This window comes from Mytilus edulis, chromosome 11 (genome assembly GCF_963676685.1).
Source record: "Mytilus edulis chromosome 11, xbMytEdul2.2, whole genome shotgun sequence".
NCBI classification, from domain to species: domain Eukaryota; kingdom Metazoa; phylum Mollusca; class Bivalvia; order Mytilida; family Mytilidae; genus Mytilus; species Mytilus edulis.
The window spans coordinates 30,374,483-30,446,571 of NC_092354.1; the positions used below are offsets into that span (position 1 = coordinate 30,374,483).

At 32.3% G+C, this 72,089-nt stretch overlaps 4 protein-coding genes and 1 long non-coding RNA gene across 5 annotated transcripts; 2 read left to right on the top strand and 3 right to left on the bottom strand.

The window, feature by feature from the left end:
- Positions 1–10,690: 10,690 nt before the first annotated feature.
- Positions 10,691–14,239, bottom strand: LOC139494169 (uncharacterized). The gene is made up of 2 exons (XM_071282342.1): positions 14,044–14,239; positions 10,691–11,895 (listed from the first exon to the last, which is right to left on the bottom strand). Exons 1-2 carry the CDS (start codon positions 14,126–14,128, stop codon positions 10,691–10,693), a joined length of 1,290 nt encoding a protein of 429 aa, XP_071138443.1. The 5' UTR covers positions 14,129–14,239.
- A 6-nt stretch (positions 14,240–14,245) lies between these two features.
- Positions 14,246–20,920, bottom strand: LOC139494170 (uro-adherence factor A-like). The gene is made up of 5 exons (XM_071282344.1): positions 19,928–20,920; positions 17,209–17,340; positions 16,136–16,219; positions 15,208–15,303; positions 14,246–14,613 (listed from the first exon to the last, which is right to left on the bottom strand). Exons 1-5 carry the CDS (start codon positions 20,070–20,072, stop codon positions 14,246–14,248), a joined length of 825 nt encoding a protein of 274 aa, XP_071138445.1. The 5' UTR covers positions 20,073–20,920.
- A 5,330-nt stretch (positions 20,921–26,250) lies between these two features.
- LOC139494803 (uncharacterized) lies at positions 26,251–28,604 on the top strand. Its single transcript, XR_011657159.1, has 3 exons — positions 26,251–26,475; positions 27,404–27,466; positions 28,214–28,604. It is a non-coding gene; the product is annotated as an uncharacterized lncRNA (long non-coding RNA).
- A 935-nt stretch (positions 28,605–29,539) lies between these two features.
- Positions 29,540–34,286, top strand: LOC139495466 (uncharacterized). Its single transcript, XM_071283745.1, has 4 exons — positions 29,540–29,889; positions 30,972–31,161; positions 31,721–31,901; positions 32,548–34,286. The coding sequence occupies exons 1-4, from the start codon at positions 29,554–29,556 to the stop codon at positions 33,377–33,379; spliced, it is 1,539 nt and encodes a 512-aa protein (XP_071139846.1). The 5' UTR covers positions 29,540–29,553; the 3' UTR covers positions 33,380–34,286.
- An 85-nt stretch (positions 34,287–34,371) lies between these two features.
- LOC139495467 (uncharacterized) lies at positions 34,372–36,101 on the bottom strand. Its single transcript, XM_071283746.1, has 3 exons — positions 35,977–36,101; positions 35,440–35,632; positions 34,372–34,914 (listed from the first exon to the last, which is right to left on the bottom strand). The coding sequence occupies exons 1-3, from the start codon at positions 36,017–36,019 to the stop codon at positions 34,386–34,388; spliced, it is 765 nt and encodes a 254-aa protein (XP_071139847.1). The 5' UTR covers positions 36,020–36,101; the 3' UTR covers positions 34,372–34,385.
- Positions 36,102–72,089: the final 35,988 nt, after the last annotated feature.

Genomic DNA, 72,089 nt, shown 5'->3' on the forward strand with positions numbered 1-72,089 from the left:
TTGTTCTAACGGTTTTGTTAATTTCTATTATTTGTTTTTGGCAATCTTGATCGTAAAATATTTCTTGGGTTTTATGGTTACTTTTATGTGATTTATTTCAGGCTTGTATAGAGAAAAAGGTTATTTCCAATATTATAACTTGCCTTTCTAGAATTCAGTATATTACTTCTTGTATACGTAGAGTTTTTTGTTGTTTTAATCTTCCTATAGTACTATCTTCTTATATTGCTGGAGTAGAAAGTTTCGGGGTAGTCGGTAGTCTGTACAAAAAAAATGAAGGATTATAGATCAGTAGTTTACGAACACTTACATTATAAAGCCACTAAATCATTATCTGTAACCGATTTTTTTCGAAGCTGTAGTTCAAATATTATTTTGCACAGAAGGCGTTTAAAACAAGAGATATGTCGTGTATAAGAATACTATTGTAAAAGTGAGAGAATATTAAGTTGAATACTCAAAAAAATCTCATTTCTCTGGATTGAATCCCCAAGGGTGACTGGGGTATAGAAATATGGTCACTTGGTCTTCTCCCGACCGGCAGTAAAACGCTTGCTGAAGTGGGGCGTCCGTTTGGCTGTGCGGGATGTATCAAGTTCGCAGTCACGTCCGGTCAGAAGGGGGACGTTAAATCCGATGCCTCGTGTAAAGAGAGTGCCACGCTCTTTGCACGTTAAGAACCCTTGCAACAACTCTTTGAGGGGTCCGTAGGTGGCCTGTTGCAAGGCAAAATTTCTGTCCCTATCCAATATACCCTCCTTTTCCGGTGGCAGTCCAAATTTCTCCGACCATTATCCCAGATGGCCTCTTTTGTATCAACCTACATATTGTATTCATTGTGAACTTGCTCTCGTCCTGAATATGCATGAAATATTTGCCACTGGACGTTTTTTGGTCTATGCCGTTGACCTGGCTTACGAGCTAGACGATTCACATTGGGAATGACGAGTTTCCCATTTGACGAGGAAATCATTTTGTCTGTTAAGGTCGTGCGCGCTTTTACAACCTTCATGTTTTTGTACACATTGACTGGCATATTATAGACGGCGGGGGGTCAGACCCATAATCCGACAGAACGATAGTCCGACAGTCCTATAATCTGCGGAGCAGATGAACAATCTGGCTGCCAAGGGCAATTTCGAGCCTTTGCAAAAGGACTTTTTGCATTAACATAACATTAACATAACATGTCGTCTCTTCCATTAAAGCCGTACAGAGGTTCTCGTTTCAATGTACTGTTTGAGAATGCGGGCACGGTGTATTTTATTAATGAACAAATGACCTTGTTTTTAGAATCATATGGAGCTTCTAATAAACTTTTACAGTCTATATTGCATGATTTCAAAATTCCAGAATATGTAGCCGGTGTAAAAGCACTAGGACTAATAAGCAAACTTATCACTTGTCATTTATGGCATTTACTTGAAGATAAATCAATAAACATACTAGATATGAATGAAAGGTATCAACAACTTGTAACACTTTTAAATACTGATGCATTAGCAAATATTAATAGTTTCATGTGTGGAGATTTAAAAGTATTTGGTGATGTTTATGCATATTCAGGACGAGAACAAGTTCACAATAAATACAAAAGGTTGGTCTTGTCACAAGAGAGGCCATCTAAGATAATGGTCAGTGAAATTTGGAATGCCACTTGAAAATAGGGGTATATTGGTTAGGGACAGAAATTTTGCCTTGCAACAGGCCACCACCTTCGGACCCTCAAAGAGTTGTTGCAAGGGTTCTTAACGTGCAAAGAGCGTGGCACTCTCCTTACACGAGGCATCGGATTTAACGTCCCCATTCTGACCGGACGTGACTGCGAACTTAATACATCCCGCACAGCCAAACGGACACCCCACTTCGGCAAGCGTTTTACTGCCGGTCGGGAGAAGACCAAGTGACCATATTTCTATTCCCCGGTCACCCTTTGGGATATTTGGTGATGTGACATATATTGACAAAGATAAAGTTAATTCGCCAATCACCATTTGATGATATCGTCCAGACATACTTGGAAGTGTTACTACCTTCTTTAGGGAAGTAAGTGCGAGACTTTTTAAGCAGCATTTACCTGGAGGAGAATTACACGGTTTAGATTCTAATGTAAAGGACAAATTCAAAGGGACACCGAAGACGAGTTGTTTTGCGGAGAGCATATTTGGTCAACTTGACTATTTTCTGAAATGTAAACCATCTTTTACCACGCTTGCAGCTGAGGCTTATATTATGTTTGTAAACAATAAAACAATGGGCTGGTTAAAAGGCAAAAGTGATGGGGAAAGAAGTAAAATTATAAAAGAGGCAAGCAAAGATGTCAAAACCGTACGGACAAAATTTAAAAGTAGACAAGCTGAAATTATGACTTATAGAATGGAAGCTGTTAGGCTTGAAATATAAAAAAAAGAAACACTTAGGAGAGAGAAACTTATAAAACAACAGGCCTACACAAAAGATATCCTCACAAACGGGCTTTGGCAAAATGAAGTTGAAGTAGATAACATGTTATTATCATCTACTAAAAATAAAGATAAAATTGTAGCTTTGAAAGCACAGATAAATTTTCGCAAAAATGTGTTATTGCAACAGGCTGAATGTAAAGAATCATTCAACTTTTCCAAAAAGAAGCACCATTCAAATTCACGACGAAATTTATCCACAGATGAATTGACAATAATTTTTTTTTTAATAAAACAAGGAATTGTTAAGAACACAGAATCTGGAGAGACAGAGCATATGCTAGTTGGAAAACGTGTACTTCATAGATAAATAAAGGCAACAGTAGTATACCACTGTTCAAAACTCATAAATCCATGGACAAACAATAAATGTAAAAGTAAACTTTACTTATATTTTGTTTGTTTTTACGTCTAATTGATGACTCCACACTGCTCTGTATTTTGTCTTTTGATGTTTCTGTCATCTCTGTAAAACTATTCTTGAAAATCGAATGCAGTTTGTCTGTGGTACGAAAAAATCATGATGAGCATTCATTAGATCATTACTCCCATTGTTCCTTCCATTGGATTGTCAAAACTTTGATAGACTGAAGGTTCGCCTGGTTCTGTGAGTATTTTGAAGATGACTGAGATGTTGTACCCTTCGATTTTGATTTTTTAAAGCCCTTAGTTTTACTCACTTCTACACATTTACTTAACTTCTCACACGGTGAATTGAATATTCTTTTTGTCCTACATATATTTTTCTTTTGACTGTAGAAGACCGCATTCTCCTTCATCATGATTTTAAATATGTTCCATTTTTCGACGAAGTTCAGACAATTCCGACAAATTGGTGCCTGGCAATTCACCAGCATTTTGATATAACATAAGTATGCCATTTTGTGCTGTTGGGGAACTTATTTCCACACAAGAAGAATTTAGCCGGTCTAAAGTTGATTATCAAATTTTGGAAACTCTGACAAACTCTGTGAAGAATCATTTACAAAAGTTTAACATTACTGGTGTAATAGAAAATGAGGGGAGATTGATAGCCATACGAGCGGGAATTTTTAACAAACCATGGAAACATTAACTGTCTGTTCTCATCATACAACCGTACTTGGTGTTGCATGGACGCCAACAGAAAGATCCAAATGTGACTATCCTGGACATCAGGGTAGAGGCAAACCAGAGAGGATATTGACTTTGAAGCAGGCAGAAGAAATTCAAGAATGGTTCGGGAGAGTGATACCAGTGGGAACAGGTAACAGAACTTTAGTCTTATTATGAAGCTTTAAATGGAGCTGTACTTTTACATACTGAGAATGAAAAAATAAAGAAGTTTGAAATTATTTACTGAATAAATTTGTCCAATTATCAAGCGAACAAAGCTTATAGCGTCTCATGAAGCAAGATGTAAAGGACTTTCCACGCTAAACTTGATAAAATTCTTCCCTTTATAGACAATGCCCATACTCGCCCATAGGCAAATATTTTTGTAGGTGTAGAATGGAATAGAATAGAATAGAATATTTTTCATTTACTATATTAATAGGGCCCCAGATTGTTGTAAAGGCCGATACCACCCGGCTTAAGTCTAATCCACCTTTTTTAGATAATTGCGTATTTCTTTTTCTTAAAAAAAAATACTGGATTCCTAAATTACATAATATTTTATTTTAACTTTATTCAAATTGTGCCTCAATTCTGACTTACTTTATGAATAAATAATTAAAAGCACATTATTTTTTTTGGCAAAAAGTAACATTTTAAATTTCAAAAAGGTTTAAAACAGAAAATAAATCTTTGTCAAAACTATTCGAACAATCTCTATTTTTACTATTTATTCGTAATTATACTGAATATATCCCCATACATTCATAGCTAATTAACCCGTTTAAACTCACCTGAGTATTTGTTAAAACATTACTCTATTACGCCATTCCGATGAAATTGATTTCAGATTCATTCCTATTTTTCCCTTTCAGTGTGTTTAAGGATTTCTCTAAATAGTTTAATCGTATCTTCAAATGTAGTTTTCTTAGAAAACTTGTGCAACTCATAATGATGCAACCCAAATTTCAGAGTCTGCATATCTATCTAACCAGCAAAAATATCTACTGTCAAACACGCATCAGTTTTGCCAATGTTGCCTCTCGTTTGTGGTGTCTACCTAAAACTTTTTGTTTGTCTGGAATTTTTGAGATTATGAATCTCCGCTCCTTTAGAGACACATACTTACAAGATTGTGTATATACCGAAATCCTTCTTAAACTATTTTTTTTTCAAGGGATTTTACATGTTCATGGTCCAGCTCTCTAGTTTTTGTTTTAAATTGCTGTCCACATAGTATGCTTTTAGTCTTTAAGTTGTTTATCATATGCAAGCGAAGTTATTATATCAATAATTGTTTTGCTAAACAGTCGTCAATAAAAAGATGGTTTAGCTTCAAATGAATCTGATGAGCTAGCACAATGCAGGTCAAAATGACAAACTATAATTTGGATTTTCACAAATTTGACAATGCCTACTTATCATGCAATCATCTAAAAGTTCTTGTGTTAATATGGATTTAAAAATTATCATTATGCTTTAATCTAGAATTTTAGTTTATTGAATGAACCTTTGTCTGATCTTAAGAATATAATTTAAATTGTTAAAAAATAATTTGAATTTGCTGCCGCCGCGATATAGCCGTGTAGTGGTAATGCGGCGTAAAGCAACCAACAATCAATTAATCAATGATACCCGAAGTCGCAAGTATTGATTGATTGATTGATTGTTGGTTGCTTAACGTCCAGTGGCAATTATTTCATGCATATTCAAGACGAGAACAAGTTCACAATAAATACAATAGGTAGGTTGATACAAAAGAGGCCATCTGGGATGATGGTCGGAGAAATTTGAACTGCCACCGAAAAAGGAGGGTATATTGGATAGGGACATATATTTTGCCTTGCAACAGGCCACCTACGGACCCTCAAAGAGTTGTTGCAAGGGTTCTTAACGTGCAAAGAGCGTGACACTCTTTAAACGAGGCATCGGATTTAACGTCCCCTTCTGACCGGACGTGACTGCGAACTTGATACATCCCACACAGCCAAACGGACGCCCCACTTCGGCAAGCGTTTTACTGCCGGTCGGGAGAAGACCAAGTGACCATATTTCTATACCCCAGTCACCCTTGGGGATCGCAAGTATCAAAATGGCTGCGTTTCAAAGTAAGTGTATTGAGTCTCACACACGAATACAATGTCCGGTGGACGATTGCTGAGCTAAGTCTTTTGAAAACAGAACAAAATACCCGAGACACTGGGAGGAGAAACACACTATGAAGTGTGAGGAATATAAATGCTCAGTATACGTAGTCGGTTGGTTGTCTTGCTTCTTGTCGTAAAACACATGACATTAAAATCCATGTAGTTCGCAAACATTATATGACAGATATGAGATTGATACAGTCTGCCGTAGAGAAATGCCAAAAGACACAAAGGAACAAAAAAGGGTTCATTGACCCTGTTTTTTATATACAAAAAAACAGAGTGTTGGTACCTAATTCTGCCGGATCACCAGAGAGATGTGATTCATCCAAACAGTTAGTACCTTCACCTTCAGTCAGGTCTACCAAGCAGTTATCGTCCGTTGGGATTTCCAACAAGCAGTCAGCTTCTTCGGATGTCAATCCCGCTTAGCACCTAGCTCTAATTCCGTAGTTTCAGTCCGTTTGGTATCATTATTCACTCCGTCTATATCACTTATTTCATCTGTTCTAGTAGCTAAATGTAATCCTACTAATGAGGAAGATGGACCAGAGTGTACAGTGTCAGTTCCGAGGAAGTTTCCACTTCTAGAATTTCTCTGTCCGAATATCAGAAAAGATCACATTTACTATTTTTACAGATACTTCTTCTACAGATACTACTTCCACAGCTACTACTTCTACAGATACTACTACTACAGCTACTACTTCCACAGCTACTACTTCTACAGCTACGGTTAGGAATTATAATACCTCCTTTGGGTATTCTGCTATCGCTTTAACCGAAAATAACAGCCAGACGTCTTGCCTAAATTACCCTCCGACTCAAGTGCCGGCCATCCCAGAGAGTGAGACTGAGTTATCTTTATACCTAGCGGGATTCAAATCCTCCCCCTAACCTGGGATAGTGGTATAACAGTACAACATAAGAACGAACCATAAAAATCATTTGAAAAAGGCTTAATTCATAACACAAATTGATTTCAGAATTTAATTAGAAATCAAGGCAAATAGTTTTGGAAATGAATTTTTTATTGATTTTCGTTGATATTAATTAAGTGCTCAAGTTAAAACATAATTAAGGACTTGGTAAATTTCTTGCATGCTTTCATGTTGTAATGTACTTTGATCTATTGGATATTTTATCGTTGGACTAATGTCGTCCCGACATAAGGTCTTAAGAGAGGGGGAGTGTAATGGTGGTTGGTTTTACCTTATAATTTATTCATATTAAACCCGCTTTGTAAAAATATAATAGCTTCTAAATTGCCGTACTGGCCGTGCCGGTCGGATGTCTCATGATGGCAAACTAGGGTTTTGCGTTAGTTTTGCACTTAAAAACTGACTGAGAAAGGAAAAACACTGAACATTCTTCAGGTGGATATTTTTATTAATAATACGTTTATAATAGAATTAAAAACATCAAAAAGAAAAGCTCTGGATACTTTTTTGACTGTTTGTGGTCTAGATCCAATCAGCCAGCTACAGTGTAATTGTCTGTGCGCACTAGAATAAATCACACAAATACAGCAACTTCAATCTCTCAAGAGGTTTTGAATGTTATTGCTCCTGGACAAATGTCTTCTTTTTCAAATGATGTGCTACAAAAATTGTTTCAACACAATCAGCTGACAATAATATGCTCGAAGTTACATATAACCAAGCCACAGATTGCGGAACACAAAAACAGATTTTTTGTTTGTTGGAAATTACTTTTTAAAGCAATTTAGGAATTTATTTCTGACTTGTCAAAATACAGGTACACCACAGCTAGAAAAAAATCTTCAATGATTGGTACTGGACAATCTGTTAAAAAAAACATCATATAGTCGAGAGGGTTTGACAGATGAGCAGATAAGCCATTTCATGGACTTCATTATGAGTCCATTCATAATGACAGATGCACTATATGGAGAGACACATCTTAAGATTCCACAGGGAAAGTGTGTCATGTGCCAAAAAATATATTGAACAGTGTAAGAACCCGTGTTCTTGAACAATATAAATACTATTGTGAAAACCCACATTTTGATGCCACAGCAAGTTCACGATCAAGTGAGCAAGGACTCTGCATTAAAGCCTGCACTGAAAGCTAAAATTCTTACTTTAACTACATAATAAACATGTTAAAATCAATCGGGTCCAGGACCAATCCAGGATATCTTATCAAAATCATTCGTTTTTAATATAATTTTCCATGTGCATACATATAGAAGAACTAATGGGTGATAAACTCAGTATATGATAAATACATATTTCCGGTTATGGTATATATTCTTCAGCATTTATTTCCGTATTTTTCTAGAAATTCACAATTGCATGTTTGTAGTATAATAATTATTGTGTCTGTATTTTAAAAATAAATTGAAAATAGATTGAAAAACGTGTCAACAAGTGTCGTATCCCCATAAGAGAAATCAAAAGGGACATAAGAATAATATAAAAGAGAATTGTAACTAATTCAAAGGAAAAAATATATAAATTCATGAAAAAATACATTAACTTCAACTTTTATTAACACTAGACAGTTTACACTGTAACGAGAGACAGACAAATGATACAAGTAATACTTTTAATGGTGAACAAGACAGAAAGAAAAAGATGTAACGCCTAAATTCGGGGGACCTTCCCGCTGGTGTTGTCGACGGATAGTTCGTGACACGAGAAGATCCTTTTGCGTATATAAAATGAGGGATTCTTGTGTTGTTTGGACCTTTTCTCTGACTTACTAAAATAAGTGTTAAGTTCAACAGTGTATTCATGTATCTTAAAACTCGTAAAAGCAAAAGTCTTATTTTAGTCTCAGAATTTGGGTAAATCACATTTACTGAATTACAATTAGTGGCGTTGTCCGTACCATTTACTAGCCTCTAGATATATTTAGAGAATCCTTAGTTTTAGAGGTATAAATATAGATTAACTGTCATGTTTTTTAAGTCTTCCTTGTAGTATTGTATAATGTTGGACCATAAAATACATGTCACATGTACATGTATTGCCAAAATTATTAAGTTGTGTAACCATATCAATGTAAAATTTTAGGTATTTGAATTAGACATTTGTTCACGCATACATGAGTACTTGAGCAAATACAATCAGTTAACTGTCACTACGAGCACCCATGAGATCTTAAATTGAGCAAATATGATCACTTACATTTATGAGTAAAATTTGAGCTAGATCTACTCAATTGAGTTAGATATATCAATTTTGAGACTAATCGAAATGGTTATTTGAGCACACATGTGGCTATTTACACTAATGAGAGCGATATTGGGATTCTGTATGAGCAAACTTAGCAAATCTTTATAGAGACAGACCTATGAGCGCTATATCCCCGGCGAGAAGAAATTCATGACTTCATGAACTATCATGAATGGTTCGTGAATGTTCATGAATGGTACATGAAAATTCATAAATAATTCATAAATGAAGGTTCATGAATTTAATTCATGAACTGTTCATTAAAAGTATTTTATGAATGTTCATGAAGTTTTGATGAATCAGTAGCTGCTCATAAAAATTCCTGAAATGTTCATTAAAAGTATTTTATGAATGTTCATGAAGTTTTGATGAATCACGAGCTGATCATTGAAATTCTTGAAATGTTCATCTGTCATATGCATGTTATGAATAATAGATGATTTTCTGGATAATGAATAACATTTTATCAAATTTTATGAACTAACTATTACTCAACTGTCATTTGTATATAAATTGAGGCTGCAGGAAAAAAAAGTTCGACCAAAAATTTAGCGGTTTAATATTTAGGCCAATTGCAAAATCCATAAAACAAAATTGTATATGATTCAAGTTTGTTCAGCAATGTAATGTTAACTGTAATTTTCCATAAAACATCATTCACAGTTCTGTAATTCTCGTCATAAAATTTCTACAGGACCAATCACATTGTTGTGTAGTAACTACTTTTGTCCGTGAGACAGCATTCACAGTTCTGTTAAGCCAGGTTGTAAAATTTCCTCAGACATTGTTGAGTAGTAATTTTTTAAGGCATATACTTCTATGGATTGCAACTCTATGATGACAGTTCTGTTATGGCAAGTTTTAAAATTTCTACAGATCAAATCACATTGTTGAGAAGTAATTTATTTAGGCGCTAATTATAAAAAAAAAAACAGCATTCACAGTTCGGTTAAGCCAAGTTGTAAAATTTCGGCAGATATGTATTTAGTCACTACTTTTGCCATCCTCAAGCCAAAGTTCTCCAGTGGTAAATAATCTATTTTGTCACTTCTTTTTTGGATTATGATTTTGAAGATTGTTATGATTACTGTTCGGTAATTTTGTTGTTACCCTTATTTAAAGTATTTATCGAGATACAGCTACATACTGTAAACAAATACATGTACAAGTCTACTTGAAAACAGAATGTCCATATGAATTTGGCATCTTAGCAATGAAAATTTTCCCGTTGACTTTTGGATCTATATACCACAAGTTTTCTTCAAGTTCATTTACCAACAAAAGTTTGCATTTATCACAAGCGGTAGAAGTAAATAGATATTTTCCAGTCGTCAACTCCCCAATACGGTACTCTGTTAAATATAATGGAATTACAAGTGCAAATATAAGTTGAGTTTGTTCATGAAAAATAAAATATTTTACTGAACAAGCAATTCCACGTTTAGTTAAAAAGGTGTTGCAAATTCGTCTTTTCATGCGGGTATAAGAGCCAGAATACATTTTTTTACCATTTAACATTACCCTATCCACCTTTTTAATACAAGATGTATCACTTAATCCAGATTCTTCCAGAATAAAGTTTGTATTTTCATCCTTAGGCACTTCTGTTATTGCACCGGCTATTTCACAGTTTGCAACGGGTTTAAGATTCTTCCAGTTTTTTCCTTTAAAGATAAATGGAAGATTGTTTCGCAGCAGTGCCTGAGCCTCCTTAATTTTCATCACTTGTTTGGTGACATCTCCAGTTCCATGTACAGTTTTGGTAATCATGGAGTTGCAATCCTCAAACGGAAAACAGCTCCAACTCGAGAGTGGACCCAACACTAACATATTCAACCATATGCATTCCAATATTGTGGACATTTAGTCCACAAGATCCAGCGGGATATAAATTGCTAAAGTTCCTGAAGAATGCATCTAGCAGAATGTGTGCTCTCTGCAGGTCATTTTTTGATATTTTGTCACCCAGCAGAAAATAAACACCTTCAGCGAGACAAGCAAAATGTTCAAGGTATTTATTAGGCAAAATTCCCTCTACACATGGAATTCCATAATAAATTAACCACGCTTGCAATTCAGTTGCTTTAAAATGTGTATAGTTTTTCTCCAGGTCCCTAGGAAGTCTCTCCATACTTTCAGGGGGTTTTATCGAGTTCAAACGTTTTGAAATCAACTTCACCTTGTCACCAATAAAATACTCTTGTTTACTTTCAGTAGAAGAAAACCATTTGTATAGAAGGGTTTTGGTAACTCCTAACAAAACTCCATGCATATAATCTGGCGGGGTGCCACTGACAATATCAAAGTTTTTCAAATCCAACAATGGAGATGTACCCTTAAATCCCTTAATTCTATTTCTTTCTGTACCCCTTTCCATGGCAAGCTTTACTCCAGCTTGATTCCGATTTGGATACTTCTCTGCTGTTTCCCTGTAAGGAAAGCACCTACTTGTACCTTTTCCCTGTTTCACTGTCTTCCCAGGTTCTTCACAGGTAATACAAGAATCACTACCATTATATTGAGTCATATTCAAAATGGCTGCCTTAGCAGGCAAATCATAAATTCCACATATCACTTTCAATTTTACAGTGGTCTCTTCACCGTTTAATTTTTCAGTAATACCAGTATCATACAAGTCATTCATCAATTTACAAAAGGATCCAATGAATGTATTAAATGGAGGTTTTCCCTTCCCTTGCCAAATCCCCGCAAGGATCACATTTTCCCTGGCAAATCTAGCACATGGATTTAACTCGTTTACAGCCATAAATATTGGCCAAAGCTGAACTTTAGAAGATGAGTATAGGCTTACACCATCTGTATTAATAACTGCTGTTAGATTTGTGTTGTCAGTTCCATTTAAGAAATCATTCTCTGACAACAATTTTCTATAAAGCGATCCATCAGTTATGTCGGTGATTGTTTCATTGTCTTGTAAATAACGATTCCTAATATAGTTCTTATTCTTTAGTACATCCTCCCAAATACCTGAAATTAAAAATATCATTTCATAAACTACGAAAGGATAAACATGTATATTAAAGTGTATGTTCCAGCAGACCTGTTGATAAAGAATGTGTAATAACTATACTAAAGTCTGTTTCACATTTTGCCATTTCTAAGAACATCAAATACTGTAAATTGAATATATCACATTGAAAATTTAATTTAGCTATAATTCCGGCAACTAAATTTAGTGACAACATGCTTCCTCCCTCTTTAGCTTTCTCGGTACTCATGTGGAAATTGATGATTTTTGGACAAAGTTAAAGTTCTTGATAAAAGCAAAATTACCTATTTCCAGTAATCTCACTTAAATAATTTTTCTATACAATATTAATATGCATAAAACTAAATGAAAGAAATTAACACAACTTAAAGTATTTAACTTAGGAGGGTGTTCCGTGGAACACGTGTTTCGCCTGCCAATGGCATTTAAGTAACCTTTCATATTTATTAAATCAAAATTTATATTTAATGAACGGCTGAGCAAAAGGATTGATTAAATGAGCTGTTCTGGCTAAGTGAGCCTCTAAAATCAGAAAAATCAAAATTTAAAGCATTAGGTGCGCAACTTAATCCGTCAAGGAAGATATCCTGAAAGTTTGGTTGAAATATGACCTACAGCTGTGAAGAATTGTTCAGTGAGCTATTTTGGCTCCGTGAGCCTCTGAAATTGGAAACATAAAAACTTAAAAACATTAAAACATTAGGTGCACAACTTAATCCCTCAAGGAAGATATCCTGAAAGTTTGGTTGAAATATGACCTACAGCTTTGAAGAATTGTCAAAATGAGCTATTTTGGCTCCGTGAGCCGCTAAAATCAGTGAAATCAAAATTTAAAGTATAAGGTGCCAGGGTAGGAAATTCGCCTATAAAACATGTTATTACCAGCCCTGATTTCCCTATATAATCCAGTGGCGGATCCAGAACTTTTTATTAGAGGGGGCCCACTGACTGACCTAAGAGGGGGCCCACTCCAGTCATGCTTCAGTGATTCCCTATATAATCAACCAAATTTTTCCACGTAAGGGGGGCCCCCCCCCCCTGGATCCGCCACTGTAATCAGTCAAAATCTGCTAAATATTAGCCAGCCCTGCCAAGAAATTATTAGTCACGGACTGGCGGTCAGGCTAGTATTTCCAACTCTGAAGGTGCACAACTAGACCCCATAAGCAAGATATCCTGAAAATTTGGTTGGAATCTGACAAACAGTTTCGGAGGAGATGCAGATACAAAAGGTGACGACACCAACTGACGGAGACGACGACAACGACAACGACGAAGTACGACGGATAGTGATCCCTATGTATCGACTCTGCTTTCAGCAGGCGACACAAAACTGTGACTCTATGTCCAAAAATACTGAAAATCCCCATTTTCCCACATGAGGGGAGCGAATCCAAAATATACAAAAATTGCCAGAACATCATCTTAATGTAATTTCATATAAATTTCAATATTTGCATCTCACTTATTTTTTGAAAATTAAGAAATGTGAGAGACTCAGCTCTGTGAAATGTACTTTAACAGACCTATACCATGACAGTAAAACATTACCCTTCCGGAGCACCTGTGTTCACTCCCAGTTTTTGGTGGAGTCTGTGATGTTCAATTTGTTTTTGGTTTGCGTGTTTGCATGTTTGTTTTGTCTTTTGTCTCAGTCTTTTGTAGACCAGGTGCTGTCCCTTGTCTCAATGTTTTCGTTTTTCGGTTGCTCTTTAGTAGGGCTGCAATGATACACCTACTCCACGATACAAGAGTGACGATAGGATACGTATCGCCATACTATTTCATAGGAATATTTCATGAATTTATGCACATGAAAAACAGAAGACTTCTTCAGTTGTTACCTGAATTTCACAAGGGTTTCGTTCAGCATGCCTTGCTTTTTTTTAAGTAAAAATACTATAAAAAGCAATACTAAATATGTCTTTTTTTTAAAAATGTTTTTGCATATATTGTAGTTTTAAAATTTTATTTTGAGCTTTATTGTGAATGTATCATCAACCTCAGTTCTTATGATTAAATCGTGATACTTTTTTTTAAGATATGATATGTATAGTAACAAACTGTGCCTATTCACTAAAGTTAAGTTTATAATACATACACATTGAATAGGGCATATTAGTTACCTGGCGACTGAAGTAAGTTCTTTAATTGTCTGTTGATGTTGGCCATGACAAAACTTGCTCTTGGCTGCTTTACTTTATTCAACATCTTGAAGCGGGGATTATTACACTTTCCACACCTTACAGTGTCTGTGTCAGCTGGAAACAATTCAAAACAACTTTCACAGTAATGGAATTCATTTGCAAAGTCATCGTCCAGATATTTTCATAAATGCTCATACTGTATATTTTGTAAACCTTTACAGTCAGGGAATACAGTTTTGAAGGTTTTTAAAATGTCTTTACAACCACTTCCTGGAATGCTGTTTCTTAAAAAACAAGCCAAAATTTCCATTTCAGTGTTTTTCACATCAAATTCTGATTCAGCTGATGTCTCTAATTCCTGATCAGTTGAATTCTCAGAAAAGTTGGTATCATCGTCATCAGATAATATGCTTCCAGATGAAATGTCATCATCATCAGATAAATTACTCAAAAGGTCATAATCTGAACAATTTTCACTACTGTAACTGCTGTGGTCATCATTATCCTCATTTATGTTATTTTCAAAACCTTCTACAGCTATCAGGGTTTCTAAAAACAAAAGAAGATAAAACATAATTCAAAGATCACACTGTATGCTAGTCTGAATTTCCTCTGACTCACAAGATACCGTCTGGTATCGCACTTCAAACACTTCGTATACATTTATTTGACATGCAATAAGGACCTACCCTGTTGATATTGAAAGTTCAATGATTTATCTGTTTGCTGATACCATTTTTAATTGCCTTTCTCTTATTTCAACGACGCTTTGGCTCATCTTTTCCTCGGCATCGTGTATTTTGACATTACTTTCACTTTGTAGCTGTATTTAGAATATTTGAATCATGTGACTCATGACGTTGCTTATAGACTTTTTCGTGGTTTATTTTGTTTGATTTCTAACATTGGCGGCATCTAAAAATAAACCACGAAAAAGACTGTAGCTCGCATCATGAGAAAATATCCTGTCATGTGATTCAAATATTCTACTGACGCAAGCTATAATCCTTTTCATGGTTTATTTTTAAATTCTGCCAACTTTCGTCGAGGGCGAGACAATTAATATTTTAAGAATACATGTTAAAAGAATCTTTTCACTCAGGAATCTATTTGTGAAGTGAAGAATATTAAAATCAAACCTACCTGACTGGCTTTCCATTTCTGTATCACTAAAATCACGAGAACTGTCTATACAGATTTGTTCACTGTGCTGCTCATTAAAATCAAATGAACTGAAATCTGAAAAAGTAAAACCAAGAACAAAATCAAATAATTTTAGGCACCCTCTTTAACATGAATTTGTGATGAATTCCTTACACTTTAACCATGCCTCTGCAATAACAAATGATGCAAGATACATGCATTTATCAAAGTGTCTCAACTGTCAACGAACGAAACTGTAGATTTCAACATCTTCAAATATACTGAATCCTTCTGCAAGTTTCAAAGAAATTTAGCATATATTTTATATGACAGAGAAATTCATCTCTGCATAATTCAAATCTGTTGAAATCCAATTAATCAAAACTCATAATGCAAGAAATTTACCAAAGTTGGAATTGAAATATATACAGATCCAATGATCCATTATGCAAACATTTAATTCATGTTGTTCTTCTTCTACCATGTCTACAGGTCAATCCCAGACATGTATGACTGTATTTTATAAAAAATAATGAATTTTAATCTTCCTTCAGGAAATATACCAAATTAAGAACGAAAATCTTCTGTATTCCTTAATAACTGTTGTTCTTCTAATGCCATATAATTTGTATATTTGGTTATTAGGATACTTTAAAAAAAATATTAAGTCTGGGAATCTTCCAGGAAAATAACCAAATTTTTTTTAAATATTTTGAAATATGTTGTTAATTTGTTATTGATCATCCAAGATCCCTGTGGTCATGTCTAACAAATTTACTAAAATATCATGTAGCCCATGAATATCGTTTATTGTGTGAAAAATGAAAGGATCTGGGGTAAATGTACATTGAAACATTGAACACATACAATGTACAAATGGAATTTATAGTATGTTTATTTTGAATAAATCAATTCCACCAATACCAACCTGTCACACTTGTAGGATCAATGTTGATGTCAATTTCTGCCATCTCTCTGTGTTCTGTTGCACTTTCCACTGCATTTTCAATACCTATAATAAATAAATCTTATCTGCATATCACCTGTAATAAAGAGCTTTGCAGAGTGCAACAAATACTTCCCAAGCATTAGTCAACAAGAGAAACTGTCTGAATTCAGCTATCTAAATAATCGGCTTGTCATTATTAAGTACCAGACAAAAGTTTGTCAAAATCAAGCTTAGAATAAAAAAAACTTACAATTTTTGATATTGCAGCCTTTTGACCCCTTTAATATACATTGTATCTTAATCCTTATAACAATATATAAATTGGGAACATAATCAAGGAAAAAGATCAAGAAGACATGACAAATCCGAGACAAAAAAAGAAGACCATCTGCAAATGCGGAATAACCATTAAAATTCTGACTTGGTACAGGCATTTTCTAATGAAAATGTTGGGTTAAACATGTTTTACGGGCCCAAACCTCCCACTTGAATAATGGTTGCTCAAATGCAGGACAAACAAGTCTGACCTGATAGTCATAGTCACATTAGTGTAAAACAGTGATCATAAGAGTACAAGTAATTCACGGACAAAAGTAAAGAACATACACATTTAAGACAAGGTCCCAGAACACAACGAAAATTTTACGACCACGTGCCTAGAACAAAGAGTGATCCTGAACTTTATCAAAACAGTAAAAGCGACATAAAAACTTTCAGCATACTTTATGAAAGATATTTTCATAAGGAATCTTTTTGAACTCATTTTCATGTATACATGTATGGACGGACAAGATCAAAACCTTGAAAAGGCATATCTGCAATAAAATAAATTAGATAAGCGAACTAGATGTGAACAGCAAGATCTTCAACCAAAACCTATAAGACTTACTAGTAGTTATAATGCAATTGATCTTTAATTTATACAATCAAAACTGTAAGATTCAAACATCGACTGACCCTCATAGGTGACAATAAATGTAGCTTAGTCTTTGGGTCAGAAGAGCTAAAAAGACTACATGTAGATGTACTGAGCTGTCATTTACTGAACTTACTACTTCTTTCACTTGTACTTGTCTCTGCTAGTTCCAGAGGACCCTGTTTTTGCCTTCTTGATATTAAAGTAGTTCTTGGAATCTCTATACTAGTATCTTCTAAGTATTTCTTTTTAGCTCGTTTTACAGGACCTAAAATTTAAAGGTTAAACAAAGGTTCAAAGTTTGCTTGGAGAAACAGCTATTGTCCTGTAAGGTCTGGTGATACATAATGAGACGGAACCCAAGTTTTTTTACTGCTTTTTGACTTCCGAATGGCCGAGATACTCACTTTGCCACTCATCATGGTCTGTGAAGCTTGACAGTTATTAGTGTATGAATTAATTGTACGTAATAACTGATGAGACAATTGCGACGAAAAATTTGTATAGTACAGTGTAACAAGCCACAGACATGTAAAATTTGCGGTCGTATAAAAATATTCATTTTACCCAAATGGATGATATGTCTATCACAGTGACTGTCTACACTAATTGTATCAGCTGTTGCACGGAAAATGTCATGTAAAATTTCTGCTGATTTTTTGTTTGGATGTTATGCAGAAACGGAATAAATTAAACAGCAAAATATTGTTTGTGATAATATTCAATTTAGAAAAATCGCCTGCGCAAACGCATAATACGCCCGTCGTTAACACTGTCAAATGTAAAGGCACTGGCTTAAATTAAGTAAAGCACAATTGAGAATTCCGCAAAATAAACAGATTATTTGACTTTGATGTCCAATAACTAGATCATGCACAAAGTTTAAAAGTGATCTTAGTGAGAGAGTAACCTAGAAAAAAAACTAACATTTGGCAAATAACTAACCTTAACCCTTGAAAGAAAACTGAAATCATGCCAAAAATTATCCACGTTACAGCACACTCATCATACACAAAGTTTGAAGCAAATTGGTCAAGTGGTTCTTGAGTACGACGGCGACAAAGGAAAAATTACCTTAAATTTGACAAATAAAGTCCCATAACTCTTGACTGTAAAATCAAAATGTCGTCAAAATATATACAGATCAGGACCTCATCATATCCAATAACTACATTATGCAAAAATTGAAGTAAATTGGACAAGGGGTTCTTAAGTTAGATAGCGTCATAGGAAAAATTGCAATAATTTTGACGAATAAAGTCCCATAACTCTTCACTAGATTACGATAATGTCGTCAAAACATATACAGACTGTAACATCATCATATAAAATATGTATGCAAAGTTTGAAGAAAATCAGGCAAGGGCCCCCTTTAGTAAAAGTGCAACAAAACAAAAATTGCCTTAAATTTGATCAATAAAGTCCCATAACTCTTGAACGAAAAATATAAATTTTGTCAAAAGTATACAGACTGTGACATTGTCATATCCAAAAAGTATGCAAAGTTTGAAAGAAATCAGTCATGGGTTTCTTAAGTTCAAGTGCGATATAGGAAAAATTGTCATAAATTTGACAATAATGTCCCATAAGTCTTGAACCACAATCTAAATTTCGTCAAAAAGTATACAGACCATGACATCGTCATATCCAAAAAGTATGCAAAGTTTGAAGGAAATCAGTCATGGGTTTCTTAAGTTCAGAGTGCGATATAGGAAAATTGCCATAAATTTAATCAATAAAGTCCCATAACTCTTGAACCGAAAGTTTGGTGGTCATTGGAGTGTGTGATTTTCATTTGTTTTTTGTTTTGCGTGTATACATGTTTGTTTTGTCTTTTGTCTCCGTCTTTCGCAGCCAATGTCTCGGGATTTATGTTTTTAAGATTGCTCTTCGGTTTCTCTGGACTTAATCTAATATAATTCTTCACTGTTCTTATCATCTGCAAGCAGTATCACAACTTTTGAGGACCACTAAAAACTCCCAAATAACATTATATATCTTGTTTGGTATGAGATGACATTGGTATGAGTTTACTGTTGTACGAGTTTTCGGTGGTACGAGTTTACTGTGGTATGACTTGAACTTGGTACGAGTTTGCAATGGTACCACTTAACTATAATTCATTACTCGGGGAGGGTAAGTAACACTTTCCTTGGCAGAAGAGAACTAGAGATTGTGTGAGGATTTAATTATGCAGATTAAATAGGAGCAGAGAATAAAAGAATGTCTCTGAAAGGACCCATCATCCGGATAGTTTTTTTTAACTTCAACCCAAAAGACTTATCTCTAAAGTCTCGTATTGAGTGATAAAATCGAACTGGTACAGTCTGTGCCAAACTTTTTCATCTACTAGCCCGAAAACACATTTTAGGGAACAACCATTTAACTTCAAGGGGGGGGGGGGGGGGGGGGGGGCTATGGTTTTTTCTTAAAAAAAATAATCGGATTCCCAATTTGCTGAAAAAAAATATTCTGTTCAAGCAGATGACAAAAAAAAATATTTTGATTCCAGATTTTCCCCATACCTATAGTGTATTATTTTGAAAAAAATAATTCGATTGAAAGCGTTGAAAAAAAACCATAGGGGGGGGGGGGGGGGGGTTCACATTTTATTTCTGGAATAGCCCATTATGGATTTTATTTGTAAATACAAGGGGCAGCAGCTGTGTGTGACTGGCATGGGCATGACAAATGCAGAACAAATTACAATCGTTAACGACTCCAGTTCTCTACCTGGAAGAAGTCACTAGCCAGAACCAAAGATTCACCAGGCCGGAAAATTTTTACTAGTCAGGGCACAGACTGCTGCCAGTGCTGGCAATCGGACTCGAACCCAAGATTTATTATGCACTTACTCATGTTATGTGCCGAATGCAAATGGTATAATACACTGTGCTTGGACGACAATTGTCTGTAACACCTTTTACATTGGAACCTATTTTTTCCAGTTGCATCCTGAACAACACAATATTCCGATTCTTTACTTTGATCACTGTCCATTGTTGATGATGACGACCATGTTGATTGATTCTCCGAGATGATGCTGTTAATTGTGCTCTGATTGGGCGATACTCCGAGATGGTGCTGTAAAGTGAGCTCTGATTAGCCAGTTACACCAGAAATTCCAAAAACGCTATCCGATTGGCCGACGCAATTCACGCGGGTTTTAAGATTTAGGCGCACTAGAATATTGCAGACCCGAATCGCAAAATTCAAACGGCACCAGAAAAATGTATGTTTTATTACTTTGGACCAAAGAGAACAATTACAGCATCCATTCCTTTAACGCCATAGTCTCCCCGAGAAGGGATTATGAAGATTATGAAGAAAAACAGGATGTATCCGCCAAGTACCAAGGAAAAATATATCCTGCAAGGATAATCAAGAAACACGGTATGATTTTTCTGATATAAACAGATTTCTCAAAAATATATATAAATGGAATGCACTCCCTAAGGTAGTCCAAATAAGTATGCCGTCTCGTATTTGGCCATGTAGAATAGCCTTTACCATTTCACGTCATTCCAACGTTTTAAGATGCTCATCTAAAATGTCCACCAGAGATGTAAATTACTCGATTTTGATTCATTTAAGGACCCTTTTGTGACACAATTGATGGCGGAGTAAACAAAATACAGGTAGGAATATTTTGACATAAAAATCGTTTCATCAGATATTGTTTTCAGCGAAAAAAAACGTCTGAAAAGTTGAGAACAAATTTCATTCTCAACGTCCAGCCGCAAAATGGCGGTTAGCTTTATGACGTCTGAGGGGAACAAAAAAAAATCAAATTGAAAAAAAAACCTGATAGACCGCATAATTATTTGGACTATCCCTAAGGCAGCAACCATTTGATTTTCTGGGGGGGGGGGGGGGGGGGGGGGCTTTGGATTTTTTTTGGAAAAAAAAGTTTGTTTCCCACTTTTTGTGAAAAAAATAATTTGTTTCAGACCATGAGAAAAAAAATTGTTTGTTTCACCCTCAGCTGCCACTCTACGTAATGCTAAAATTGATATGAAAAAAATTGTTTTCGCCGACGTGTTGCGTCGCGAAAAAAATCCATACCCCCCCCAGAAAATCAAATGGTCGCTGCCTAAACACCCCCACATCTGATTTGCTATTTTCAAATAATAGTGCCGTATTTCAAACGGTAGAATTTCCACAAATTTTCCATAGGTTTAACATTGGAATGAAAAAGGGGTACTTAATCCTAATAATCATGGTTTGCAATGATTTTTAAATATACTGTTGCGTGCCAAATTGTTCAGTCTATCTTTTTTACTGATCTAATTACATCCACAAAATTAGATTTCTTTCAAATTTCATTTGACATTGCCCCATGAAAAATACAGGTGAACACATTTCAATTATCAATGGCAATAGAAGAAATCAAAACAAACACCTGTTTCATGCCTGTTCCATATATGGACATACATATGTTTACTTGTTGGGATCATCTCAATCATTCCAAGGTCTTTGCTTATTTAAAAGCTTGGACCGTGTGAACATTTTTCGTATTAAGCGCAGCGCTTTTGCGCATCATACACAATGACAAAAACGTGCTATGGACATGTAGTTTTTAATATCTGCATATTATTTCATAAATTTGTTCTATAGGTTTTTCATAAAACATTATAGCGACTACATGTTCAGAGACCATGAACTCTTAGTTTTTATGTGCATCTGGTGAAATTTAGAAGTTTTAAACAATAATATGCAATCTTCCATTTGACATCATTGTGTATAAAAATTGCTCAGGGATATTTTGTTTAAATGGGTCACTTATTTCAATACAATGATAGAGGAATCAGTCTCAGAGGGGGAATTTAATTCTTTATTTTTAAGAGGGAAACCATGGATATAACTAAAAAAAATGCACAAAGTTTCCTGCTTACATGATGATTTAATCACTGAAGTTTAAGCAAAAATCAATTATTTTGATAAATCACTATTACACAGCACTCTGCATGATTCTTAGGTGGACAGGTACTTAATCATTCTCATTACAATCATTTGCTGCCTCTTCTATAGCTTTCCCTAGATCTGTTACATTTGCTTCATATTTCTTAGCCTTCTTTTCTAATAGTCTTGAAACAGTCAAGTACATTTTTTTCATATGTTTCATGTCCACATTGCAAATCTAAAAGTTCATTTCTCCATGGATAAAATAACATTAAGCGTTCTCTGTAGAAGTTTTCAGAGTCAGTCTTGTAATTGTATTTAACATATCTGATCACCTTGGGTGTTTTTCTTTGGTATATTCTAATACCATTCTTCAGGGTAATGTTGATTTTATTATTGTTTTCTTGTAAAATATCTACATTTTCCTCTTCATTTTCCTGCTGTTCTGTTTCATGATCTGATGACTCTGTTTTATGATACTGTAATTCAAGCTGAGATACATAGTCCGCTAGACACCAGTTATCTAGTTGTTTTGGTCTTCGCGAGTATCTTTTAATATCATTGTCTGATTCTATTTCAGTAGAGTCTGGGCCTAGTTTTTCTAAGGCTGATGATTGTTTTAGGAGGAAAGTTCTTTTCTCTCGTGGAGATGTATTAATGAATACAACTTGTCTTGTAGCTTTTGTTAAAGGCATCTGTAGTGTTAAGTATGTTGCTTCTTGTGCACTTGTTTCAACAGAATTTGAAAAGTAATTACCAATGTGCCTTACTTGATGCTTCAAGTCTAAATTTCCCTGTCGTGCTTCTTTTGCTGCTTGGTCTAATAATGCACTCGTACCTTTTTGTGACTTGCTTATGTTTGAAACAATATACACTGCACATGCAAATGCATCTATAACAAACTGTCAATCATGATTTGCTTGCCACGCTACCAACACAGTTTTTATGTAACCATTAACACGGACTTCAGATGGTTTACGTTTGAGAAAAAGATATGGCAAAATTTTGCAGTCGTATAAAAACAAAATGCTTAACAGAGTCTATATCACTCACTTGTGAAAATAAAACAGTTTTGTTCAAATAGGTATGTCAGTAGTATTCAATGCAAAAACTAGCGTTTAGCATGATTCATATTAGAAATCTTTTTGATAATTAGATAATTTTCTCTCAAGTGGATGCATCCATGATTCTTTTAGGTTTTTTTTTCTCCACTTCGTCTATAAAGGCAGATCTTGGTGTTGTGCCTGACTGCTAAATTTCATTAAAATATCATTTTAGTTCTTTTACTCCAGCATCTGTCCATCTTTTCCTGGTGACCTTTTTTCCAATTTGCACTTCTCCCTCATGAAGTCTTCTTTCATCTCTTCCTCCTTTTCTGCCTCTTCCGCATATAGATTCTACTCAATGTCAACAATTTCTTCTTGAATTGAGCTAAAATGTTAAATGAAGAAACACTTAATTTAGGGACTATTTATAACCTAAGAATTCCTGAACATAACAAGTGAAAGATGATCTTCCATTCTAGAAATTCAATTAATTTCAGTTTCTTTCAAATTCATTGTTACTTGATCATTTTCTCAGACGAAAAATAGTGGCAAACAAGCAAATCTTTTGAGTGTTGCTTAAAAGAAAATCCTCTTTTCAACTGGTGATTTTTTTTTTTTTTTTAGTTAAAATCAATTAAAGTAATTAAAATGGAGCTGTATTTCAAATAGGTAAATGAAATCCAAAGAGCTAGAATCAAATTAGCCTTGCCTTAACATTTGATATCCATTATCTCAGGCGAGACAAAACGGTCATGTAACAGAATGCATAGCACAGACTTTGGGTTGAAGGCTGAGAAAGATAAAAGGTACTGTAACGAATTTTTAACTGTCAAGCGGCAAAAAGTATTTCTGAAAAAAAATATTCCATCATTGCAAGACAAAGAGTGGACTGTATACATGTGTGTTTCACTATAAAACCCCTTATGTATTTACCATAAACCAACACAATTTTCAAACTTTTGATGACTGAATTATTAGAAATATTATTTGAAGTGTTTCACCAACCTGAATGAAAATAACATATGCTAATGCAATATCATATCAAGCATTATTGACCTATGATAAGTAGTCCCCAGAGTTTTTGACACTAAACTTGTTCCTTTTTGACAAAAATGTTATTATTAAACTGAGAGGAATAAGTTGGATAAAATATTTTAAAGATTTGAAATTGAAGTTATTTAGTCTGAGGATGTTTGCGTTTCATAGCTTCCCGCTGATTGATTTTGATGAGTTGTTGAATGTGTTCCTTAAAGGTCAGACTGGCTTACGTTGAATGTGTTCCTTTAAAGTCAGACTGGCTTACGTGAAGTGTCAATCAGTACGAGAGAGAGGATAAGAGATAAAACGTTATTAGATATATTCCATCACTGTCCATATCTGTCTTAAAACAACATTGATTTACATGGGGTGTACGATGCCTTGTTGACATCTATAGGTACAAAAGGTATACCGCTTCCTTTAGACAAATTCGTCAAAACAGAGAGTAGTGAACTCACAGACGACAGAATATTTGTTCTTATCGAAAAATGTCCCAAACTTACTAGTCCCCTTATATATCGTGTTATTGGCCCTTCTAATACTTCGTAGATAGTCTCGCGAGCTTATCCTTTTTTCTTTAATGTGAGTCTGTGTGTTGATGCCCGGCTTTTCGTATTCTAAAATTACTTGACCAGCATTAGCAGGAAACTTACCGTTGATTTGCAAATTGTATGTTTTGACCATTAGAGTCCAGTTAATACCAGATCCTGATGGTATGGATGTCATTTCTTTAAGAAAATCAGTTCTGTCGAAGGAGTAGTTTTCAAAATTTCCATGGTGCTGTTTCGATTTCTTCTTACCTGCTGACTCTTGACGAATTAACTTATGTCCTCTCTTCTGCTCTTACTTTTGATTCAAAACATCTAGTCATTCTGTCCCGATGGTATTGGTTGAATGATTTTCCAGATGAAAGAAAGTTGGTGACATCATTTCGCTCATCCTTCATTACTTCCTCAAATTTCTTTTCACTAACGGTAACGGCTTTCTTAATTTCCTGGCGATGTTCTGCTGCGGTAATTGCTGTATGAGATAGTGAGTCAGCTAATTAACAGTTGAATTTGATATTGCCTTTCTCTTCTATTATTGGTTGGACGATGTTTATGAAAGACTTCACAATTTTGACTCCTTTCTCTTGGGTATTTGATGTTGGAGACACAGTACGAATAAAATGATCTGTAGCTCTCTGGCATGTTTCCAAAATTTGACGGGAGTCTTTGTCTAGAGATTTATGTAAAGAAGACATATCAATGTGGATTGTTCTACATGGATTGCATTTTTCAAGCGTATGTTTTTTGTTTTTCCCTTTTTTTTTAAGATTGTACCAATTTTGTAGTCCAAAATAATCCAGAAATAAATTGCTTTCTTCCGATTTTCCAATATTTCTTTTCAGTCAGGTAAGATTGCAGTCGACTTATCCTTTTTTTGAAGTAAGTGTATTCCACATGCATTTTTGGATATCCGTCCATAGACATCATATAGTTCTGGTGCCTTTCCATTAAACTGAAGTTAGATGTATAAGATTTCTTAATGGAATTAAAGTTGTCATCAGAGTTGTCATTAGTGTTGTAATTCAGAGAATTGTCAGTAAGAATAGGGCGATTGTTCTCAGAATGTTATTTCTTCCACCATTGCAATGAAGATATGTCCGTTGTGGCCCTTGTCAAAATAACGTTTGCATAATTGCAGATATCCATACACCTGAACATGACTTTAAAAAAAAAATTCTAAAACAACCCAAGAAAGTTTAAGTAGGCACACGATTTTAGGGTGAGTCAAGTGCAGGAAACCAACATATTTTTATGTCTGGCCTTAATTACCATATCACCAATATAGTAAGTGTTCCCTTTATAGACTGGATTACACCACAGAGTTAATATTGTCTTAACAACTCCAAGCAAGACTGCATGCAACCAGTCAATAACAAATGTTCTAGGTAAATCCATATATTGCAGTACAATCAGAGCAGTGGCACCCTTAATTCAATGTATCTGGTTTTAGAAAATAAAAAAAATATTCACTGCATTTTCATTTTCATGGTGACAGCCAAGATATGCCAATTAAACAGTGTCAAAACAAACATATAAGCGTTCTGTTTCAAAAAAATTGTTATTGTTTATATCTTTTCCAACTATATGTACACATCAGAAAATCATCTTGATCAAATGACCGATTGAAGGTAACATCAATTCGCAGTAATGTTAAGGCAGTTCTCCATAAGTTTTCAACGATTCTATCGCAATCTAATTGTGACGTCATGTAGTCGTTTCTATTGGTTGTCAGCACATTTATTCTTACACTCAACGTCATTTCAAAGCTTGAAAAGGCATCAAAACAAGCAAGTGCGTGTCAGTTGTGTATGAGTTTTTCATACGATTTGATGATGTTCCTGACGGAAAACATGACTCGAGTATCCAACTGTAAGTACAATATGACTTATGTTATGTTTGTTTTCATACGATGTGTTAACTTCGCGAAACGTTAGGTGTTGTTATCTTTTTCTATACAAAAAAGGGGGAGGTGTTATCGAATTCCAACTTGACCATGTTTATTTTGTAATCTGACCGCGTGATCACTATGAAGTGTTCGTTTTTTAAGTCGAAAACAAATCTGGATTCGGGCATATAACATTATTTGTTATTTGTAGTGTTCTTTATTTACTTACAATAAATTGCCATTTGATTTCAGAAAAAAATCAATTAAATATTTACATAAATTTACTGATTGATTGTGTAATCAAGACTGACAAGTATCATTAGACAAACCTGAATTTGTATTTATTTCATTGGTACTTTATTTCATGGAAAATAGTATAGAAATAAAAATGTGGGAGTATTTTTCAAATTAAAAGTCAATAATCAATTTTAAATATTGATGTATAAAAAAACCAACATAACTCTGAATATATTGAGAGTTCAAATATATTGTATGACAAACTTAATTGTTTATAAATCTTTGTCAAAATAACTATAACTTTCATTCAGGAGAAAGTGGAGGATACATAATTGCACTTTTCATAAATGTGTCATTTATTTCTCTATAATTATCCAGTATCAGGCTATATAGTTGTAAGTGTGTGCACATTATATAAATGTAGCTTGCTAGCAAGTACAAAGTATTCATAGTTTTAGGAAAAATGCCTTTTTTATATCCTCTATCATATCATAGCATGAATAAGAAAATATATATATTAAAAAGGTGTCAAAAAAGATAGCCTTGTAATATAAAAGGTATAGATCTTTAATCATTTATTTGATTGATCAAGATTGTTTGGATAATTTATCTGATTTAATTTTGGCATATCAAGTTTTTCAATTATTCATGTGTTCTCTGTTTTCTTTAATACAGGATGTGACCAGACTGTGCTGTACTTTGAAATTAATTTGTCATCAATTGGAATTGAATAAACAGGTAAATTTCAGTATTAAAAATGAAGATGAGGAGTGATTGCCAATCATGATTAAATAATGATAAGTTTCATTTATACTACAAAATGTATTCTGTTTTATAAATTTATCAGTAGTTTAACCTAAACTCTAGTTTTCTTGTCATTTCAAACTAAATTTGAAATCCATGATTTCATTTAATGAACTGTTTGCATTAATGATTATAATTTAAATATGGTACTAGATTTGAATTTATAGAAATTCCAATTGAACAAAATGCACCTCTTTAATTATATAACTTCAAGCTAATGCTCATTGCTGTCATTATATCTACATGTCAGATTACAATAACACTTTTTAAAATATGATCAGCTAATTTTTTAAGAAACTTCAAAACAATCAAGACTTTTAATAATTTAGAGCTGCACATTATTAGATTTTACAAGCAGTTTCATTACATATGTATACATGGTATAATAACATGTATTTTCTTGGGTCCTGATTTCACAAGTCTTATTGACAGGGTGAATTCCTGATAGTGTGTTTTGAACAAGCATTTATGATGAAGGTGGTCACAATCTTTTGAGAAGTTATAATGATCATAGTATATTTATATATCAGTTAAAATATTCCATTGTATTTGAAACATCTACAATGTACATGACTTGTGTGAAATTTTGTGTTTAATTATTAAAGATGGTTGACTTGTTTACAATGAGTTAAATGCATAATCATCAATGATTTGTTAATTTTCATTATTATTATATTTCAGATCAAATGAATATATCCAAACTGTGATAAAGTGACCTATATATTTACACTAGAAATAAAACATAGCTTTTATGATGTCAACTGGATAAACCCTAAAAAGGAAGGATTGATTCCAAAATATTCATCACAAATCATGTGTTATTTTTACTTCAAAATTGCTATGAGAATAAACAGTGATAAATCAATGTGAATAGAAAAGGAAAATTCAATGTGATTCATGTACTACAAGGATTCAGTGATTAAAATAAATGTGTAGGAAATCATTCATTATTAAGGAGGTAGGAAGTACACATTATTCCTTCTAGGATATTACACTGTTGTATTGGAAATGTTTATCAACAGTTTGACAGGTGACATTCTTTGTCTATGACATTAGTAAAACTACAAATGTATTTTATTCAAAATTTGAATGTAATTTTCTTTACTTTTAGCAATAAAAATGAAAGTGTTCTTATGTTAGACAATATTTCCAATTCTTTATACAAATAGACAAATTCTGAGTAGAACAACTATTACTCCTGTAATGCTGATTTTGAACTTATACCTATATATCAAAATGGTTCTCATTTGAGCATGATATTAAATTACATATATGACTATGCAAAAACCTCTCCAGCTGAATATTATAACAGGGGTATAAAGCAAGGGGAAAAACTAATATTATCAATATAGGGCCCAACTTGTGAAAAATATAAAAGATAAGTATAAGCATTATGGATATTTGCAATTAAAAATATTTAGTGGCCAAGTCAGAAGCCTTATAAACAAGCCTTGGCTACTAGTGCCATGCTTGTTAATGTATTTGCTCATTAATGTACCTAAAGCAGACCATTTAAATATATAGCTAATTAAAAATCAATGAGTCATTCTTTTATGGTCTAGGGACAACATGACATTATTAGAATAACAATGCAACAAGTACACCAGAATAAATTCAACATTTCTCTGAGCAAGAATTTATGATTCATGTATCAGAGTCTGAAAGGGATAATTATGACCAATTATATACTCACTGCCAAAAAATAAAAAGGGAATATAGTGCTGATTAGTGTCTGTCTGTTGTAGTGATTATCAGGCAAAACAGTAAATAACAGAAAAGGTTAACTAGACATTAAAAAATACATTGTGTATGAAATGAAGGCCCCAACAAGCATTCCTAGACTCTAATTTATCTTTATAGAATGCACTGCATTAATGAGTGTTGTACAATGACCTATCATTATAATTGCTTATATCCACACTATTTGAATATCTTATTTGGATAAAGTATTTCACGTTAACTGCGGTCCTACTATACGTACATGCGTAGAAACGCTTCCGGACGGCAACCATTTTTCATTTATGTTTACATTGGTTACGTTCGTTATGGTTTTCAATTGTGTCGTGTTTCAGTGTTCAAACCGGCAAAGTACGTCAGATAAAGAGAATCGTTGTAGTTTTTTCCGTTTCCCAAAGGACTTAAGGAAGAGGAAAGCATGGGTAATAGCTGTAAACAGGGCAGACTGGGCTCCAAATGAGTACAGTAGAATTTGTTCTGCACATTTTGTGGACGGATGGCACAGTGACGACCCAAGTGATATAAATTACAGACCAACACTATTTTCATACAAAGAAAAAGACCTCTCTGTGTCTGAGCTAGATCGAAATGTCAGACTTGCCAGTAGAAATTTGTTGCAGGTGATTAAATGTTGTTTTTAAATACCTCCTTATTGTCAGTGTTAAAGTCATAATTTTCCAAAACATGTTTACTGTACTTTCTTATTGCTAGAGATCTACTTCCAAAGTACTTAATAATTATTCCTATAACCTGTTCATTCTTATTTTTATTCATCCCTCAATCATTTGTCAATGTTGTTTGTCATGTTTGTACATTTTTTTATCACTGTTTACTTTCTTTCTTTCTTGTGTATGAGCTTCCTATCTAAGGAACACCCCTTATTGGGTAATCAGGAGTGGGTAAATCAAAGATTAATTTTACATTTTTATAAGTTAATTAAAATATGGGTTACTTGTGGACATAAAATAATTTATTAATATTATTACAGTTGAATAATATTAACTGAAGGTAATTTCACTAAGTACATGTATTGTAAAGCTGATTACTATATATATATACATGTAATACATTTGTACCTCAATTTTTATGAATAATAACTTAAAAGAAAAACTGTCGTGGTAGCCATAAGCCACCTGAAGAGTTCCTCTGGCAAGGACGAAACAGTTTCATTAACATTGATTAAAGGATATTTATAAATTTAAATTTATCCTAAAAAATCTTGCACTGTAATAGTATCCTACTCCATATACATATGTAGAAACAATTTAGTGATTTTTTTTAATTAAACACACACACACACCCACATCATTTTAAACAAAAAGACAAATATCATGAATATAGAAAATTAGTCAAAAAGTTTTCTTTTCTGATTTTGAGTATTTTCACACGAAAGTTTCTAAAAACTTATTATAAAATAATTGACCCAGTTTTCAGTTAGTTTAGCTTTTTCACTTTGCCAAAAATCAATGCTTGGAACAGTCTATTTCAAATAACTGCTTCCCATAATACATTATCTTTTATATTCTATATCCTTTGAGCATATTTTAACAAGGCCAATTGTGTGTAGAAATGTTATAAGACCTAATTGGCTATTCTTCAAGACCATATTTCATAAATCTTTTGGTAAATTTTGTTTTTGAGACAAATGACCAATACTAGAAAGATGACATGTACACATACTTTTTTCTCATGATAAATCTAGACTGTTAAAGAACAGAAGTTAAAGGTCCAGGAAACAGAGACAGCATGCCTTACCAGCTCAGTAATGATGCATTCATCTTATGCTACAGCTGGACCAGATGTGGAAATGGAGGAGTTACAGGAACCTCCAGTGTATAATCAGCTTGATAAGAGTTTGTCAGATACAAGCATGTTACTTACATCTAATGTTGGTAAGCAATTGCACAAGCCTCATTGAAATTAAACAAAGTGCCATTTTTAAAAGATCAAAAAAGACAGATCTCTATGCTGCTACCCACTTTAAAGTCCAATTGAATTCTCCCTCTCCATGCTCACCCAAATTTAAAACATTTCTTTACTAAGATCCTTGGTATAATAATTAAAACACAACTCTAGATATAGGTTTGGTTGCTCTCAGTAACTTTTCTCTTTTCTACTTAGCAATGTTTAATACCATTATAAACCAACATATTATAACATAAATATTTATAAAGTACAAACACTATTGTCCAATTTTTAAGGAACCAGTTTTATTTGTTTAAAAAATTAACTATGCGTCAAATTCAAGTTTATTCAAATACACCCCAAAAAATACCAAGCCCTTTTTGTTCTATATTTCCTCTTAAAAAAAATCTCTATAAAACCTTATAATGAGTGGTGACTTAAATTGAAAAAAAAATTACCTTTCCATCTTTCAGTATATATTCTTATAAATTGAAAACTATCTTTATTATTTTTTAAAGTTGCTGAAATGCCAATTTTGAAATTCAGGGTCTCAGTGTGATACAGATCCATTATTAAAGGAAAACATGTTGCTGAGGAAAGAAAATGAAGAATTGACAGCTGCACTGCAACACCATAAATGGACTATTAAAAAAATAGCAGACAATGACCAGAAGACCAGGTTTTACACAGGACTACCTAAATTTGTAGTGTTTATGTGGCTCTTCAAGTAAGATCTTAATTATTTTTTTTTTCACAATAATCTAAACCCAAAATTGCACTCACTCAAATGTGTCCTTGTTTTACTTATAACTAAAAATTTGTTGAAACTATGTATTATTAACTTTTAATTAATACAAGTATCGCATGAAGTTTACATTGAGTAAATGTTTTCTTACCATGAAAAATTGCAATTGGGTTAACGAAAAAAAGACGAAACACACTGAAATAAGAGAACTAATACATGTACTAAAATACAGTAACATCACTTTAATCCTATTCTCCCACACTACATGCACTAAGTATCAATCAGTTCACATAAATCCAATAAATTGTATATAGTTAATGAACAGTTGGAGTTAAATCATACATGTTACGATGTACCAGTATAAAGTTACCACAAGATGAATGAACACAAACTGAGGTGCTATTTTTTTTATATAAACATAAATCAACATATATGGCAAAATATATAATTAAGTTCAGTTTTAATCTTTCCAAAAAAAAAATCAATGTTTATAAGTCAACGTTGTCACTCATGTTAAATCTTTTTACTGAATTTGTAGTATTACTCATACATGGAAAAATTGTAAGATACTATCTTTCGAACTCAATTTTCCTTAAATGCAGTAAGATATTGTCAATTACTATTTCAGTTATCTGAAACCGAAGGCAGAGATAATGCAGTACTGGACTGGTTCAGAGACCTACCAGAAGCAAGACAGGCAAAGAGCATCAACCAACTGCATTGATTTAATTGATCAGTTTTTTGCAGTCTTAATGAGACTTAGATTAGGCCTTTTTGTTAGAGATATAGCCGAAAGGTTTAAAATTTCAGAATCCACATTTTCAAAATATTTTTCCTCATGGCTTTTATTATTGTATGAAGAGCTAAAAGTCATTAATCCATTTCCAAGCAGAGAAATAGTTGACCGTACCATGCCAGATGCTTTTAAGACCAGATATCCCAAAACAAGGGTCATTATAGACTGTACAGAAATTTTTTTACAACGTTCTGCTAGTCTTGTTAACCAAAGCCTTACATATTCTAATTACAAAAATCATAATACTGTTAAATTTTTAATTGGAATCACTCCATCTGGTGTTATATCTTTTGTTTCAGAAGGTTGGGGTGGTAGAGTTTCTGACAGGCAGATAACTCTTGAATCTGGTATACTGGATTTGTTGGATGAGAATGACTCTGTAATGGCCGATAAAGGCTTTACTATTAAAGATTTATTAGAAAAAAAGAATTGTACACTAAATATGCCACCCTTTAAAGGTATATCTGCTCAGTTTACAACTGAACAGGTTTTTGAAACACAAGAAATTGCAAAGTTAAGAATTCATGTGGAAAGAAGTATTGGAAGAGTGAAAAATTTTCATATTTTTGATGGTGTTATGCCTTTATCTATTGCACCACAATCTACACAAATTTTTAAAGTGTGTTGTTGGTTAACAAATTTTGATGAACCCCTAGTCAAGTAATAGGCTGTAAGTCTTATAGTCTTTGAAAAATAAAATGGTACACAAAGTTTACTGAATATAAGAATTTAAAGGTCTACATTTGCATTTTCAAAAAGTCTTCAGCAAATAAAAAGAATCAATGATGATGGTCAGTTATTTCCTGATTGCATTACTGATTCTGTTTTTCAATAATTATTACACTTGTTTACTCTTCTCAGTCTGTTTGCCAATTCTGTAATAAGATATTCATTTCCTTGAGTTACTTCCCTTTGGACATAATATTTTATTGACCACGAGATAGCAGAAATATTTATCTTCATGTTATGATTGAGATCTTATAAAGTTTTAAAAATATTGTCATTCCATTTAATCTTTTATTAACCTAAAAAGTGTGATGTTAATACTTGTTTCTTTTTTTCAAACTGATGACAAATTGGCAAATGGACTATTGAAGATATGTTTAAAATAGCATTGTGTCTGTCAAAGTTGTAGATGGGCTTCTGAATTAACTCATAATATTTTCATGCTATGCTCAATAATATTGTAAAATATATAAAATGATTCTTGTTCAATGGTCTTTTTATTAATTTACAGTGCAATTTCCAGACATTCTTTTGTCACTTTAAAATAATTTTAAGGAGTACAAACTTGAGGGTAAACGCAAACATCAAATCATTGGTTTCATGATGGATAAGTTTTTGAATGAAAGAAATTATACATATTCATTAATTTTGTTATTACTAGAACGAAAACTTAAAATTAAAAAAAAAATAATGGTCATATAGCTCATTAAAATTTGCTAATTTAGGCTGTATATACAAATCATATATTATCTCCCTTTGATATAATCTCAAATATACTAAATTGCCACATACAAGTTTTATTTTAAAGGATTTCTGCATTTTAAAAATTAGAAAAAATAGTTACACAAACACAACAATCATTTATATGGTGATGTTATGCAGTTAAATAATACCCTCAAATTGCCTCAACTATTATACTTATTCTTAAAATTGTAATAATGTGTTTACTGATAAAAGCATGGAAAAATGTTATCCATATAGAATTTTACAAGTTTCTGTAGCATGTTTTGTACAAATTCAGCATTAAAGTACACCCTGTCAATGCAAATGTTGTTTTCTTTTGCTGCTGTCCACAGAACAAAGTCACACCAAGGAAGTTCTTTAATTGCCATTTCACCTTGGACTTGTGCATAGTATTTGTGAAATGGGTTCAATGTTGGGCCATCAGGTGTAGAAATCAAACAAAAACTAGGGTCATTCATCCCAAGAATAGTGTTAATTTCCAATGTGTTGACCCTCACTCCCTTCAGAGAAAATGGACATTTAATCTCTAGGAGACCAACACTATCTCCTTCAATCACTATGCCATCACTAGTTGCTCCTAGAAACGAGTAGATGTTGTTTAAAGTTAAGCCTGCTGTTTCGACTTTGAAATCATCATATTCCATGCATTGCTTTAGTTCTATATACTTGGCCCTTGCCCTGTCCTCATTGTCTACTCCCCACTGAATAGCCTGAGGAAGTGATGAATACCTGCAAAACAGAAATGTACATGAAGATTTTTATCACTACAACTTTGCAAAGATAATCATGGACTTTCATATATGCATTGACCAATTAAAACGATAATAATTTCTGTATTGACTGGTCAACAAGCCTTTGTCCAAATTAGTAATCCAAATGAATTGACTGATAGTATTGATTTTCTGTCAATTATGTGGTTATTGGGATATTTATACATGAATAACTATTACAGAAATAAGAATGTTTGAATGTCACACTAAATTAAAATCAAAATCCTGTATTTTTTTGCATCCGATTTATCAACTAGTCTAAATGGTCATATAGTTTACCAAGACATCCTGTTGAAAATTCAAATGTTCTGTACTTATAAGTAGTTTGTACTATTCAAATTACATTTATCACTTTAAGTACTAGTACTTTTGTTAAGATCAAATTAAAAAGAAATCTGTTGTTAATTATTTTCTGATAGAGAGTTGTCTCCTTGGTAATCGTACATCTTTTATGTAGAAATTTATGCCATTTAAATTTGAATACCTATCAAGGGAGGATCCCTCAGTTATTTGTCTTATAAGAGAATTTGGACTTCTTCCTGCTGCCATTACATCACCGAATATGGAACTCGTTATTCTTCCTTTATGGAGATCTCTCCACACTGTACTCCCTCTCTGCAACCTTGTATTGCTCTCTATATAGTCAACCAGCTCTCTTTCTATTGATGGTGGTGGTACTGTTTTAAAGTATTATATAAGGTATAAGCTAGGGTGTTTGCTCAAACATTTAAATTAATCATCAAATAAAAGATTTTTTTCACATCAACTTCTTTCAATGTGTCTCAAATCTATTGCATTGTTTGGACACCCCCTCCCTTTCTGGGTCCACCAATGATTAATATTTACATGTATTTGTGAGTATATAATATTGTATTTATAAAACAAATTGGCATGAATTCCTTTCAATCAAATAATTTTCCTCACTAATTTGAGTTTATCTTGGATAAATCTATTTAGAATCATGCTAAAAGCCATTTAAATATGTTTCACAAAATAAATTAAAATGTGTTAATATAATTACAGTTGTTTTCTGTATATAGCATTTCTTTCATCTTTCTTTCCATTGGGTCAACCCAAGTATCAACCTCCACTTCTTGGTGTACATCAGGAGTAGATTCAGAAATATTCCATTAATGAGACATGCCTTTTTAAATAAAATTTCAAAAATTAATTATTTGTTTAATAAAGACAAAACAAACTTTGCAAAACTTTGAACACCTAATATTTGTGTTGTAATAATAAGTTACATCCCTTATGAAATTATACACTTCAATGTAGTTCAATGTTTTTTTCATACTTTACCTATAAGATAAATAGATGATTATTTAAAAAAAAATAATATCTTGGTGTCATTGAAAATTATTTGATTGCAAAGAAAATTTAAATGTTGTGGTTTCCACATGAGATGTATATTTCCATTAATATAAATAATCTCCCCTTTTCTTCGATACATAAACCCATAATCTACAAAGTAAACTGATTCATAACACTTGATTTTTATTTAAGAGAAAATGTGCTAAATTTAAAAAAGAAAGAAAACTTACTTATGGGAAAATTGAGCAATTCAGTGAGAATTTGGGGTTCATTTTCTTGTACATGAATAAAATAAACTCATCATAGATACCAGGACTAAATATGTATATAGTGTTTTAAAAATATAACAGAAGAAGCAATATTGTGGTATGATTTGTGACCTCTATAAAAATGAGTTAAAGCATTGACAATAATTGTATTTCAATATTTTTACATCCAATCACTTTTTTATGATGTTGTTTGTTTCAAAACTGTTTTTATAATATAATGATTGTTACTATACCTGTATTAGGAAACACATTCTTGAGTTCCATTAAATGTTGTAATGTTAAGTCCAGATTTACTTTACGGTCAGCTGTATGGCGTGGGTCAAAAGACTGGAATGTGGTATAACCAGTCTCAGATGTACCTGCATTTCTTTCCTCAGATGAAGAAGCCAACTTTGAAGCCATGTAACATAAGGGTCTTGGTTGAACATCTTTCCTCGGAACATTCCATGTACAGGATTTAGAGGTACAGCTCTTTGCTTCTGTTATTACGACTTTATCTCGGCTCAATGCAAACAAGACACTGCCAATATGGCTACATGACTGTGCTTACCTAAATATAAAAAAAATAATATAAAAAGACTGTATTGTTGAAATAAACATTTTTGTTACAAATTACATAACAAATAAATAGAGCATTGGTTTTTACTATACTATTATTCATAAGTTTATAATTTTTTTTTTATATATTTAGGGGGTTAAATCATGATGTCTTAATTATTTTGTTCACGAATCAAAAAATCAGAAGTCCCTTTCTGTCCTTACTGTGTACGTTTGGTGTCAGAATAGCTGTCTATACCGAATACGTCATTGGGACGCTGGTCACATTATTTTTTTTGGTAAATTACTCCACTGAACGAATTGTTGTTTATTTCGTGAAATAGCCATATTGATTTGATAAATAAGTGGTTAATATTCCGGTGTATGAATCTTTTACTGTTGGTGTAACTCAGGAAAAAATCAAATCGGAAAGTCCCTAATCACATGGCAAAATCAAATGACAAAACACATCAAAAACGAATGGACAATGAAGTGAGAAGAAATTGGGTTTTGGAATCGAATGGGAACCATTATGTCTGTCCTGGTGTCGCGGCTTCGTTCCTCGTAATACTCTTGTTCATCCTCGTCATCTACAGCTTCATTTTCTTCTTCAAAATCTTCATCGTAATGATCTTGGTCTACGGTCACACCATCTACGAAACTGTCAGTGGGCTGAGCCTGAGTAGCGCTATCCGTGCAAAAATCATTCTTGTTATTTTTACAGTTTACTTGGGTGGAAAAATTCTGTACACGCAGATGCCGATCAGATTCATAATGCCGGTGATTAATTGCACTTTGCCTGGTTTTGTACCCACAACACTCACATTTAAAACTATCAGATACCTCAAATTTTGACGTCCGATTGCTAGACATGTCAGTGGCTTCATTGACAACCATCAACGTTGATGAAACGCTTTACTGTAATCAACGAAATCGCATCTCTTTGAAACGTATATGTAACCCTGTTTAAACATGACGTCATAATACAGACGACATTTCTGACAAATTATCTCCCCTTTTCTTCAATACATAAACCCATAATGTACAAAGTAAACTGATTCATAACACTTGATTTTTATTTAAGGTTTATGTACCCTTCTGTAGCCATTTTTGTACGAATTTTTCAAACCTCAATTGTATCAAAACTAAAGATCCAATAAATAATAGAGATAGGCCATTTAATTTAGTACATGTTCCAAGGGAATTGATGCAAAGCATTATTTTTTTACTGTGTCATTGCATTTGATAGAAAAAGAGGACTTTCTGGCATATAAATCACGATTTTTATAGAAAATCCACAGCCTTTAATACAGAGATTTTTGTTATAAAATTTGAAACATAAATTACTCACTTGATTTTCTATGATGTGCTAGTGTTTATTTTTTACAAAAAGTTCTAAGTAACCTGTAAATTCCAAAACACCTCGTGCTGAGTCACTAAAGTCGAGCGCACCCTAAAAGGTGTACTTGATTTTTGCCATAGTTATACTTGTCTTAACCAATAACTACATTTATCAATGCTAGCACTGCATGCAATAATCCTATATCTACCAGTCATCAAATTGCCAAATATGAGAGTACAAGGATAAAGGCTGTGGATTTTCTAAAAAAATCTTGATTTATTTGCCACAAAGTCCTCTTTTTCTATTAAATGCAATGGAACAGTAAAAAATAAAGCTTTGCATCAAGTTTCCCCTTGGAATATGTACAAAATGGCCTATCTCGATTATTCATTGTATCTGTAGTTTTGATACAATTGAAGTTTGAAAAGTTCGTACAAAAAATGGCTACAGAAGGGTACATAAACCTTAAGAGAAAATGTGCTAAATTTTAAAAAAAGAAAGATCGTCCCGGCATAGTCCTTGTCCACGACCTTTGTCTTAACGGCATCATCTAGGGCCTTAGTTTTGTAAGGAACCATTACTTCTTCACCCACTTAAACTGTTGTATCTTCTAAGTTTTTAATTCTCTTGATTATATCGAAATCGTCATCAGGTTTGGCAAAATAGACATATACAAACATTTTGTGGCCGCGATTGGTGTCTGGGAATGAAAGATATCTGACGAAAGTTAATAATCTCTGAGAAGAATCTGCATACCCCTTATACTCTACCATCTATACTACATTTTAAAAGTCACCTGGGGCCAACACGAATTGATTTTTGTACCATATGATAAAGTAACAACCACTTGAGGTAGTAGATAAAATTTGTAATGAAAAATAAATGGTTTTTTTTTCTGATAATCTTATACCCGCCAGCCTCCTTTATACTTGAAGTTCTGGCGACACGTAATAATTGTCCATGTACACATGGTAACCACTGTTGTAGTTGTATTGCATTTATTCTCACCAAGAACAAGGTCAGCTAGTTCATCAATTTGAGAACAACCGGTAAACACACCAAACCTCATACAATAACCACTACTAGCCTTGCACATTTGATACCAAATTTGGTCGGCTTTTCTAGATTGTAAACTCTCAAGTTGCCTTTACAGCCGCCACACGTAGCCTCATTAAAACTACTTTTCGGGGCAATAAACTTTAGAAAACTTTCCATTAATAATGTTACAAGGGGACGAATTTTTAACAAAGGGTCAAACCCTACGCGTCCCCTTTGCACCTGTCCCTCGTTATAGGTGCAAGTTACTGTGGATAGCAAGGAATCAATCTCTACTCAAATACATGACTTCTGAGGGTTTTTTTCTAGAACTCCCATGGCAATAATTAATGATAAAAACACCTTGCTTTCATCCTGAGTGACAACTTGCCATTTTTTCGTGGAAAACCAACAATCAATCAATTAAAATTAAATGTTTGCACATCAACCATGGTTTAAGTTTAAATGTACAGAAAGATCATTGCTTTTTTTTTCTTCAAATAACAACACTTTTAGAAAAAAAATCTTAAAATTCCTGTCATATATATGTGATATGTTGTTGAATGCATTTGAATTGTTCACTTTCACTGTCTTTCATTTCTTAGACCTCCCAAGGGTGACTGGGGGTATAGAAATATGGTCACTTGGTCTTCTCCCGACCGACAGTTAAACGCTTGCCGAAGTGGGGTGTCCGTTTGGCTGTGCGGGATGTATCAAGTTCGCAGTCACGTCCGGTCAGAAGGGGGACGTTAAATCCGATGCCTCGTGTAAAGAGAGTGTCACGCTCTTTGCACGTTAAGAACCCTTGCAACAACTCTTTGAGGGGTCTGTAGGTGGCCTGTTGCAATAAACCCTTTTTTCCGGTGGCAGTCCAAATTTCCCTGACCATCATCACAGATGGCCTCTATTGTAACAACCTACCTATTGTATTTATTGTGAACTTGTTCTCGTCCTGAATATGCATGAAATACTTGTCACTGGACGTAAAGCAAACAACAATCAATCATTTCTTGGACCCCTTTTTCGTCATTCATGGAAACTGTTATCTTTTTCCACGCCTCTCCATTTTCCGCATTCGATTTGTTGATGTTAAATGCATCGAACACAGCACCTGAAAAAAAGTGATTGTGTTTACTTTTATTCTTACACTTTTGACTGATATTTTTGAATGCTTTAATATAGCTGTACTTATAATGATAACCTATAATGGTTTCTTTTTTCAAAATGAAACCTGGACAAATAGTTGTCACGTTGGTACTCCTACCACATCTTATTACATATATATATTACCTAGTGGGAAAAGACAAAATAATGGATTCACTGGCATTTATTTCATAATAAAATAGGCATTGATTTAAGCAATCAAATTCAAGCACTTAATTATAAAAATACACTTTTTTTATGATAATTAAATATCGAATTGAAATTGGAGCCTACGGATGGCATCTTTGTTAGCCAATGGTTACGATCCACTTCCTTACCTGTAATTTCCAAATTGAAGAGTTCAAGTGCTACCGTTGGTCAAGAATAATATATTCTGAACGGGCGCGACTTTATTCTAACATTAGATGGCACAACATTGTTACCACAAATGTTGGCTTAATCTGCCAAGGGTGGAAGTGGATCGTAACCCTTGGCTAGCGAAGATGTATGGATGGTAGCATGTTATAATTATGAAATATAATAAAGTAGAAAGAATCACTTCTGATTGCTCTTCTCGTGTTTGAATATATGGCCTCCTTCTTAAACTGTTTATTGCCATAAACAGTGCAGTTTTGGATTTCCAAATCTGTCAACAAGGGCTGAATAAGTCCTATAGCTAGTTTTTGGGGTACGATTGATTTCAACTAATCCGTAGACTTTTACCGTTGACTCATGCTACATTCCCTCACGTCATTCGTTTTATTCTAAACATTCAGCAACATCTCAGATTCTTATGATTGTCTTGATTTAAAAGGTAAAAACAAGCAAAAGGATTGAACATAAACAACTTTCCTGTAATGTTCTTCTCATAATCTTCATGTGTGATATTTCCATCACTTGTATGCGTGTTTTTAACAACACGGAAAATCAGAATTAAACAGTATTTATATTTAGTGGTTTTATAAATTTAGAATCACGTCAGAGGGAATTCCCCAGTTTTGATAAATGCGAGAGTTTTTCTGAATTCCGATAATTCTATTTCTGTCATAAGAACTGAAGTGGAGTATTTCTATATTTTACCGTTATGAAACTGATATTTGATACTGTACAAACATAAAGAAATGAAGAACCATTCATCATATCATTTAATAAAAAGTAAAATCACAAAAATACTGAACTCAGAGGAAAATCAATTCGGAAAGTCCATAATCACATGGCAAAACGTTCTTGTTCCAAATCGCAAGTCGCGGTTTTTTAATGTATTAATGCGCATGCGTATAGTTTTCCTGATTTCAAGGGGTAACAAATTGAGTGGTTGCTTTGATTCCCCGCTTCATTGATTAATTTGAAACTCATGGGATTCTTTCTATGTCTGTCTGCTGTTGAGGGTTATTGTTGTTGCATAATTTTAAATCATATGCATAATTTATATTAAAATAAATGAATTCCACATCGTAAAAGTTACCTATAACACCCTTTCAGCCGAAATGGAGTCTTCCATATTATCGTTTCGAGTTGTCTCCTTTCCGGAAGTATTTTCCGTCAAAAACGAAATACAATACGACTCGTCAAGAAAAATTAACTCGTTAGATGCCGATAAACGTCGTATTATATTAAGAACGATCTCAGTTTAAACAGAGGAGTGTGTACGGAAAGGAGTCATGCCCTCTGACCCAAAGGAACTTCAATATTTAAAGAGTTAGAAATGGGGTTCCACCTAGAATTATGGTGATAAGATACGGAAGCAAGTTAACTCGTACCACGGTAACTCGTACCAAAAAAGTTAACTTGTACCACTGGGAAGTCATACCATTCAAAACTCGAACAACTGTAAACTCGAACCATTAAAAATATTTTAAAAAATATGATGTTTTATGGGTTTTTGTTTGTAAACTTTATAAAAATTAAGTTGAATTACTTGAATTTTATACTGGATTTTAATGAAAACTTAGACAAAAATAAAAGAAAGTTTTTAAGCAGTATTGTTTAAACTGATCTTTCAAACTAGAACTCAATCCAGAAGAAACATAAAACATTGCGTTAACTGTACATTAAATTGAATATATATATATCCAATTTAAGTTAATTAAAGCTGTAATCCATGATCACAAATTGTATGCTATGTTAACAATTGATGTGCTTTTTTGGCGGGAAAATTCCGGACCCCATAACAGGAATCTGTTACATTTCATTGTTATTTATTGAAATTTATTTATTTTGGAAATCATTTTCACTAACTGCTAAGATTTATTCATGAAAAATTAATATTTTCTTCGGGTGAAACTGTTAATGCTTTAATAATCTATATCTGCCACAGTATTTTCTATCCAATAGACCAGGAACATTAGCTACAAATTGGTCATTGTACTTTCAAATTATATACATTTTACAGACTTAAGAGGTATTAAGTGAAAGTAACGTATATCATGTATATTCACCATTTAACACTATTCTAATGCATTTAAATAAGTTGATACGAGTAAGCAGTGGTACGAGTTTGCATTGGTACAAGTTTTTTTTAGTTGTACGAGTTTACAATGGTACGAGATAACTATAATTCGATAAAACACAATAAGTACATGGCTCCTACACTTGTAACCGGGATTGTTTTTTTTTAAAGTTGAGTTGGTTGTAAGGTACATAAAAAAGGGGGGACAAAATTAGACCAATCATGGACATCGAATGCTAGTAATGCTAGACAAATTGTACAGTCTACTCACACTTTTTGTAAAGTTAACTGGTCATCAATAAATAATTAACTCATAGTCAAAGTATAAAATTTAAAGTTTTGACTGTAAATTACAATGTTTTAAATGAAAAAGACTGTCTGAGTGGACGGAAGAGAAATCTTAATTCTTATAAGAAATGACAACAATAGTTAATAATAATAAGAATAGGAATTTTATTCACCTCCTTAGGGGGGTCAGTAGTTAACCCTATAATGAATTCATTGCACACTGTTCCTTCCCTGCTGTGTTTTGTGGAAAAATAAACAATGAAAGAAAACAACATTAATAGATGACTCTACCATTAACAGTTATGATTTTACTTTGTTTGGCATTAAAACCAATATTAGAGTACATTATATAAATGAAAGTCCTGTGCACATTATCAAAAGTAAACTGACATCATATTATTACAAATTCACAGCATTTGATTATCTTACTTAGATCCAACAAGTAAAATGTTTCGCTCGGTAGATTATGAGAAGCATGTGCACAAAATTTGACGAGACTGTTTAGAGGTTTAGCACTATCAAACAAGGTAGTTAATCCACCTTTTCTGGTGACCGTTTATTCAGCTTTATATTTGACAAGTTTTAGTTTGAAACTGATGTTTCAATTATATATAGATTGACAGTTGTGTTTCATATAAAATATAGCATCGGCGTTGGTGTGCGACTATCCACTTTACAAGTCTTTGGTATTTATTATAGCCTTATCAGAACGTTAATAGATCTACTTAAATATTTGGTACAAGTATTGGTTTTCGTCTACAAAGATAGGTGGTTTATATCTGGAGAATTGTATATGGTTCGTGGCATAGTTGATTAGCTTGTTTTGTTATATTTAATTTTACGGAAGATTTATCAACTTGGTACTGTTTATAAAGTACACAATTTTTTTAACTAATGCAAAATTTAACCCAAGACGAAAACCGGTTTATTGATTTGTAATCTTGAAATTTATACCATTTAGAGTGAAACTTAAAATCGCAACTGACATCAGAGTACAATTCAAAAGGTATCGATTCAAAAGTCAAGACACATCAAACGAATACACAAAAGTTGTAATATTTCTGACCTAGTACGGTTTTAGTTAAAAAATGTTGGATTGAAACTTGATTAACAGCCTTTATCTCTCACTTGTATGTATAGATTTTAACAAACTACTTTATAATTCCAAAACGTTGCCCGAAGCCTATAAATCGATCAATCATTAGTAAAAAGGATATGTCTAACGAAAAGAAACGTACAGCAAACACCATTATTACGTCTGACTGCATTCACGGAATAAAGGAGTATTTTCAAATACAACTAAAGATTTATCTTCTTGATTTTTTCTTTTACAATCGTCAGGACATCTTTTTCAACTATTGGGGAAAATTCAGGATGAATCCAGCCATAATCAAAGGGATACAATGTTTACATCTGGTTTTGGGGACAATGACTACACTTCTCGGGAAACATTTTTTTAATTTTTTTTAGACCAAAAAATTGACACTTCACACCTTGCGTAAATGAGCAACGGCTTAAAATTATTAACATGTAATTTCCGTTTTTTAATTGTTCATATCTAAATTCGGACACTGATGACATGTATTTTATTTTATATTTACCTCGGTAAATATGTAAAGGGAGTGAGGATTCATATTTAATGGTGAAAATATTATCGCTAAATAAAAGTTTTAACATAATAAAATAGATGCGGTATTATTTATTAAAATTGAACGTCAACTTCGGAAGAACAAACATGTGATTATACGGTCTGTGGAATAGCCGTCGAAAACAATCTGATAATAATATACATAACCAGAAGTCCAGACTTCTGACACAACATAATAATAATATCGACAAATATTTTGGCACAATAAAAACTATTAAATGCCAAAAGTACGTTTTTTTATGTACATTGGTTATTTGTTACCCAAAAATGGCATGATAAAGAGTATGCTTGTGACAGGATATACATTATGTGTTAGTTGTTTATACTAGTCTGTATTTTCGTTCCTATTTGAAGGAATCGATCCTCAATTTAGTGTCCTTTTAACTGATTTGGTTTTCATTTAAAAAACGTGGACGTCGCCATCTTAACCGGAAGTATGTTAAATATAGGTTTTGCTCATTGTTGTAGACTTTTCAGTGACCTATGTAGAAAAGTGCATGTCGTATCATTTCAACTAAAATCATTTATTTTATTGATTTTTGAGTGAGCAGTTAATCTCAAAGAGGTTGAGGTATTGTTGGAGTTGTAGGTGTGGTGAGTAGTGTGACTGGTAACAGCGTAGAATGTGCTGTTTTCTGTTATTGCTCTACGCTGTCATGATGCGTTTTCAAGCTAAACAAAGCTTTCACTTGTATGACATTCACATAGATATTCCATTATATTAACAACGATGTGTACAGTCATAACAGGTGTAAATGTCAACACCTAATTTGTTCTGCTGTGCCAGTAGCGCATAAAATATACATTTACCTTTCAGAAAATCAGGTTTTTTGTACTTCCCTTTCGAAAGAATAATCTTCAAACCAAGGAATTTCATTACAGATGAAATGAAAGTGCGAGTCTGAAAAAATTTGTTGTTTTTGTCTAGAGAGAAAAAAGTGCATCCTACTTATTTCTAATTGACAGGTTATCTTTTTAATTATGTGTTTTGTTTCAACAATATCTATAACATATGGCAGGGACGTCTGATCTTTTCCCGGTGTTGTGGATTGACAAGAATATAAATGATTTCGAACTTTTTATTTCCCTGAAATATACTTTCACATTTACAACAACATTCATTCCACTGCCGAAAAAAAAGTTTTGAATCTTTCTAATGTTTATATTTCTGTCTGCTGAAAATTTTATAACGTCTTCAATCCTGTAAATTATGGAACTTATGGTATGTGACTAGTACATGGCATGGCGGTAACTGTTTATGAACAAACGTTATACATTTCTCTATTTAATGAACTGATTGACACAAATGTCTTCAATGTAAGCGTTTTCTTGGATGATAAATTTCTGTTTATATTGTATTTTAACATCATTATGACAAAAAACATCCTTTTTTCTCAACCTCTGAGTTTCTATACTAACGTTAGTCCCTGTCCCACTGAAAAAAAATCGTGAATAGTCATGCATTGCTAGTTTAATTACCTTTGATTTTTCTGCAAGATTTTGATTCTTATCAAGTGTGCACTGTTACCTCGTTTCTTTTGGCTGTTCTTTACATGTGAAATCCAAAGATCGGATCACATTCAATGTGGATGTTCTGTTAACCAAAACATCATTTTGTGAATTGTCTCTTTTTCAAGGTACTTGTGAAATGTGCTGCAATTTCACTGGAGACTTTTGAGTGCTGGCTGATCGGAAATGAGAATTTTTTCCAACGTCGAAGCAGAAAATGTTGATTTTTTTTCTATTTGAGTTAATAGTACCATCAAAGTATTTGTTGCTTTGTTGAGAAGTCTAAATGGGTGACACTTCTACAAGACAACCGCTGATTTAATGTTTTCTTTGGTCAGTAAATGGCGGGAAATTAGAAGTGAAAGCTCAATGTATCGGAACCCATCGCAGTTTTTCTAAGGTTTGCAACCAATAATCCGAATATATATTTATAATAATCTGAGGGAGCAAACATTTAATATTTTGTTTTATAAATATTGTAAAAAGGGTTAAATGTTTGTAGAATTTTGTAACTTTTTTTTTTAAAGAATGACCAAGAATCAGCCTGCTTTAAATGATTGCTTTTCTTGTTCGCGGGCGGGGCATCGAACACAATTTAAAAACTAGGTACCCTTGTGATGATTGTGGACAATTTTGGTTAAAATTTTAATTAGTTATTTCAGAGGAAAAGATTTTTGTAAAATTACAAAAATTTACAAACATTTACAAAAATTACTATAAAGGGCAATAACTACTTTTAAAAGGTATCAACTGAACATTTTTGTCATGCTGACTTATTTGTAGATCTTACTTTGCTGCTAAGACAATAACCAAGAACAACAAAATTTCCTTAAAATTACCTATTCGAGGGCAGCAACCAAACAACGGGTTGTCTGATTCATCTGGAAATTTTCAGGGCAGATAATTTGCTAAAAAGATACACAAATTGTTACGGTATTTGAAATGGCTTTCATTAATTGAACACATCAGAAAGTAAACACTGGTATGTTGATGGCTTTGAAAATTCTGAAACTGAAAAAGAAAAAAGTGGTCTAGAAGTTTGTCTGTTTGTGTCAACATCAACATTATATTTATGATAAATTAATTGTTTTGAATTCCAGGTACAACTGATAAAATTGTACAAGATGAAAAAGTTTGTACAATTATAATTTCAATGCTTAAATAGCCCTAAACAGTTATGGGACAAAAATGTACACAATATTCACGCTTGATACAGGTTTGAAAGATTACGGTGAACCATTGTCAGGTGTCTCATTTGATTGTTGGTTGCTTAACGTCCAGTGGCAAATATTTCATGCATATTCAGGACGAGAACAAGTTAACAATAAATACAATAGGTAGGTTTTTATAAAAGAGGATGATGGTCGGGGAAAATTGGATTGCAACTGGAAAATGTGGGTATATTGGATAAACACCGCAATTTTGCCTTGCAACAGGCCACCTACGGACCCCTCAAAGAGTTAATGATGACATTGTTGAGGATGAAATTCATTTCCTTCTTCAATGTCCATCACTTAAAACTGAAAGGTCCATTTAAGATTTATCCTCTCAATTTATTAATTTTAAAACTTTTAACGACGAATCTAAATTTAGCTATCTAAATATTAGTGTTGAAATATCGGAACACACTTTCTACGGAAAGTCGAGTGCACCGCGACACGTGGATGAATATGGCTAACCTATTTATAAATTAACATTGCAAAATTACTAAATAAATCTAGATTCAGAAGAACACATTGCGGTGAACGATTGAAAAGTTTTACCAAATAAAATTCTACTTTTTTATCTTAAATTTAGCCAGTCTACTTAGAAGGGGAACAATATTTAATCAAACTTTAATCACTGACAAAATCTCGGCTATGTATATAGGGAGAGGAGAGAGAAGTAGACCTTACTCAAGTCACTGGCCAAGAGACAAACTTAACTTCGAAACGGCCGCTGTTATACCACCGTTGACCAATCAAATTCATTATACAAATTTATTTTCCATAACCCATAATTAGCCAATGAAAATCGCGGTATCAGACATCATTCGGAATCAGTGCCAAAATGGATGACATAATAACATTTGAAGATTTCCAAAATGAAATATCGGAACTATCTACTTAAAAACACAATTTACACCCAAAAATATGTAAGACAAAGTTAAACTAGATGGTAAGTGACAACGTCTCTCCCTCTTATGTGAACACGAACTATAAAATTTAAACTATATACCGAAAACCGGCAAAAGTTATTTCTACAGGCAATTTTATCAAAACAATTAATTTGCATAATCCAATTCCGCTACACTCATCCCCACTTAGATCAAATTATCTGTTATAAAATTAAAGATAATTTTATCAACTTAAAAGAAATTTCCCAATACCGGTACATCGAAAATGTACGCCACTTTGTCTCGGGGGACAGTAATGGCACCTACCAAATTTGAAAATTCAACTTTCTGTTCAGCAGCATATCTTTCACGTTGGCGACGTGCCGCTTCTCGTGCCTCCACATTAACACAGGATTTTGCCTGTCGTGGCAAAACATCACCTGGATCCCGGTAACGCATGTTTTGCAGCTGCTCTGGTTGCACTTTACAAAGTGTGGCATTTGTGTCTTCGACAGTCAGGTGATAGAAGAATCTAAGATGACGGGTCAATTCACACCTTCTGTCGAATATTGACTGGCAAATCGAACACTGGTATATGGGAACAACTGGGATGTGTTTTGCCTTCCAGTGTTTGATATAAATAGAAAGGGATGAACAGATAAAGAGTTTCACCCCCCTCTACTTCACATCTCATTCCCTCTGGTAGCCAGTATTCCCTTTTCTTAATGTGGAAACTAACTGCCGTTAATTGCGCTTGTGCCATTTTGAAAAACTGAAAAATATAACACTTAAATATAATAAAAAAAATCAAGATTTACATGCATTTAACATTATCTTAATAAACATATCTATTTAATTAATCAGGTTTTTTTAGGAGGCAATACATCTCCGGGAGATACATAATTATCATTAATTATATTCCTAACAGTAACATGAGCGAATTTATTTGCCAGTTGAGCGCCATTTAATTTATGAACAAATCGAAAATGTCTATTGAGACGGCACTTTCTATTGAATGTCATATAACAAATTTCACATTCACTAATTGAAATGTACTGTATGTGTATCTTTTTCCAATGTTTAATATATGCACGATATGAGGTATATATATGCGTGTTACATGCTGGCACATTGTAAGCCATTCCTTCAACAGGCCATGGTTGTCGGAGATCATCATCTAGTCTCATCATTTCATAATCCTGAACTTGTAATTCGTCCATTTTGATTTTCTACAAAAATTATTTTAATATTTATTTCTCAATGTGTGTCGTGTATTTCAGGTTTGTTAACAGCAAAATAAAAGCTTAAAATCGCATTGTTTCGTCTTCATTATCTGTTTATATACAAAAATAGACTAGACACCCTTACTCTATTTTCAGAAGTGCTGTTAAGTCTTCCATTGACATCTATTCCTATCCATATAACTGTTCATACTTATACATGTATAAATCCTCTAATTGCTCTTAGAATTAATACATTCCAAAAACTATTATTGTCAAAAGATAGTTTATGATGAACAAATTTTTGTTGTTACTTATCCTGAGCAATTCTACAATACAGCATAGAAATTAGGTTATGAAACATTTTTGAATAAAAACTGCAATGAATGCGTATACCACAAACTTGTTTAAATACAAAATATCAAGATTTTTTTTATTGTTTTTACTTATTCTTAAATGATGAGAAATTAAAAATTTGATCTCATTATTGAATCATACATGTACGTATTTGTACATTGTACTGTGTACCTGAAAAAAGTAGCATTTCTACCTCATTATTACATTATACTTACTTTTTATGCCAATCATGCTAAGTAGAAGAAAATATAAAGTTTTTCCCATGTCTGCATGTATGTCAGGAAATTCATTAATGTTCTGTACCTAACTTGTTTTTTAATCAAAATTTATTTAACCTTAATCCAAACCATGTTTACACTGCCCATAGAAGACATCTCATGTGTACACAAGAATTATTTACATCTTTGAAATCATGATAATATTATCTTTTAATACTTTTCTTATATATATAAATATTATAACCATATACCAATTATACAACAATCCAAAAGCTTATTTAAACATCAACAACAGGTTTCTTAAAGGTGCCATATTTTTTTCTCACTTATATGAAGTCTTATCGTAGTAACTCATTTACTATGAGTAATTCCCAGGCTCCATTGCATGTGTATGAAGTGCACATTCCTGCACTAATTAAAGTTCTTGTCTGGTTATTTGTGGCTATACAAATCTGAGTAAGAAGTTCCATTGTACAAAAGAGTTTGAAGAAATTTGCTGGTGATTTAAGTCCTTGTAGTTGTTTCCTACCAACATAAAATAGTAATATTTAAAACAAAGCATATACTGAGAAAAATTTACAGACAAGCCAACATAAAACAAATTAATTTCTTTTAATAAATTTAACTGGCTAACGGATTTATACCCCACATGCACATCTGCTGTCACCCAAAAGAAGTTTAAAATATGGATGACTGTTGCAAATATTGCTTCAAATAACAGTAATTATGTTGTGGACAAAGACAACAAAGATTTAAGGTGTTTTACTCTGTTTTTGTTGCATAGATAGAGAGAAGATCATGATGTTGATTAATTAGATAATCATATGTTCATTGAATACTTATTTAATTAATATGAAAAGATAATTTGCGAGTGTCATAATATGAAATAAGTAGGGGCCCACTGGCCAATGGCCCTATAATTTGGAGTGGACTTATAATATTTCTGCTTTACAGCTCATTGTTCTTAAGGAGCTGTGAGCTTTTGCCATTTCTGTTGTCCGCCTGATGTTAACTTAGTATTAGGGTATTAGATCTGATTATTTATCTTTACTGCAGTAAAGGACCTGTAGGGCCTGGTGAAACAAATGAATGAAATGAACAAGTCCATCGCAGAAAACAACAGCAGCATTTAAAAAAAATGCAAAAAAATGCTGCTCTTGATCTAGACACTTCAAGTATCAAGGTAAATTTATTTTTAACTTGACGAACTCTCAAAAGCCATTAGACAACACAGTGTATTTCATAGGAGGAACTTTAACCATACCCTCATAAAAGTAAAAATGTGTTTGCCTCATGAACAGTATTTCTTCAGAATGAATAAACTTTAACGTGAATTTATTTGTAAAACTAAGTAACCAATTTAAGATTTGTTTAAGTGTCAGTACATATATTACAGAACACATTTGTTATTTTCATCGGATTTTGTCTAATGGTTAGTTCGTTTCGATGTGGGTTACATTTGAATGTTGAGTCGTTGTTCTCCTCTTTTATTTAATGCGATTGCCTCGGATTTAGTTTGTAACCCGGAAAAAGCGAAGTACATTTTGTATGAAGCGCGGAAGCACTTCATACTAAAAATGTGCGCACGGTCAACGCTTTTACAACCCTATAAAGTTACAAAAAAAAGCATTCAATACTTATAATTTCATTTTTACCTATAGGATCCTGAAAACACGCCTTTTATCAATTTTTTATTTCTTTTACCTGTGCACTTTATTGTGGGACCTCGTGTCATCATGAATGAAAAGTTTTATTGTGTGATACAACTGCTTAAGGAATAACACGTGATGTACAGTTAGCCAATCAAAATAACGTATTATAGTGAAACATACATTTAATGTAATTATTCTTAAATAACATTTGATATTTCAACAACTATATGATTACTCTAGAAATCACTCGTGTTCATGTATTTGTGCTCCACCTCTCCAAAAGATAAAGAAAAAAATAGAGGGAAAGAGAGACGTAAGATACCAAAGAAATGTTTTAGGACGTGACTGCGAACTTGATACATCCCGCACAGCCAACGGACGCCCCACTTCGGCAAGCGTTTTACTGCCGGTCGGGAGTAGACCAAGTGATCATATTTCTATACCCTAGTCACCATTGGGGTACTCAAAAACCGAAGGACTGCTTGGCAGTTTTATTTAATGCTGGGGAAGTGTCTGGTAAAAAAACAAGTCCATACACAGTTTCCAATCAAATGCGAAATGAGATTGATTCACAAGGAAACACAGTTTTCTCACCATCAGAGTGTTTGTCTCATCGACTTCAGTATGTATATTAATGAAATTTATCCTGTTGAACTTACTTTAAATAAAGCTAATACTAACAATGACCACTGCCCTTTTCTCGATCTTGATATCTATATCACTAATGGAAAGCTGAATACTAAAATTTATGATAAAAGGGATGATTTTTCATTTCCTATTAATTATCCGTTTTTAGATGGTGACGTTCCCTTGTCACCATCTTACGGTGTTTATATATCTCAACTTGTACGATTCGCTCGTGTATGTAACAATGTTTTAGATTTTAACGAGAGAAATTTATGTATTACTGAAAAATTATTACACCAGGGTTTTCGATATCACAAACTAGTCAAAACATTTACTAAATTTTATCATCGGTATAAAGACATCATTCGTAAATATAGCTCAATATGCAGACTTCTAATACGTTCAGGTATTTCACATCCAATTTTTTATGGTAATATTCTTTATAAAGCACAAAGGTGTCAGTATTCACCTCAGAAACTTACAAAACCTTTGAATAGACTTATTAAGAAGGGATATAATTACGATACTGTTGTCAAGTCATTAAAGATTGCATATTTTGGCGTTAATATTGAGTCACTGATAAGGTCTTTGCATCGGAACTAAACACATTATTTTTTTAAAAACAGTTGTTGGCATGACACGGGTTATGTTCTTCTCATATATGTTATGATGGTATGATACTAAACCCCTAACGGGAAGGATTGTGCCTGATGTTCATATGATGAAATCATAATCTTTCAGTCAGTTTAATTGAAGTCTGGAGCTGGCATGTCAGTTAACTGCTAGTAGTCTGTTGTTATTTATGTATTTTTGTCATTTTGTTTATTTTCTTTGGTTACATCTTCTGACATCAAACTCGGATTTCTCTTGAACTGAATTTTAATGTGCGTATTGTTATGCGTTTACTTTACTACATTGGTTAGAGGTATAGGGGAGGGTTGAGATCTCACAAACATGTTTAACCCCGCCGCATTTTTGCGCCTGTCCCAAGTCAGGAGCCTCTGGCCTTTGTTAGTCTTGTATTATTTTAATTTTAGTTTCTTGTGTACAATTTGGAAATTAGTATGGCGTTCATTATCACTGGACTAGTATATATTTGTTTAGGGGCCAACTGAAGGACGCCTCCGGGTGCGGGAATTTCTCGCTATATTGAAGACCTGTTGGTGACCCTCTGCTGTTGTTTTTTATTTGGTCGGGTTGTTGTCTCTTTGACACATTCCCCATTTCCATTCTCAATTTTAAATATTTCTTCATTTTACTGAAATTTTTTTACCACCATTATTATTTTGTATTTTTTATAGTTTAGAATAGCTTTTTTCATAAAATTAAAAGAATGTCAGAAAAATCATACTAAAATTTTGTTCACATTGTTTAAAATAACCAAAATTATTCTTCTTTTTATCAAAAATGATACTATTTTATTTGAAATCAGTTTTTTTACCATCCAGAAACAAGTCTGCTAATTAGAATTGAGATATAATGAGAATTAAAATACTTACTTTTATTTTTTGTGGAATAAGAATGCAGTTATTGATTTATTTTGATACAAATAATTAACCGTCATATGATTTCAGTACTTTTTGTACATCAAGATTGACTGTTCTTCATAAAATATGCTTACTTTAAGGAAAAATATATTAAACTTTTGTACACATTGCCTTAAATGCAAATATTTCTTCATTTTACTGAAAATTATTGACCGCCATTGGATTTTTGTACTTTTTATAGTTTAGAATAATTTTTTTCATGAAATTAAAAGAGTGTCAGAGAAATCATACTAAAATTTTATTCGCATTGTTTAAAATAACCAAAATTATTCTTTTTTTGATTAAAATGATGCTATTTTAATTGAAATCAGTTATTTTTACCATCTTGCATTCTTGAGACAAGTCTTCTAATTAGAATTGAGATATAATGAGATTTAAAATACACAAATTTTTATTTTTGTGGAATAAGAATGCAGTTATTGATTTATTTTGCTACAAATTATTTACTGTCATATGATTTTAGTACTTTTTGTACATCAAGGTCGTTCTTCATAAAATATGTTTACTTTAAGGAAAAAGATATCAAATTTTTGTACACGTTGCCTAAAATGCAAATATTTCTTCATTATACTGAAAAAATTTTACCACCATTATTATTTTGTACTTTTCATAGTTTAGAATAGCTTTTTTCATAAAATTAAAAGAAAGTCAGAAAAATCATTCTAAAATTTTGTTCACACTGTTTAAAATAACCAAAATTATTCTTCTTTTTATCAAAAATGATACTATTTTATTTGAAATCAGTTATTTTTACGATCCTGAGACAAGTCTGCTAATTAGTATTGAGATATAATGAGAATTAAAATACTTAAACTTTTATTTTTGTGGAATAAGAATGCAGTTATTGATTTATTTTTATACAAATTATTAACCGTCATATGATTTCAGTACTTTTTGTACATCAAGATTGACTGTTCTTCATAAAATATGCTTACTTTAAGGAAAAAGATATCAAATTTTCATACGCGTTGCCTAAAATGCAAATATTTCTTCATTTTACTGAAATTTTTTTACCACCATTATTATTTTTTACTTTTTATAGTTTAGAATAGCTTTTTTCATAAAATTAAAAGAATGTCAGAAAAATCATACTAAAATTTTGTTCACATTGTTTAAAATAACCAAAATTATTCTTCTTTTTATCAAAAATGATACTATTTTATTTGAAATCAGTTTTTTTACCATCCAGAAACAAGTCTGCTAATTAGAATTGAGATATAATGAGAATTAAAATACTTACTTTTATTTTTTGTGGAATAAGAATGCAGTTATTGATTTATTTTGATACAAATAATTAACCGTCATATGATTTCAGTACTTTTTGTACATCAAGATTGACTGTTCTTCATAAAATATGCTTACTTTAAGGAAAAATATATTAAACTTTTGTACACATTGCCTTAAATGCAAATATTTCTTCATTTTACTGAAAATTATTGACCGCCATTGGATTTTTGTACTTTTTATAGTTTAGAATAATTTTTTTTCATGAAATTAAAAGAGTGTCAGAGAAATCATACTAAAATTTTATTCGCATTGTTTAAAATAACCAAAATTATTCTTTTTTTGATTAAAATGATGCTATTTTATTTGAAATCAGTTATTTTTACCATCTTGCATTCTTGAGACAAGTCTTCTAATTAGAAATGAGATATAATGAGATTTAAAATACTCAAATTTTTATTTTTGTGGAATAAGAATGCAGTTATTGATTTATTTTGCTACAAATTATTTACTGTCATAAGATTTTAGTACTTTTTGTACATCAAGGTCGTTCTTCATAAAAAATGTTTACTTTAAGGAAAAAGATATCAAATTGTTGTACACGTTGCCTAAAATGCAAATATTTCTTCATTATACTGAAAAAATTTTACCACCATTATTATTTTGTACTTTTCATAGTTTAGAATAGCTTTTTTTCATAAAATTAAAAGAATGTCAGAAAAATCATACTAAAATTTTGTTCACACTGTTTAAAATAACCAAAATTATTCTTCTTTTTATCAAAAATGATACTATTTTATTTGAAATCAGTTATTTTTACCATCCTGAGACAAGTCTGCTAATTAGAATTGAGATATAATGAGAATTAAAATACTTACTTTTATTTTTGTGGAATAAGAATGCAGTTATTGATTTATTTTTATACAAATTATTAACCGTCATATGATTTCAGTACTTTTTGTACATCAAGATTGACTGTTCTTCATAAAATATGTTTACTTTAAGGAAAAAGATATCAAATTTTTATACGCGTTGCCAAACATGCAAATATTTCTTCATTTTACTGAAATTTGTTTACCACCATTATTATTTTGTATTTTTTATAGTTTAGAATAGCTTTTTTTATAAAATTAAAAGAATGTCAAAAAAATCATACTAAAATTTTGTTCACATTGTTTAAAATAACCAAAATTATTCTTCTTTTTATCAAAAATGATACTATTTTATTTGAAATCAGTTATTTTTACCATCCAGAGACAAGTCTGCTAATTAGAATTGAGATATAATGAGAATTAAAATACTTATTTTTATTTTTTTGTGGAATAAGAATACAGTTATTGATTTATTTTGATACAAATAATTAACCGTCATATGATTTCAGTACTTTTTGTACATCAAGATTGACTGTTCTTCATAAAATATGCTTACTTTAAGGAAAAATATATTAAACTTTTGTACACATTGCCTAAAATGCAAATATTTCTTCATTTTACTGAAAATTATTGACCGCCATTGGATTTTTGTACTTTTTATAGTTTAGAATATTTTTTTTTTCATGAAATTAAAAGAGTGTCAGAGAAATCATACTAAAATTTTATTCGCATTGTTTAAAATAACCAAAATTATTCTTTTTTGATTAAAATGATGCTATTTTATTTGAAATCAGTTATTTTTACCATTTTGCATTCTTGAGACAAATCTTCTAATTAGAATTGAGATATAATGAGATTTAAAATACTCAATTTTTTATTTTTGTGGAATAAGAATGTAGTTATTGATTTATTTTGCTACAAATTATTTACTGTCATAAGATTTTAGTACTTTTTGTACATCTAGGTCGTTCTTCATAAAAAATGTTTACTTTAAGGAAAAAGATATTAAATTTTTGTACACGTTGCCTAAAATGCAAATATTTCTTCATTTTACTGAAATTTTTTTACCACCATTATTATTTTTTACTTTTTATAGTTTAGAATAGCTTTTTTCATAAAATTAAAAGAATGTCAGAAAAATCATACTAAAATTTTGTTCACATTGTTTAAAATAACCAAAATTATTCTTCTTTTTATCAAAAATGATACTATTTTATTTGAAATCAGTTATTTTTACCATCTTGAGACAAGTCTTCTAATCAGTATTGAGATTTGATGAGTATTAAAATACTTAAACTTTTATTTTTGTGGAATAAGAATGCAGTTATTGATTTATTTTGATACAAATAATTAACCGTCATATGATTTCAGAACTTTTTGTACATCAAGATTGGCTGTTCTTCATAAAATATGCTTACTTTAAGGAAAAAGATATCAAATTTTATACCCGTTGCCTAAAATGCAAATATTTCTTTTTTCACTGAAATTTTTTTACCACCATTATTATTTTTTACTTTTTATAGTTTAGAATAGCTTTTTTCATAAAATTAAAAGAATGTCAGAAAAATCATACTAAAATTTTGTTCACATTGTTTAATATAACCAAAATTATTCTTCTTTTTATCAAAAATGATACTATTTTATTTGAAATCAGTTTTTTTACCATCCAGAGACAAGTCTGCTAATTAGAATTGAGATATAATGAGAATTAAAATACTTACTTTTATTTTTTTGTGGAATAAGAATGCAGTTATTGATTTATTTTGATACAAATAATTAACCGTCATATGATTTCAGTACTTTTTGTACATCAAGATTGACTGTTCTTCATAAAATATGCTTACTTTAAGGAAAAATATATAAAATTTTTGTACGCGTAGCCTAAAATGCATATTTTTCTTTTCATATTGGAAAATATAGTAATTTCAGTTGTTATAAATAAATTTCATATGTTTGTTTTGTAGAAAATGTGAACTATTCAAGAATTAATCTGCTGAAAATTATTTATTTCTTTTAAAGAAATATATTAATGTTGACCACCTTTGGATTTTTGTACTTTTTATTGTTTAGGAGTAGTTATTTTTTTATTAAGGTTTTATCTGTACGTTTCTTTTCATTTCAATTCATAAAACTTTGCTAAATAATTAATAAACAAAATGTATCATTGAACGTTCGATTTTCACGAGTCGCCATTTTAATTAAATCAAAAGAAACTAAGATTCCGTAAATTGTATTAGTTTATCATGTGACGTATTAAGGTTTAATCCGTCATCAAGGTCGATCGGTACTATCCGTCCGATCAGTCAATTACTTTTACGATAAGTCTGACGGATTGCTGACGTGAGTTTGACCCGAACTTGACTGATCGGTGACTGATCGATGACCGCTGATTGATCGCTGAAATAGTAACGGCTAAGGTTGCAAGTACTGTATATATGGCTTACGAGTAGGGATCTCCACCATTTACAAGTATTCAAACAGGAGGGGTTGGTGGTGACCCCCAGGGACTTTACCTACATTTCATTTGATTTGTTTTATTGTCCCCTACAAGAATATATATGGTTTAGGGGTGGGGATCTGGACCGTTTACAAGATAATAGCACATTCTCAAATTGAACAGGGTGGGGCGACCCCCAGGAATTTCCCTTTTATTTCATTTGATTAGCTTTATTGTCCCATACAAGAATATATATGGTTTAGGGGTGGGGATCTGGACCGTTTACAAGATGATAGGACATTCTCAAATTGAACAGGGTGGGGCGACCCCCAGAAACTTCCCTTTAATTTCATTTGATTAGCTTTATTGTCCCATACAAGGATATATATGGTTTAGGGTGGGGGATGTTGACCATTTACAAGTTTTCAAACAAGAGGGGGTGGGGTGACCCCCTAGGGACTTCCCTTTTCTTTCATTTCATTTGTTTTATTGTCCCCTACAAGAATATATAGGGTTTAGGGGTTGGGATCTGGACCATTTACAAGATAATAGCACATTTTCAAATTGAACAGGGTGGGGATGACCCCCGGGGACCTCCCTTTAATTTCATTTGATTTGTTTTATCGTCCCATTCAAGAATATATATGGTTTAAGGGATTGGGATCTGGACCGTTTACAAGATAAAAGCATATTCTCAAATTGAAGGTGGTGGGGATGAACCCCAGGGACTTCCCCTATATTTCATGTAATTTGTTTTATAGTCCTGTAATCTTTTTCTGAAGACTGCATGTATCTATCACTTACATTTTTCAAGTTATATTTATTTGAAAATTTTAGAAAATAAAATCCCATAGGATTCTATTGTAAACCCCTCTCTCCTTTCTACCCCCAAAATACCCTTTAATAGACCCCAAAGCACAAACGAAAGATTGATGGCTCACCTAGACATATTAGTCTACCATTTTATGAAATCCTAAGTCAATCTGACAAGCGGTTTTGGAGAAATGCTGCGGACAAGTTCATTTTTAAAGTGGCGGAAGAAGAAGAGGAAGAAGAAGAATAATAAAAATAAAAAGAACTGAGCAAAAACAATAAGTCACCAAACTTTGTTTGGGAGACTTAATAAAAAAAGTAATACAATAGGTAGGTTTTGTAATAGATCGACTGAGATAAAGATTAAGAAATGTGGAAGCAACTGAAAAATTATGTATATATGGTATGTGTTTCTTTGTTATTGGAAGTGTCCTCATGTCAGAAGACTATGTTACTCTCGCCACACCGCGCATCAGATTTATTGTTTCTAATGTATCAAAGGCCCAAAACATTACTATACTAGAGTAAAACATTTGAAACAGTAAAAACAACAGTCTTATCTATATGAAAAAACGAGAAACACTATGTATGACTAATGCATTTGCATATATACGTACGAAAATTATCTCTGTACAGAGTATTCCAGTGTAAATTAGTTTCATTTGAAGGACAACAGTTATAAGATAGGTCCATACTGCACTCCATCAAAACTTTGCTATAACCCGAAGCACAACAGCCTTCGTTGGCGAAGCATGAATACGCACATTGCACTTCCGACACACCTAATAATCTAACATGTAAGTTATCCTTAATTTTCACCCCAAAATACTCTCTAAAAGTATCAGCTGTCAAAACAAAGGTGCAAAGAACTAAAGTAATAAGTAAACCGTAAGTCTTTGAAAGCAGAGACATCTTTTTTGTATTTCACAACTTACAAATCGTAGTTGATGATCTGTTGAAAACACCACCGTTTGTTTATACACTGTATTTTAAATGTATATGTTTTGCAATCAAAACTACTTGTTTCAACTGTTTGTTAACAAATATCAACCCTTTATACATAATAACTAATTCCATTAATATTAAGTGGTAATTTCATTTTAAATTCAATTTATTTACAGGGATACTTAATCACATCCATTTAATTGTTTATTTATCTTTTAGTGGTGTGTTGAAGGGGCATCAGATACGATACGTTTGTCCTTTGAGTATGTTTGTTTTACACCGATTTGACGCCAATCGCTACATTTGTATATCGCTTGAACAAACTGATATGTATTTATAAGATCGAAACTTATTCTGTAAAAACAATAGGATTTTTGTCAACTATCCTTTAAAACCAATTCATTTACATATCAGTGATATTCAAGATACAAATGTTTAAAAAGTGTAAATCAATTGATATCACATTAATAGTTAGATTTTTTATTTAAGAACAATATCATTTTCTATTAAAAAAGAGACAATTTGATGGCCAGGAGGTGCGTTTAATAATAAAAAAATTGAATTAGAATTAAGTAACTTGAAATGAAAATTAAAGACAGTAATGTTCTAATAAAAATAAAAACATATCGATTGATATCACATTAAGAGTAAGAATCTACAGTTTAGAATACTACCAATTTCCTTAAAAAAGAGACAATTTGATGGTCAAGAGAAGCGTTTTACAAATAAAATATTTCATTATTATTAACATACTAATTTTACAGACGGAGTCAAAAGCTAGACATAGGTATGCGGGTGTCGACATTGGTGCGGCGTCATCAACAATGTATTAGTTTATGATTAGGTCAAGTTTATGATGAACCACTAGTGGCAGGTCAATGATATTTAGTATGCAGTTGTATAATCATTGGCATATCTCATTTCCATGGAGAAAATTTGGTCCGCCCCCTAAGTCATGGTCTATTGACATTGAACAGTTTGCTAAGCTATAAACATGTATTAGTGATAAGGTCAGTTCAAGGAGAACTCAGATATATACCTATAATTTAAATATTTAAATTTGACAGCAATAAACCAAATCATTAAATAACCTGATATTTTATAAGATAAATATAAAATGGAGATAGCTGTATATTTTGATGAAAATTCAAGCTGCTTTGAAATAATTATATATTTTTTTTTCTAAATATGGCTATCTGAATTTAGTCCGATCGGAAAATTCTAGCTGTTTTTACCTTGATTAATTTAATTCTTAAATTTTACAGCAATGTGCCTTACAACAAAACAATATGGGATTCAGTAAGATCAATATACAACTGAGAATGACCATCTTTATTCAGTCAAAATACCCAGTAATTAAATTCTTTAACTTGACAGCAGTTAACCAAACTACCAAACAACTTGGCGTTCTGTAAGATCAATTTATGAGATAGCTGAACGACTTTTAATAAGTCTTTGTAATTTGGCATGCAGTTGTATTAGCATTAGCACAGCTCATTTACATGGAGATTGTTTAGCCATATTCCTCAGTCATGGTTCATTTACTTTGAATATTTAAATAATTTATGTATGATGTTTCAGTATTGCTTTCTAATTTTAAATTGTGCATCATCAAAATTACAAAAAGGCGAGAAATATCTCTGTGATCACAGTTTATTAAGAATATCAATAATAAAAGTAATTAAAATTGATCAATGTATTTCCCATAAGATCTCCGTCTATTATTCTGTAGCAATTAGGTATCTTCTTTACAAGTATGTACAAAAATACCAAACTCGAAGGTAAATTAAAAAAGGAGGAAATATAAAACAATTGACAAAATCAAACTATATTTGACTATATCTACCAACGGAACGAATGAAGAATAACTCGTCATATTTTGTACTTGGTTAGTTAAACCTGGTGTTATATCAAGCTAAACATCCGCCTTGTAAAAAGTAAAATCACAAATTACTGAACTCCAAGGATAATTCAAAACGAAAAGTCCCTAGTCAAATGTCAAAATCAAATGCCAAAACACATCACACGAATGGACAACAACTGTCATATTTCTGACTAGGTACAGGCATTTTCAAAAGTAGAACATGGTGAGACAGTTGTGTATATTTCAGTTTTATTGACAAAATTGGGTTACCAATCCATATAGATATATCACGTTAAGTTGACAATAATTATATATAAAACGATAATTAAGGCAACAACAACCATCAATTATCGCATGGTAAGAGTTGATTCTGGTCGATTTCTGATTTGCATTTTTTTTTCATGAAAAAGTACTCGGAATCCATATATGAGGTAATTAATATACATTAACTTGTCACTATAGACTAGAAATGACTTTCGATCAATCTCTGAACAAATGGTTTTAATTATTAGGTCTTCCAACTTTTCCGTGGAGAGACCCTTTAGCTTTTTTTCTTATTTTTTTTTTGCCGAATATTTTTCTTTCGCTGTTTTGTTGTTTCAAAAGATAAGGCTTAGATATTTTGCATATTATATCAAACTGTTGCGATTTTGTAACTGACCCTGTTTAACCAAACTCTTTATTTTGTAAGAGTTATCTCACAGAACACTGTTTTTCTGTGTACTACTCTTTCGCAAATGAATAAGATTACGATATGAGAGCTATTTCGTCTTTTATATTTGATTAAAAAATATGCATGTAAAACTGGTAAACCAGAAGTGATAGAGACAAAGGGTCTTTTGATTTTAGGTCCTCAGTCCAATTGAAAGAAAATACGGTCAGGGTCAAAGGTCAAGTTCATATTCTAAATTTTGATTTTGGCTTATTTTACCTTCTTTTCAAAAACCGTATAAGATATGGACAACATATTTTACTAAATTGTTAATTGCTACATATCGTAACACATACATTTTGGTTGACAGGGTAAGTGGACATTTAACGTGATTTTTTCCCACCTTTATATAATATTACGCGTATGATAATATAATTCATTAACCATATATAATAAAGACCTATTTTTTATTATTTGAGGTCCTTGGTTTGTGACCTTGAAAGTGGGGTCATGGTCATAGGTAAATTTGACGTTCTAAATTTTGTCCTTTGCTTAAAATTCATATTTATACATGATAAAGCCATTGAACTTTTATATTAGGTTGCAAGCAACTTGACTAATAAAATCCAACCGGAAGTGACATTGTGTTCACTGGAAGTTTTTTTTTTTGTACTTTTGTAATGTTAAAGTATACTGAACCAAATTCTTTTGGATTTAGTGTCAAGCAAACTATCAAAAAAACCAGAAGTGACATTTTAAACCGGAAGTAGCAAATGATCTCCCTTATTTAGAAAAAAATGTATAGAAAACATATATTTTTGGAGTCAGCGTACAACTAGCTATTATTTGACAAATCACAGAACATTTTAAACCGAACTTTAATGGTTTCATATCAGAATAGATCTTTACAGTTGGAAAGACCTTCAATTGTTCTCAATTAAAAAAAAAATCTTCCACCAAATTTTATTCTTGTGATAAATATTTCATTTGCAATATGTCGCTTTGAAATTTCTTGTATTGTGTCGTACAGTGTATGCACTTTTAATGTTCAACCTGCTAAGCCGAACAATTTGCGTTGTAAGAATTATCTCCCTTCTCACTGTTTATCAAATGTGAGCAGGTCCTTCGTAACAAACAAAAAGATATCAACAAAATTCTTTCTCTAAATAGTTCAGGAATTTTTGGCTCATTTGAATCGAAGCGATTCGATAAAATTTTAAAGGAGTAATTTACCTTTACCAAATAAATTTGTTCAGTATGCTTTTAAAAACTCATGAACTGTTAACCGCATAACCCTGGAATGTTTTTATATGAAGCCCCCAGGGCCTAACTTAGAAAATCAGGTCGAGGTCAACGTTCAAGGTCAAGTTCTCAATTTGACTTCCTTTTTGTTTGCATTTTCTCCAACACTTTAACAGGTATATAAAAAGAACAATTGCACACTGTTTGTTTTATTGCAATGAAGATATGTTAAATTTGGTCTGAAACAAACTAATGGCATCTTATAGGAGTTATTGCCCCTGAAATGTCTTAGTATAAGGTTAATATTGATTATTACTTCCACTTGGTTCATTATAAAGCCATATGACCTTTTTCAAAAGGTTGGAAAAAGCGGAAGTAGCAATTTTGCACTTTTTTCATTGAAAAGTACTCGGATTCCATATATTTTGTAATTTAAAAACATAAACTTATCACTTCAGACCAGAACTGAATTTCCATAAACCGGTAGAGATCAATTAGTCCTAATTTACAGGCAAAAGTATATAAAAACTATATATTTTTGGAAACCGTGTTAAAGAAGCTATACTATGAGACCGGAATTGAAATAAACTTCACCGGAAGTAGCACATTATCTCCCTTAGTTCACTCAAAAATATATAGATACCATTTATTTATCGCATCAGTATGTAGAAATTTATGATTGGATGCCAATTTTAACTTTAAGTAAACCGGCAATAACTTATTTTCAATAACTTTCAAAATTGATGTGGAAAGACCTTATTTTCTTCTGTGAACTATTGGTTTTTAATCATTATTAAAAAAAAAAATTCCCCGCCAAATTTTGTTCTTGGGATAAACATTTGTTACGCGATGTGTTGCTTTGATATTTCTTATATTGTATCGTACAGTGTATGCGCTTTTGAATTTAACCCTTCTTAGGTGAACAAATTTCTTTGCAACAGTTATCTCCTTGTTCACAGTTTATTAAGTGGTTGCATTTCCTCCGTAACAAAAAAAGATAGCGACAAAATGCTTTTTCTAAATTGTTCGTAACACCTTACAAATGTTTTTACTAAATAAATTCGGCGATATGATTTTACTCATTAACAGTTAACCGTTTAAACCTGGAATGTTTTTATTTGAGACCCCTTTGTCTTCACTTGGAAAATGAGGTCAAGGTCAAAGGTAAAGGTCAATTTCTCAATTTTGACTTTTCCTAGTTTGGTCATTCCCCAACACATGCACTTATCAATAGAGGGTAGGAGAGACTTTCGATAAACCGGAAGTGGGAAATTATCTCCCGGTTTATATGTAAAAGTATATAGGAACTATATATTTTAGGAATCAGTGTGAAAGAAGCTATCATATAAGACCGGAAATTACATTTACTTTACCGGAAGTAGCACATTATTACCCTTATTTCACTCAATAGTATATAGAAACCATTTATTTATCACATAAGTATGAAGAAACTTTTGATTGGGAATCAATTCTGACTTTGAGTTAACTGGACTAGCTTATTTTCAATAACATTGAAACATGAAGAAGAAAGACCTTCAATGGTTCTCTGAACAACTGTATTTTTTTTGTAATTGGGACACTAATAAATAAATCATACGTTTTATATTATATTAACATTGAAATACTTCATTCAAAATATCAGCAAAGTCAAGACAATCGCTTAAAGCATGTTTATTGATTACTTGCAATTGCAAGGCATACATTGTGGTTCATCTTCATTTTAAGAAGATACTCGCGTGTTCTTCTAGTATGCCCAATACAGCATCTTAAAATAACACACTGATCTTTTCTGAACATAAAATTATTGAAAGGTCATGTAATTTGTTATCATCTTTTTAACTTCTTTCATTTTTCGATATATTACAAACATATTCTCTAATATTACATCTAAAATCGGTAAATGGTATATCACAGTTAGATAAAGGTTCATCCATGCATTTTTACTTCCTGGTCTACAACCGTGTTTCTATGAATTATATGTGTAGTATTAATTGATCCGTTTGTGTCATAATTTGTATTAAAACAATTCACGTAATACATAATACTAATAATACAACCATATCATACTAGCATGATTCTGAATAGGATTAGAAATCAAGATGTTATATTATGCTAGGCAGTTTGAAGTACAAGTTAGCCTTCAATATGTTAAATTCACAAGTGAATAAAAGTCAATACTTCTGGTGCATTTGAAATCTAGACACATTTTATATTAAGAAGACAAATAATGAGACGAAAACAGTAAATATTATCCGTTTTCTGACTTGCATCTTTCGGTATCGCAGTTTGTTTTTGAGGTTTACAACAATATACATTTTTGTTGTTTTAATGTGCGTGGTTATTTTTTTCTTTTTTACATAGTTGTCTATCCAAATAAAGTATCTAATCATGAATTAATTTAGTACTGTGCATTCATTATTAATCGTTGGGTACCCTTTTTTTTTTCGTTAGTTGAAATTCACCACAAATTTAAATGTTCAACGAATTAAATATTTTCTATAAATGTGTAAGCAGACATTAACAAAACAACGAAATCGCATATCAACAAACTGCAAGTTTTTCTCAATCAGCGAAAATTGGTACCTACGAAAATGAAAGAATGCACAGTAATCGTATCAACTTTTGAGAATGTGCATATTATACAAGCGCATAAGATATTATTTATTGATTGTCGATTCATATATATAGATATGATACATGTGAATGTTATTTTAATTTGTTTACTAACCATCGCTCATCCCTTGTGCATCCTGATAAATAAAAACAAAAACTCTAGTTGTATATATAAAATAGGAACATATGGTATGATTGCAATTGAAAAACAACACTATCCAAGAGTCCAAATGAAGTACATTTTAGCAGTTAGGCGTCACCATATGCCCCGTAATATTGATAATAATTGCAAAACCCATAATGTGTAGTCAGCTATTTTAGCTTTCATCGTGACAAAATGTTAATCAACTCAAACGAGAAAACCAAGAACTTGATTTATGTATAAAACAATAAACAACAAGGACACCCAATGACAACTCAGAATAAAAAAATTAGTTTAGCCGTGACCGATATTTAAAGTAAATTCACAAACGTAATGAGCCCTGAGGAAAATTCAAAACGGAAAGTCACTAATTAAATCTCAAAATTAAAAGCGCAAACACATCAAACGAATGGATAACAATTGTCATATTCCTGACTCGGTACAGGCAAATTTGCGATTCTTTAGACAATTGTTTGATAAAGATGTTCAACTAACCAACAAGTATAGCATACGGAAGTTCATCGTTATATTAAGGTTATCATTATGCAAACTTTATGGGTGTAAATAATCAAACTTACTTGAATATAGTGTATACCTATTGTTACATATATCCAAATATACATCATCTTGATTAACTTCAACTATTGTACTGCTCCTAGAGCTAAGTAAATGTAGTTACTTTTATATTGTCTGCAGCTTATAGATATTCGTTGATTTTTTGAAAAGTTATGTAACAATAATTAAAAAATGGAAAAATCCTATCGTCCAAGATTTAACAAATTTATTATAGTGAGCGTGTTTAATTCACATACAATACAGTTTAAATACTAACTGAAAAAAATCATACATTAAAAAACAATTATTCCACATATGATTAATCTAGATTCACGTTACATATTGCATTTCTAGCATTTTAATATATTGATAGTTTAATAAGAAAAATATTTTCTATATATATATCCTATGACACAATCGTGTATACCTTAAAATTAACTGTTACTATAGAAAACGTCAAAATGTTTATTCATGGCTTGTTTCTTTCCTCTAATATTCCTCCAGATATTAACTAATCTCCGTCGCTGTTGAAAAAGCACCTCTTAAATTAACTTGGCATGTCAATGGAACATTAAATCATTTAGTCGGAACAAAGCGTTGGTCTATATGACACTTTTAACAAGATGGATTTTTAAATAGTGTGTCCTTAATAATCAATGAAGAGACATTAATTGTCAAAATGTTTATCTTGTGAACAATAGTTTGGGCCGTTCATTTTGCTTTAAAGATCACAGGAAGTGATTTTCCATATAATATTATTTCTTGTTATCATGTGTCCATAAGTATAAATAAAAGATAAAAATCGGATTCAATCTTTTATTCCGTTTTATTCATAAGAAAAAAAAGATGATTTTATACTCCTTTGAATTGCCCGCGTATTTTTTACTCGTGGTGATCTCCCTTTACGTACTACGTCATACGTGCTATCGGCGACTTTCATTTTACCTAAGCAGAAGTTGAAATTAATGGAGCGTGTATGAATTGAAATCTATATTTAGTATGGTGTATTGTGTCGCATTTAACTGCAAAACTGGGTCAGGTCTAGGGATAGGATTATTTGAGTTTCCGAAAGATGACAGACTACGTAAAAAATAGACAATCAAAGTGAAACGGAAGAACTTTCAACCATCCAACACATCCAGATTATGCGCAAAACATTTTAGCAATGACCAGTTTGTGGTAAATCCGCTATTTGCAGCTTCAATTGGATACAAAATGAAAAAGTTACAGTTAGAATCAGACGCAATGCCGACGATTTTTGACTTTTCTTCCCCAACAAAGCCACAGGACACAACACTGTCAACAGAAGATAAAAAGAGAAAGAATGTTAGGCAATCGGGAGCGGTTAGGAAGAGAAAAAGAATAGAGGTATTTTAATTTTTACATTATCTTTTTTAATTTTTCATGACTCGCAAAAATTCGTTCAAACAATTTAATTTAATTTATAATGAAATTTGTTAAAAGGGCAGTGGCGGATCCAGTTGGAGGGTTCGAACCCCCCTTTTTGGGGGCGATCAATGCATTTGAATGGGGACATATAGTTTTACCTCCACACCGTTTGTCCTTGGTTGGGCACCTTGTCTCTTTTTAAAATGGCTGGATCCACCCCTGTCAGAAGGGGGCTATTATTTATTTTTTTAAGGGTGAGTTTGGGTGTTGGTGGAGGTGTGTCCCTTGGATGAAGAATTTTGTTCAGGATTTTTTTTTCTTTTTGTAACCCTTGTTTTTTTGTTTTTTTTTCATAAATTGTCTGTCATCCTTGCAAAGTTGAGGTTCCTCGTCCTGATTTGTTTTGATCTTTTTCTGTCCTTTCTTTTTTAAAATTTCATCTGAGCCCCTCCCCCTGCATATCAATTGGTACAACATGTACAATGTAGCCCCCTATGTCTGTTTTTAGCATTTTGATCTATCTTATCTCATTGTAATGTATTACTATATATAGTTTAGTATCAACATTCATGGCTTGATGCTTAGGGACGACATCAAAAGATCGATGTAGGATAAAAAACTTAAATCGAATAGTCTCGGTGTGGGAGGAGGGGTCAACATTGCTGCAAGTTTGGTTAATCTAAAATCGATTTTACATATATCCATATAGGTAAATCAATTTTTCCCAAATTAAGTTAAGAAGGGGTAGGGGGGTCAGCGAAAAAACTATGTGAATTAAGTTATTTTTATCCTACTTTTGATGTCGCCCCTTAGTAATAGTATGAATTTGAAAGAAACAAAAATTCTCAGCTATATATCTGACTGACGAAAAATGTACTAATTAGTAATTACATTATAATCATGATAGCCATGATAATGATGCAAGGATATTGCATGGTAAGAATGATTAAAATAATCATTAGTTAATTTGTCCCATTAACAAAATGGGTACTTGCACATGTGATGTAAGTCAGTCAACTATGTTATATTACAATGCTATACAACATGATTAATATACTAATTATATTATATTGCTCTGAATTATATTTCCATCTATCAGAATCATGCAGAGACAAAGGCTATATTAATTATGAATTGCAATGATTTTAAATTGATTTCATCATATAATTAAGAGGATCACCAGAAGCAGACTCAGACATACATGGATCGAATGAATGTTATGAACTGGAAAGCAAAGACATTTCTTTGATAACGTGACATCTGAAAAAGAGGAAGCCAAATTTGTTGATATCTGTTCATGAAGAATTGTTTGTAGACTTTGTCGATAAATATTTTTATGATTTTTATCAGGTTATGTTCAAGAATTATTCGAGGATCTGCTGTTCAGAAGGGAGCGTCTAAAGAGCTACAGTGAAGCAATTGTAGAAAGACACAGTAAACCTCATCCCCCAAGGCAGACATTGTTGATAACCACAAATCAAGATTTAATTTGGAAAAAACATTAATTTATTTATTTATCATGTATACATATATTTCAACATATTAATATTAAACTGACAAACTATAAAATTTACTCAGCACAGGGATAAAAATATTTTGAAAAATTCATTTAACTATTTCAAAATATACGTTTGTAAAATTTATCTGAAAATTTAAAAAACAAACAAGTTAAATTTGCATTAAATGACAACAGAATAATATATTAAATTTAACAAATTAACAAATTAACGAAGTGTTTATATTTTTATTGAGGATAGTTAAACCCACAGCATTCCTGGGATTGAAATGCTCCTCTAATGGCGGTAACAACACATGATGGCAAAATTCTTCTGTTTTTCTTTCCCAGTTTGTGCCAAACACATCTTACAAATCTTCTGTAGGCCAAGTATCTATAAGTCCTAAAATGAGTTTTAATGTTAATTATTCACCAAACCTACCAATTTTTTAATGTCCTAATTAGGGGTTTCTTGTAATTTTGGTCTGTCCATCTGTTTTGCTTTAGGTAAATTTTCTTGGTTAAGGTAGTTTTAAAGAAATCAATCAACTTGAACCTAAGTACACATGTTCTTTGTAATTATGATATGATCTTTATAACTTTACTTTCAAATTAGGGTTTAACGTTTTGACCACAATTTTACGTCACTAAACATAGAAAATGGTAGTGCAACATGTACTATATATGGACACATTATTGTTAATTATGTAAATGGTATATTTTGGGGGTTTCTTAACCATGTTTAATAAAGTACTTTTGTATATTTTATTACTTGTGAAATTGTTGTATATATATGAAAAGATCTGATTTGGTATAACTGCCAATGAGACAACTCCCTAGAAAAAAACCACACATTCACAACTTGTACAAGTCAGAAATTATACATGTAGGTTCTGGTACAGCCTTTAATGTGGATCATTGACTCGCATGCATTGTGATAACAAAGGGACCAGTTATATACACACGTAAAATACTTCAAACAAGAAAAATCAACAGCTCGATTTATTTATCTACATGATGTACCTAAATCGAAAATAAAATGAAACACAATAACAAGCAAAACACCCATAAATTACAATATCTTAACTTGGGACAGGATAATTACTGTAAGGACCAGGATTGATATTATTTGCATGTTCTAAATATTGCTAAACGTCAAAATATATTGTCTAGGTCTTTGAATTGAGCAGAGAACCCACAGCCCCTTCCAGCCTTGCTTGTGAAAATATATTCCATGTATTCGGTCTTGTTGATTTTTGTAAATAAATAATCTTAAGAAAAATTCAAAGAATCATGAATGCCAAATGCCAAACCTTATTGATCATTTTTGTCGAGCCTGCAACTTTTGTTGCAGAAAGCTCGACATAGGGATAGTGATCCGGCGGCGGCGGCGTTAGCTAACTTCTTAAAAGGTTTATATTTTAGAAGGTGAAAGACCTGGATGCTTCATACTTTGTATATAGATGCCTCATGTTACGCAGTTTCCGCCAGTCACATGTCCAATGTCCTTGACCTCATTTTCATGGTTCAGTGACCACTTGAAAAAAAGTTTATAATTTTTGTAATGTTGAATTCTCTCTTATTATAAGTAATAGGATAACTATATTTGGTATGTGCGTACCTTGCAAGGTCCTCATGCCC

Coding starts and splice junctions, on each gene's coding strand:
- LOC139494169 (XM_071282342.1), bottom strand. CDS start 14,128: ATGTTGAATAAAGTAAAGCAGCCAAGAGCAAGTTTTGTCATGGCCAAC. Junction 11,896..14,043: donor GAACTTACTTCAGTCGCCAG/GTAACTAATATG, acceptor TTTTAATTTCAG/GTATTTGGGAGGATGTACTA.
- LOC139494170 (XM_071282344.1), bottom strand. CDS start 20,072: ATGGACAGTGATCAAAGTAAAGAATCGGAATATTGTGTTGTTCAGGAT. Junction 17,341..19,927: donor GCATTCGGCACATAACATGA/GTAAGTGCATAA, acceptor TTTAAATTTTAG/GTCCTGTAAAACGAGCTAAA. Junction 16,220..17,208: donor AAGTACAAGTGAAAGAAGTA/GTAAGTTCAGTA, acceptor TATTTATTATAG/GTATTGAAAATGCAGTGGAA.
- LOC139495466 (XM_071283745.1), top strand. CDS start 29,554: ATGTTTACATTGGTTACGTTCGTTATGGTTTTCAATTGTGTCGTGTTT. Junction 29,890..30,971: donor CCAGTAGAAATTTGTTGCAG/GTGATTAAATGT, acceptor TGATAAATCTAG/ACTGTTAAAGAACAGAAGTT. Junction 31,902..32,547: donor GTGTTTATGTGGCTCTTCAA/GTAAGATCTTAA, acceptor TTACTATTTCAG/TTATCTGAAACCGAAGGCAG.
- LOC139495467 (XM_071283746.1), bottom strand. CDS start 36,019: ATGGAAAGAAAGATGAAAGAAATGCTATATACAGAAAACAACT. Junction 35,633..35,976: donor GCTATATACAGAAAACAACT/GTAATTATATTA, acceptor ACTTTAAAACAG/TACCACCACCATCAATAGAA. Junction 34,915..35,439: donor GAGGGATCCTCCCTTGATAG/GTATTCAAATTT, acceptor TCTGTTTTGCAG/GTATTCATCACTTCCTCAGG.